This window comes from Camellia sinensis, chromosome 12 (genome assembly GCF_055761805.1).
Source record: "Camellia sinensis isolate YWXY chromosome 12, ASM5576180v1, whole genome shotgun sequence".
Lineage (NCBI taxonomy): Eukaryota > Viridiplantae > Streptophyta > Magnoliopsida > Ericales > Theaceae > Camellia > Camellia sinensis.
The window spans coordinates 32,212,838-32,284,926 of record NC_138972.1 but is presented as its reverse complement, the minus strand read 5'-3'; the positions used below and the strand labels follow the sequence as shown (position 1 = coordinate 32,284,926).

At 37.2% G+C, this 72,089-nt stretch overlaps 1 protein-coding gene across 1 annotated transcript; it reads left to right on the top strand.

The window, feature by feature from the left end:
• Positions 1 to 25,585: 25,585 nt before the first annotated feature.
• On the top strand, positions 25,586 to 65,883 carry LOC114313733 (3beta-hydroxysteroid-dehydrogenase/decarboxylase). Its single transcript, XM_028260145.2, has 12 exons — positions 25,586 to 26,205; positions 26,470 to 26,559; positions 26,691 to 26,824; positions 33,882 to 34,052; positions 41,900 to 42,025; positions 43,088 to 43,167; positions 50,227 to 50,425; positions 52,815 to 52,920; positions 54,540 to 54,714; positions 55,032 to 55,188; positions 65,046 to 65,112; positions 65,319 to 65,883. Exons 1-12 carry the CDS (start codon positions 25,974 to 25,976, stop codon positions 65,462 to 65,464), a joined length of 1,683 nt encoding a protein of 560 aa, XP_028115946.2. The 5' UTR covers positions 25,586 to 25,973; the 3' UTR covers positions 65,465 to 65,883.
• The last annotated feature ends 6,206 nt before the right edge of the window (positions 65,884 to 72,089 follow it).

Below are 72,089 nucleotides of genomic sequence, written 5' to 3'. Positions count from 1 at the left end.
TAAGGAGAGGAAACCCTAATATTTATTTGGTTTAATAACTCAATAGAGGGGTTTTGATCATTGGGTAAATACTTGGGTATTTTGGGTTTTGAATGAAGCCATTGTTGTTTGTTGTAGATGATTGAACCTTTTTATCAATATTGGGAGAATGGGAGGGAAATCCTATTTTAGTGATTATGATTTAATTTGTATAATTAAATTGGAATGGCTTGGAGATGAATGTAGTAGATTAAAATGAGCTTTGGCTTTATTGTCCTTGGATTTGATTTTGTGAAAAACAAAAGGAATAAAACCGGTTTTGAAAAATAAAGAGAGTTGGTTTTGTGAAATGGGGAAGGTACTTTGAAATGAGTATGAATGTTGGATTGTTGTATCTTATACTACTATGTTAGTATTAGTGATAAGTTGATGATCTCATGATATTTGAGTCTGTTAATAGATGTACAATATACATGCATCTAGAGGTTTTGACCTTGGTCATCGGTGGAGGATGACATGGTTGTGTTGAATTGTTGTGTATACATTACACCTATGTGTTTATCTACTTTAACTCGTTGTTAGATTCTTGTTGGTTATGTATATGCATTATACATGTTGGATATGCCTTGTTGCATGGTTGTTGTTGGCGTTATATGCCGTGCTTATAATCAAAGGTACCGTTACCTTCCAGCTAGCGCCTGGTAAACTGGTATTTTGGCTTACTACGCACATAGCTAGTAGAGCGAAGTTGGTTGTAGTTATTTCAGTATATCTTTGGCTTACTAAGCGCATAGCTAGTTGAGCAGGGTGGAATTGTTGTTGTTTAGTTGTAACTGAAAATATCATAGATTTGATTGGTTCCAGTTCGGAGAACCGAGTTACTCCATTGATTGATTGTATACATGTGGATGGGTTGTAAATTTATATTTTTACAAGGTTATGCATGTATAGGTATGATAGTAGTGGAAATGAACCAAAATGTCTTTTTTTGTCTTTTGGAAAGTGTGAAGGAGAATGAATGTTTTAACGATAAACATGTTTTGAAAAGGTACATCTGTGTATGTATAGGAAGTGGAAGAGAGTATCGGGCTTAGTGAGATTATTTTCCTAAGTAATTGTTAATGTCATGAAAGAATGGGAATGGGGATTAATGAAAGGAATAAGGAAAGATGAATCGCTTATAGCGTTGAATGAAACGGTTGTTTTCAAGAAAAGTTTATATATATATATTTTGTATAAACTGTCATATTACTATTCTAGTATGAGAATGAGTGTGCATGATCATAGCTATCTGTAAGTTGTTATTGTTGAGGATCATGTTGAGATCCCTACTGGACTTTATGTTCATCCCACGTTGTTGAATCTTTTTCAGGTGTTTAGCAGGTTGTGCTACAAGATTTGGATCTTCTTATTTGTTGGCCACGGGGCCTCTTTGTTGTTGGCGGAACACCATATGTGTAAAAGGGTTACACCCCTTCATTTGTTTATTTAAAGGTTGTAAGCCCAAGGGCAATTTATTGAGTATGTTCATGTAACATTTACTTGCATACGAATGAGAGTATTTATATTCATTTCTATAGATTGAATGTATGAGTTTATTTCCGCATGTTATCTCTGAAATTGAATTAAGTTAATGAATTTGGTAATGGCTTCGAGCAATAAAAAGTGGGGCGTGACACTTGCTAGGTCTCTTCCTCACTTGGACCGAACTAACACTAGGACTGTGGTCCACTTTCTAAGCCCTTTTCACCCCGGCCCATAAAACGGCCCATTATCCAGCTCGGTCCAATTTATATTGAATGGTATTTATGGGATCTCCAATCATAAAGGTTATTACCTATTGAATGTTATTTATGGGATCTCTAATCATGAAGGTTAGGTGTCTACTGGTTGACTAATTTATGAACTGTAATCTTATTTCCATCGATGACTCAACAATTAGCCTGTACACTAAATTATTTATTTATTTATTTAATTTTCTTTAATAAGAAAATTTGCTACATCCAATTCAGAGCCCCACAAGAATTCAAAATATTTCTTTGTAGACTCTTATTGCGCTATTGCAAGCTTGCCAAGAAGCACCTGAAAATTTTCGAATAGAATTCTCCAATACTTAATGCAAATCCAACCCCCACATTTGCCACCTTTCTAAAAAATAACTAGCATGAGATAAGTTATTCACAATATCACAACAAAACAAATTAATTTGCATTAATATTCTCATGCATTTATATATGGGATAACAAAACAACCTGTATTGATTAAAAACTCAAATTTCTGATCTTATTCTAGTAGAAAGATGACAAATTTTATTTTATTTTTAAATACACATATTTAAATTTCAACCAATTATAGCCTCATATAAAATATAAACATCCATGTACAAGAATATGAATCAACCACAGAAAGCACCAAGAACTTGATAATCTCAAATCACTGCAGTCGATACATGTGACACATGCAACTATTGATAAAATTAGTAATCTGGTGGTGATAAAAATAGAAAAAACAAACTTTATTGCTTTGAGGTATTATGCCATAAGCTATACAGTCCTACTTATATCAAAATAACTTTGAGATTGGAAAGTAAATAAAATATCTCATGGTATTCAATCACCACTGAAAATTTATTTCTAGGGAAACAACTAAGGAAAATAAAATATATTTAAGTTTGATCAAGTGATGAAATTTCTAGTTATAAATCTTGTTTAATTATTACAAGATGAATATAAACCATTTTAATTAGAATGGATGAAAACTAATTGAATTTAAATCATCTCAACTTTATAAGATAATTGAAATCTTTGTATTAAAAAGAAATGAGTAACGTAAGTGACAAATAGATTAATGAAACTATCAACAAGTATGGAAATAAATAGCTATTATTTTCCATATGCATTTATCTATAAAAAATAGTTTAATGATGAAATCAAATGTAAATTATTTTTTTCCCCTAGAAATTGTTTCTTAATAACAATTTGGATAATAATTCAAAGAAGATAAAATTGTCAAAACCAGTCATCTAACATTTTCATTTACAAGAATATATGACACTAATAAATTTTTATTAGAAACAAAATGCCTATATTTCCCAAGACTCTATTATAATATAATAAAAAAAAAATTAAATTTGAACTTGATGCTAATGTTTTCAAACAATGGCAATGTTACATATAGTATATATTTTCTGTATATTTACATGCCATATTCTGTGTATTACCATAGTTAGCTTTTCCTCTCCTATATCATGGAGGTTTTAACCATTCATTAATGTCATTGAATATAATATAGAGTTTTCTCTCTTTCTCTCTAATATCATAACATGGTATCAGAGTTATAAATTTTTTTTCTCTTCTCTTTTCTTCTCCTCATCACCAGAATATAGAATACCTTTTCTGGTTTTCAACCTTTTTGGTACTGCTGCCGCATTGTTAGTTTACCAAGGTTACTATTTTTCTCTGAAACTACCATCAACTTGCTCGAAATTTCCAGACGATTCCAACGCCACCAAATTATCTCTAACGGGCCCCTCACGCACCCTCACGTGCCACCTACATCACTGCGTGTCATAGCTTTCCTTCGCCACTCTCATACACGCTTGTACATGCGCCTCAGTTTTTGTTGTTGACGTAAGCCATGGTTTTGAAAATCGGATTGCCGATTCGACCAATTGAACCATCGACTGATCAGGGTTTCGATCTAGATATACCCCCTAAACTGTTCCAAGCTAAAAACTGATCCTATTTAGAGAGAACCAAAAAAATTGACGGTTGGACCGCCGAACTAGGTAACCCAGGGACGGGTCAAGTGAACTGGCCGGGTTGAAAAAATTTAAAAATTTGAATTTTTTTTTGATATTTTCTAACTATTTCTTTGTTCTTTCTTTCTTTCTTTCTTATTATATATTATATTATATAAGAAAATTTTATTATAAACTCACTTTCAAAGGTCTCTTCTTGTCAGGATTCCCATCGAGAGTTAGAAATTAATGTGAAAATCTTTATCTATTTATAAGAAAAAAAATTCTTCCAAAAAAACTAAAAAAATTTATGTGGGATTCAATCAAATTTATTGGAGGGAGACTTGAAATTTTGATATTACTCCAAAATTTTTGCTTTTCTTTCAATCAAATTATTCGAATTAAAATCATATGGAGGGAATATTAAATATTTAGTTTCTTCTTCCAAAATTAAAATTAATAATATTTAAAAAATATTATTATATTTTTTTAGTAACTAAAATATTAGGAGAAATATTTAAGATAATTTAATATTTCAGTTTTTTTTTTTAATTTATAATTTTATTAATTATATTTTTATTTAAATATAATTTAAATATATTTATAATATCACGATTCAATTCCGGTTCATCCCGACGGTTGAATTGGTGACCTGTCCACTCGATCACTTTTCAGGTTCACTCACTGTCCGGTTTTTAAAACATTGACGTTAGCCTCTCCGCATTGACGTCAGCCCTTAGCCACTGTTCTAGTCAGCTACTTTCGTTAGTTGCCGTTTCGCTCCAAGCCAAGCCGAACTGAGCCGATTGCCATTAGCCTGACGTTAGTCTGTCTCTTGCGCACCGTGTCCGTCTATTGATAACATACATTGCACCCTCTCTACTAACCTATGTTGCACCCTCTATGCATTACTGTATGTCGCGCCTTGGTGACGTCAGTCCTATCACTTGTTTGGCCTTATTTCTTATTTTTTGGTTATTTTTCATATATTTTCGACCTTATTTTGATTGTTTTGGCATGATTCTTGACTATTTGCGACCTTTTGGATGCACTAGTACACTTTGTTTTATCTAGTTCTACTCCAACACTACTAGTTTCTCTTTGTGATTAATTATTTAATCACCTCATGGCTTGGTCAAACAGTTCTACTCAGCATGGTAGCTATTCTAGACTCCCAATAACATACAAACAACATTAGTCTTGGGCTTATTTTGCATTTACTATAGTTGCCCTTAGCTCATCCTCTACTTTTGTCCCATCACCACCCTACACTCTTCAGGACATTAAAGCTATTGTCAAAAAGGGTCTTTCTACATCTTGTGCTATATGGTACACCCTCTACTACTCTCTTAGTCACTCAAAATACCTCTTTTTGGTATTTTGATTTAGCTTGTTGCAACCAGATGACCTCTAACTCTACACTTTTTTCCTCTACTTCATATTCTTCTAATTTACCTGTCACTCACACTGCTGATGGCTCTCAAATGCATGTTAGTCATATTAGTCATATTTCCACTTCTAATGTCTTTCTTCGTCATACTTATCTGATTTCCAATCTTACACTTAACCTTATTTCAATTGGTCAACTCTATGATCTTGGCCTCACTGTTCTTTTTTCTCTAGTTGGTTGTGTTGTACAGGATCCGAAGATAGGACAAACTCTTGGGATAGGTCGTAGACATGGACGTCTATACGAGCTCATCCATCTTTGCATTCCCTCCTCCAATCCTTCCACTATTGAGACTGCAGCTCCTACTACTACTACTACTTCCCTTTTTGCTTTATGGCATTCTCGGTTAGGTTATATGTCTTTTAGTTGTCTACGATCTCTAGTTTCAAGTGGTCAGTTAGGTGTTGTTCCAAATGATAAAGTAGATTATCTATCTTGTCAATTTGCAAAACAACATGCTTTACTATTTAATACTAGTACCTCTATATCTCATGCACCTTTTGATCTTATACACTTTGATGTTTGAAGGCCTTCACCTAATACCACTATAGGGGGTTCTAAATATTTTGTCATATTCATCGATGATTTTACTCGTTTTACCTGACTATTTCTTATGAAATCTCGCTCCGAGTTACACCAAATATACTATGATTTTTCACAAATGGTCAAAACTAGGTTTTCTTCCACCATCAAAATTTTTCATGCTGATAATGCCCAAGAATACAAATAAACTCATTTTTTGAGATTCTTTCGTTAAAATGGTACACTTTCTCATTATTCTTGTCCTAGTACCTCCTAACAAAATAGTCGTGCCAAGTGCAAACATCGCCATATCTTAGACACTGTCTATGTTATTTTAATCTCTTTTTCTTGTCCAGAACATTTTTAGAGGGAAGCTGCTCTCATAGCCATCTATACTATCAACTGTGTCCCTTTCCCTACAATCAACAATCAAACCCCATATAAGCATTTGTATGACACGCATCCTACCTATACTAGCGTTCGTGTGTTTGGATGTGCTTGTTTTGTTCTTCTTCAACCACATAAGTGTACCAACTTAGAACCTCGCGCCCATATCATCGGCACCTAAAAGTTTTGTTCCTGTCATGACCCAAATCTGCTCCTATAGGTTTAGCGTCGTAACTGGTCAATAATCCTAAGATTACCAAAGGCCTCTAAGACAGATTAACAAAATAAGGGGCTAACGGAAGCAAATAATAAATATACAATGTCCATAGAGCTGTGTGGACTTATATGAGATAGAAAATTTAAACTTATATTTACATATGTATATATATATATTCGCATCATTCTTACGCCAACCATGTACAGATGAAACAAAAGGGACTTAGCCCTATTTATAGAGTAACATAGCAACTCGTCCAATTAAACAAAAGAAACAAAAACTTAAAACTTGCTCACAACACAATGGTTACAGAACTCATCCACAAAAAACTTTCATGAACCTCTACGTGAGGCACTTAGGTTGGCCAACAAAACAGAAGTCCAAACAGGTGCCATTAGGCTCGATCTCGCACTCGCTCACCTACATATATATGTAAATAGTGAGTTAAAACCCAGCGAATAACATTAATGTAAAGCGGTTAGTGAATGAATTCCAAACATGTCATAATCATAAAACAGATTATAACATAATCATTCTCATGTCTAAACATAATAATGGTACATCCAAAAGAACATAACATATCGTCTTCTGACTAGAGTAATCGGTCTTGGACACTAACTAGCAAACATAACACCACTTTGTCAAGTGGCTAGAGAGATATCGTAATCACATATATGTCATGGACCCACATTAACATGCTGTCCCCTATGACTTGAGACTTTCTTTGGATGCCATAGTAGATTCAAATAGAACATTGGTTCACGTTAACAAAATAACTTTTCGGAAATAATAACTTATCAAATAACATTTCAAACATAATTCATATGAACATATCTTTACAATAATGTCACAGTGGGCTTCCAGAAACAGTTGTTTGATCTTCGAGTCTTGACCTACAATCACAAACGTACATAACACAAAGCATATCTTATCATTACCCATTCATATAACCATCATGGCTTAGCTTTCCTCACATTAGCTTTTTATTCTTCCTTATCACATTGCTTGAACACATTGAAACACACACTCTGAATACACTTGACATATCACATTTCATTTTTAGGTGTGTTTCTAATTCTTATCCTCATTACTATAGCTTAATCATGGCTTAAGAATGCCTAAGATGCAATGAGGAGGCAATTGTGCGCTTGGAACACACTTTACAAAATTTTAAAAATAGAGCAGTTTGCTTGAGTGAAGCTTTGGTCGCTCGAGCGAACCCCTTGGTCTGCAAAAGTATTAGATGCTCTCATTTTATGCTCGAGCCAACTTTTTGGTCACTCGAGCCAAGGTTCAAAACAAAGGGTCTTGCGCGGTCTTTTGGTCACTCGAGCCAACCATCAAACTCTACAAAACTTTTGAGAGCTCGCAATGTGCGTTCGAGCGAAGCTTTGTTCGCTCGTGCGATGTGACAGAATTCTAGAATTTCCAGATTTGCATTTAAGGCTCAAATGTGTCAAAACTTATTCTTTTGGGCCAAAACTTGAGAAAACATTTAGAAACTTGTATAACATCATGAATTGAAGGTCATTTTGCAAAATCAAAGCCCCAAAAGCATGTCAATTCTTCAAAACCAAACTTAAAAACACATGCATGAAATTATCATGAAATCCAAACTTCCTAAACATGGACAAATAAGATGTTCAAGTAAGAAATCATGGTGAGCTCTCCATTCTTAGCAAATATAAACACTTGCATGTGTGAATTCTTAGAAAATAAACTCAAAACTTGCATGCATGTGGAAATCTTTTCCAAAATTTTTTGTTAAACTTCAAAAACATAGAAATCACCTTCAAAACTTCATGACTCATGCATGTATGTAACTTATAGCTTCTAATTTCAATTCTAATGACATGAACGATGTTAAAAAATGAGAGGTCATGACAAATTCATGCATGCATGTAAAACTTTTTCACTTTCTTGACTTGTACATATAAATAGTCAAGTATCATTCATGAATACAACTCTAAAACACATCATCTTCAAGAATTGAAAGGTAAATACTCACCTAGAGGCTTCAAACACACTAGTTCTGGTACAATCTTGATGAATTAGCTATGTCTTTAAGTTCACCTTCAAATACACAATTTCTTACTCTACAATTGAGTTTACTCTCTCTCTCTCTCTCTAAACTTGATTTTCATATTTTTGCACTTAGATAGTAAAGTTGAGCTCACAAATGAGCCTAAGGCTCTCTTTATATAGCTATGAGTGGCATAATACAATAATTAGAACATTTAGTCAATTAATCACAACTTAATTAATTAAACTGAATTAATTTTTAATTAAACTTACCAAAGTGTTTTAAAAATTCCAAATAACATATTAATGTAACCAATTTCGGTTTCGGATGCCAATAAGGCTTTCAATTTCCAGATAAAAGCATAATTCCAGACAGATATTTCTACGAGTAACAGATAGAAAGTCAAATAGCATACAAAACACACAATGAACACACAATTTATTTTAATCTCTTAATTAACATCCTTAATTATTGATTAAGAGCAGATTATGAATTGGAGTCATTACAGTTCCACATAGGGTGAGCTAAGCCCAGTAGAGATTAATTCAATATTCAGCATGATGCTTAACACTGCTATATGGTGAAATGTACATGAATGTCAACCAAAACATTATAATGTAACGTTATTATGCAACGTCAAAATCTTTATTTTCGATATAGAAAACAAGGCAGTGGATACACAATATTGTAAATCTTTAGGTACGTGTTTGCTAGTAGGTTTTACGAGCACTACTAAAGCCCATTTACCGGTACTAATAAGAAGTATTGGCACCTAACCATGCGGGTTTCTGGACTTTCACCAAGGACACACAGGCCAACATAATATAAGCCATAATCACACCCCCTAACCAGATTCTTCAAGGTATTCATCCATTTTTCTTAAAACAATATATTTTCAATGTGTGATTATAAAATAAATGCTAAAATAGAAGATACATGAGTAAATGGTTTTAGTTAACCTAGTTCTCATGCAGTTTCTACAACAAACAAAGCTATCTTCCACCGATAGCTCGTAACAAATATCTCTATTCAAAAGATCAATTCAAAACAACAAATGTAACTTTTAGATTTCAAAATTTGGAGAAACAATACATATTCACTCCACCATCCATTAGCAAGGGTTCAAACATTCCCCCATCATTTCCAAAACCAATGATTTCCAAAGATTGCTAAGGTTTTCCAACAAAATATACGATTCTTTGACAAATCCGTTAAATGATAGATTTTCATAATTTTTCATAATCCACAACAATACAATCATCTCCATCTCTTCCTAGCACAACCCATCCTAAAATCCCTCTTTTATAACTCATTTACAAATCCAGACTCAACCCTAATCAATCCATTAATCAAAAGCACATAACAAAGCTAAAAATCATACAAAGATGTTGAAGAAATCCCTACCTCAATGTTCAAAAAGAAACCATATAACACCCGAGAATCAACAAAGCTGGAAACTTGAAATTTTCAGGTTAAAATGTAGCCCCAAATTTGTTCTACAATAAAGTCTTAAGCACTAGGAGTAAGAGGTAAGTATAACTAGATAAAAACCAAAGTTTTAAAGTTGAAAAGGTTGAAAATGGCGGTCTGGGGAGAGAAAGAACGAAGATGAGCTCAAAGAGTATATATTTTTCACTTTTGAGGGTATATATAGACAAACAGATTGCAGGCGTAAAAGACATAATGGCTACCGCAAATAACCATATCACGGGCGTAACCCTTAAAATCGCGACTTAAGCCTCATGGCCCACACAATTTCCCTATACAAGGACCCAAAAGACCCATTTGGTTGTGACCCACAGCGGGCGCAACCTTCACAATTCGCGGGCTTGACTAAATAATCACGGGTGCGAAGAAGAACCATGTCGTGGGCGCGGCCTCACGGGCACAGACGCAACTCATAGGCAAAAGTACTGGAAGGTGTTTTTCTTTGTGACCTGGTCGTGGGCGGGAACTACCTGTTGGCGGGCGTGATCTGGCAAACAAAACAAAATTTTGCCAACATAAAAAGTTTATAATAGGGTTCCTAAAGATAACAAGGACTAAGAAAGATATAATACAACTCCAAAATAGATATCATTCCATAAACAAAAGTATAAAAGGACCAGGTCTTAACCCGGGTCGCTATATGTTGAAATTCTTATTTTAACTTATCTACCTATTAAAATATCTATCTATTGAAATTCCTTATTTGTTTAAATATTTGTCTAACTTTTATTATCTGTTCAATTTTTTCACTTATATATTTAAATATTTCATCTATTTAAATGTTGTATCTGTTTAATTTTTTTATTTGTTCAAATTTTGAACATATTTTATTATTTATTCAACTGTCCTGTTATTTTATCTATTTAAATCTTATTATATGCTCCAAATTTGAATAGATTTGTCATATCTGTTTCTTCATCATCTTCTTAATCATCATCATCAACAACAACAACAACAACAAAAATTAAGAAATTAAAAAAAAAAAAAAAAATCTATTTCACCACCACGTACATATAGCAGCAGATAGGGAAAAAAATCTCTCTCTCTCTCTCTCTCTCTCTCTCTCTCTCTCTCTCTCTCTCTCTCTTCTATCTTTTTTCTATCTTACCAAACCATATCTTGACTTCTTCGAGCCCTCACTTTTTATCTTGGCTTCCCTGCTACTCTTTCTCCTCCTCTCGTCGCCCCACTCGTCTTTGGTTCCTAGTAGGGCTATGCAAAATACCGTTCAATCTGCTAAAATCACACTGATCCGTATCAATCTACATCGCTCTAACCGCAGTTTAAACTTTAAAATTTATAATCTGCCAACCGAACCGCTCTGCTCTGCTATAGTTAATGCATATATATTTTTTAACTTCCAATGAAATATCAATATAAAAATGAGTGTGAGAGAGATTTAAGATATGGAATTTATTACAAATTAATTGTTATATATATGAAACATATTATGTAAAATTACTTTGTGTTATATATCTAAAAAATATTATACAAATTAGTGTTATATATTATGCAAATGCATGATAATTAGTTAGAATATTCTTCAATTTGCCAATCCACCAAAAACTGCCTAAATCGCAATTTGTCAATCTGCTAATCAGCTAATCCGCTATTCGGTTTGTAATTTTACTCTCAAACCACCCGAACCGCACCGCGCACATCTCTAGTTCCTAGTTCATCACCAGCGACGCTGCTTCGAAGTTCTAAACCTAGTAAAACAACCGCTCATGATTATATATATATATATATATATTTATATATGTTATAGTATCACTGACTTAAGAATGATGAATCTAGATCTAAAACGACATGTGACAGCCTTGACCTATGTTTAGCATTAATTCATGATTAAGCATGCTAAGTAAATGATTAAGATGAAATCCCAAATTGATTATGTGAGTGTGTTGTTTTAATTGCATTTCTATCTATTTGATATAGAATGATCTGTTCACATTTTAATTTCGAGTTGCGAATTGAAAGCCTTATCGGCGACTGATTTAGAAATTGACTTGTGTTATATGCCAATTAGGAATTATATGATTTTATGGTAGGTCTAATTGAAATTTGATTTAGAACAATTAGATTAGAATAAATCATGTTAAATTACTTTAGCTTGAGCTATTTACACATTTGCCATTGGTGGGCCTTTACAAGGCCATTTGTTTGATTTCATATATGTTTGGCACACCATTAGCCTCCATTTTCTTGCAAAAACGTGAGTGAGAGGAGAGTAGGAGAAAATTGAATTCAACAAGAGTTTTGCATGAAAGTTAGAAGAATTGAAGAAGGAAGCTTGAAGAATTGTTCATTGCTCAAGAATTTTTGCTTAAGTGAAGCTTGATTGTGTAGCCTAGGTAAGAGCCCAACCTTTTAACCTTGAAATTGAGCCATCTAGTTCTTGAACACAAATTAAATAGGTGAATTAATGGGAGAATTGAGCAAGAATTTGAGGAAGCTAAGTCAATCCATGCATGCATGTCCTTATCATTGAACTTTGAGATTTGTTTTCATAAAAATTTCCACATGCATGTTCATATTATGGTTGTGCCTTAGAAATTCACCATATTTTTCAGTTGAATCTTGCATTTGATCATACTTTGGAGTTTTGGAGTTCATGAGAACTCATACATGTCATGTCTTTGAATCAATCATAAAGTTTTAGTTGAAATTTGGTACAATTGACACACTTTTGGGCTTTAATTTTATAAAATGATCTTCAAAACATGTTGTGTTATGAGTCTCTAAGTATTTTCTAGAGAATTGTCCTAAAAGGATGAGTTTTGGCATATTAAATCCATGGTTTGAGCTTTGGGAGCAAATCTGGAAAACCCAGAATTTTGCCTCCTCGCTTGAGCGAAGGATTTCACGTTCGAGAGACCAGCTTTGTTTTCATACTTTCGCTCGAGCAACAGAAGGCTGGCTTGAGCGTAAATTGCAAGCTCTCAGAATTTTTGCTTGTGCAGAAGCACGCTCGAGCGACAAGACTTGCGCTCGAGCGAGGAACTGTATTTCATGCTCGAGCGAGCATCAAGCGAGCATCGAACGGAGATTTTCAGCAACCAGTACTTTTCACATTTTTGCAGATTGCTCAAGCGAAGGAGTCTACGCTTGAGCGACCAAGCACATTCTGCATGTCTACTCGAGCAAAGGAAGCCACGCTCGATTGAGACCCCTGTTTTCAGCAAGTTTTGAAAAATGTTTTTAAGTACATTTTTGCATCCTCATTCCATCCTAGGCATTCCTAGGCCATGTTTAAGGCATCATAATGAGGATAATGATTTAGAACCACACCAAAACAAGCGAGGGGCTAAGTTATTAATTCCGGGTGTGCAATTTAGTATGTGTTCGTTCTGCAACCATGTAGGTTTGGCACCCAAGGACGCTGATTAGCCTGCCTATAGCCTAGTAATCTGTGAGTAACAATGTCGTAAAGCTATGCTCAATTATAATTATTTTCTGAACGATTGACTGCACTGTTTTATGAAATGACATTGTTTACTAAATGAATGTTTGTCCTATTTTATGAACTGTACTCGTGGCATCCATAGCAACTGACTGTTACTATTACTGTTACTGTTACTGCTACTGTTTTAGAGATCTCTGTCAGTTCCAATATGTGGAACTACTACTGTTTCCTGTTTTGATGGCCATCAACTGACTGTTCGATCTATTTAGACCTACTGTACTGTTCTGCTATTAGATGTACCACGGTATGACTGCTATGGTTTCCAACTGAATATTATTACTTGAAATATGAGTCACTGATTGAACAACTGATTTACAGATGCAAACGACTGTTTCAATTACCGAAAGGACATTCATTCTTAACCCTTTTATGCATTTGTTATTTACTGGACTTTAGCTCACAGTTTATATATATATGTAGGTGGCCAGGCACCGGACCAAAGCTAGAGGCGCCAACCGAAGCTCATATTTTGTTAAGCCAGCCATTGTGCCTCACTTCGAGGTTTCGAACCTGCACGAATCAAGGCTTTTGGGTGTTCCTGTCCACCCCTTTTTGTTAAGTGTGATGAATGTTTAAGACTTTTGACTGTACAGTTATGATGAGGGGATTATGTCCCTAATCTCTATGCTACTTTGTATATGTGTTTTTGGTATATATATACGGCTATAAATGTGGTTATGTCCATAAGAGTCTTTTTCTATTTAGGTTTTCACAACTCATTGGATATCTTTTTATTATTGATTGGCTTCCGCCAGCCCCTTTTTATTGTATTATTGTCATTACTGTTAAGTAGGCCTGTGGTAATCACGAATTACTGGCCAGTTACGATGCTAAACCCTTAGGGGCTGGTTTGGTTCGTGACATGACGCCACCATTACTGCTCTACTGTACACCGCCCGAACTCCGCTCAGCGCGTGAGGGCGCGAATTTTAGTTCTAGCTACTATAGTTCGGACTCATGTCACGGTTCTAAATCTAATCTCACAAAGTGTAATGTAAGACTGATAAATCACTAAAGAGTCCAAATCCGGCAAATCGTTTGGAAAATCGATTTTGAATCAAAAAGTGCCAAACATGGACTGCTTTGCCAGATTTCAGAGTCGCCACCTAAATATTTTATTTTAGGAAATTTAGGAAACCCTGACTCGTGCCTAAGGCCACATGTCCGTCATCACCAAAGTTACCTCGGCTCGGGAACTTGGCTACGAGCGGGGAAGGTCTTGAAATGAGCACCCCCGCTCGCCCAATCAAAGGATCAGCCTCTACTAATCATGATATGTTGTTTTTGAAAACACATGTGTTCTTATTCCGGTTTATTAGCTAGCTTACTATGTGATGCGCACAGCATACAAGTATAGACTAAATCACTAAATTTGGAACAAAACATCTCATGTTTGTTTTTTAAAATGGTTTGAAGTTGCTACTCGCAAGTAGGCTAAGTCGCGGATTTGCCACCGAACAAGGTGGGCTTAAAACATGATGATTTGCCACTTTAAGTGGGCTTAAAACTCACATTTCGATGAATTATTCCAATTCAAGCAATGAAGCCTTCATCCACAGGCATTCATACAGTTTAAACACATAAGCACATAGCCTCATGGCAAGTATGCTATCATGGCAGTCACTTACACACATGCAAGGATGCTAAAGCATAAACACTCACAGTGTACTCCAAGCAAAAAAAAAAGAAGCTAGTTAGTAATCAATGCATGATCCTAGCAATGTTAAATGCCTAATGCAACACATGCAAAAATGCAACTAAATAGGCTAGACTATTCTAAGATGGCATATGGTTTACAACACTTGATACATGTATTCAAATAGGTATTGAAATATGATGCAGTTTGAATGATGCGCCGAGCAATGAATGATGCACACATGCAAAACATAAGTATGCTAATTGAAACATGTCCTAAAATTAACCATCCAAAGCTGATAAGTAAAAGGGAGAAAGAAATGGGATTGGAAGACGTGCATCACACACACGCACACTTATTACAAAATCGCCCTCTCGGAGGAGGGTCCGAAAGAATAAACTAAGATAGCTACATTAAGCTAAGCTACTTAACTAATCTAATAATCTAATTAGACTAATTATTAAACAACACAAATTGAATAACTAGCTACAACTAATTATTACAATACTTTAATTAATTAACAAATTAAGTAAGTTACAAAACCAAGTATGAAAAGCATCTAAGTTAGGCTGCCATAGCTCTGCCTCGGAATAATGAATGATGCATGCTCTTGATTGCCTCGCTCGGAAATCCATTACCATGCCCCCAATTGCCTCTGTTTGCATTTGATTTGAGAACACTGCACAAACTTCCAAATAGCTTCTTCTCCAACATGGGGATCTTCTGGTGGGTTGCCGATCAAAAAATGGTGGTATAGACTACCTGTAGACCACCTAAACTAGTTGTAGACCAGAAAAAGTGGTCGGCCGACCACTTTTACTAGTCTGCCGACCAGAAAATGCAGCCAGACTCCAGTTTTGCTGCAACAAAGAACAAGAAGGGGCATAGCAGTATATTTGCAAGATATGTGTGCACAACCACCCTTCCTATCATTTCTCAAGCTCAAGGGAGTGCGGTTCTCGACTCTCGGGCCACCAACCGAGCATCGCAATGCACGATGGCCGAGAAGCTGAGTTTGCACAATTCAATGTCAATGAATGCACAAATAACACATAAGGGCCTCCACCTCTATCATGCTTGATCAATAGGGTCAGCGACCGAGAAATGAGGTGCGTTTCATCACTTCAAGTATGAAACGCCCCTCATTTCTCGTGTTTGGATCAACATCTGATCCAAACACAATGCAACACATATGACATGCCAAACACAAAGCAATGCAACAACATGCAAGCACAATGCAATGCAACAACATGCTAAACTGGACATGTTAAGATGGTATGCACAAGACTCTAACATGTAAACACTCATGCACAACATGCTAGAATACTTAAGTATTAAAAGCTAGCAAAAGACACAACACTAGAATCATACAAAGTAATGCTCGATGGACTAAACCAACACCAAATAGACACCATGCATACCAAAACAGTGGCTGAGATGCTCTGAAATGCTAGCATTAAAAGCAAGAAAATGCATGCTCATGCATTGGCCCATGAATAAGGCATTAAGGTGTGACTCTCAAGAGCACCTAAAGAGTGAAAAACATGGAAGTGTGACAATACTATGTGCTTTGAAATAACATGCCAAATGATGCCAAAACATGCACATATCACAAATGAGGCATGCTAAGAGGCTCAAAGCTTCAGGCTAGCCAAGACATTTGTACCATGACCATATCAAACAAGACCCAAAGGGCCAAGGTGACCCAAAATAGTCCCAAGACAGGTCAAAACAATGCCAAAACATCCATGGAATGAAGCCAAAACAAGCTAGCATGGTAAGCCAAAACACCAAGCATGCAAGACCAATGAGCATGGTTACACTACAAGTGTAAGAAGCAAATGAGAGATGCTCTAACCAACCAAAAATAGAGTTGTATCATGGCAAAATAAGATCCAAAACACATTGAAATGGTAGCCCAAAAGCTTAGGCAAGATGACATACATATTGGCTCATGTGAAACATAAAGCATAACCCTCCAAAAGCATTGAACGAGTGAAGCATGGGAGAGTATGACCACACTTCGTGCGCTAAAATCATATATTAAATGATGCTAAATCATGCAAATAGCCCAAGCAATGCATGCTAGTGACTTGAAAACTCAAAGCTAGTGAGCAAGATTGCACTATGGCTATACAAAGCAAGGCATGCATGACCAAAATAACTTAAAATAGAGCTTAAGCATGGCAAAACATGAGTAAAAGCTTGCTGAAGTGGAGCCAAAAACATGCTAGAATGATGGTCCAAAGCATGATGCATGTTAGGCTAGTGAGTGGAATTGCACTACAAGTGCAAGGAGCATGTAAGAGATAACCAAACCAACCCAAAACAGTGTTATGCCATGCTAAAATAAGGCCTAAGACATGATAAGATGGGCCCCCAAGGAGGTAGAAAAACATGCTAACTTGGTGAGCCATCAACACAAGCACACAAGAGAAGAGGGGAGGGGACAACCCCCACCCACTTAGGGATCAAAACACACTTTCCACCACTGAAATTCCTTTGAAATTTAGTGGTGAAGAGGCCAAACAAAGGTGACCTCAAATGCCTAAAGAGGTGGCACAAAACAAAGCAGAATAAGGCACAAAAGGGGGTAGACTACCCCTAACACCAAAGAGGCTTCAAACCAACATCTTAAACACTTGAAAATAAAGCTTTTTGTAGCTTAAAGTTAGGCCTAAAACATCATGCAAATAGGGCCAAAGACTTAATCAAAAACAAAGCTTTAAGGGGCTAGTTTCTTACCCTTGAAGAACAAGGACAAAGCAGCAACTCCAGCAACTTTTTTGACCAAAAGCATCCAAAAAACCCAAAACCAGCTTCAAGGTGCCTCAGCTCCAAAGCAAAGGTGTTTCACTAGGTGTTTGTGTGCAAAAGTGTGAAGAAATGACACTTTTGAGCACAAAATGGAACAAATATAGAGAGAGAGAGTAATATAGAGACATAATGATATGTATAGCCCTCAACCAATTTTTCTGAACTTGAGACAAGAGGGGGGAGACTCCCTTATATAGAATTCCAAGCTTCAAGCTTGTTGAATAAGCTAGAAGCTTGGTGCAATCCCTCCATACACGTCCATACACGTGTATGGAGGATGCTTTCTGTGCCCAACAGTTGGCACAGTTGGCAAGAAAAATATCTGCAGAAAGTGCAAGAAAGCTGTCGACCAGTTGAAGTGGTTGATCGACCACTCCCACTGGTCGACCGACCAGAAAAAATGGTCTGCAAGGACAAAAAGTGGTCAGTAAGGGGGGAAAGGTGGTCTGCACAGAGAAAGGAAGGTGGTGGCATGGCTGCCGACCACTTTAGGTGGTCCACAGACCACCCACCCTAGCTGGCCGACTAGAAAACTGGTTTGCAGGGAAGAAAAGTGGTCTACAGGGGAAGAAACTGGTCTACACCCCTGTTTTACTCTCCAGGCAAAGGGATAAGAAGGTTTGGTTCAAAACCAAACCAAAAAGGAAGCAAGACAAGAGTCCGCAAGGCGAGGCACTCAGCCAGAAGCTCCGAAAACTAGTCTATGGGCACAAAAAGTGGTCTACGAGAGGGAAAGGTAGTCTACAACTACAAAAAGTGGTCTATAGACCTCTGTTTACCTCTAGGCAAAGGCAACAAGGCATGGTCCAAAAACCAGGCCAAGATGAGAACGTTAAGAGGTCCTCAGACAAGGCGCTCGGCTGAAGGCTCCGGAAATCGGAAACCGGAAACTAGCCTACAAGAGGGAAAAGTAGTCTAAGACTACAAAAAGTGGCCTACAGGCCTCTCTCTCTCTCTCTAGGCAAGGGCAACAAGGCATGGTCTACAAACCAAGCCAAAACACAAAGAGTTCAGAGTCCCGGAGGCAAGACACTCAACTGAAAACTTCAGAAACTCGAAACGAGCACAAACATGCGCAACCATCGAGCGCTCATTCGATGACGTCTGAGTCTTAAGGTCGGTCAAAAATAGGGTGTCTACATCTACCAACGCCGTCGTTGCTACTGTGTTGTTGTAGTGATAAAGGCAATACTTCGGTGAGTTGGACAATGGTTTAGATCTTTCGGTAGAGATCTTTCTCTTTATGATAATAATGCTGACTCAAATTTAGAGACATGAAATAGATATGAAGAAGATAGCAAAGAAGCAACGACAGAGATAGCATCGAAGAGATGGCGAGGTAGTAGTAGAGGAACAGATCTCTGCGTCGGAGGAGCAGTGACGGGGGAAACATATCTATGCTTCGTTCTACTACCAGATCGTGTCACTCCAACCAAATCTTTGTTGTGACTAGATCTATGCATCAAAAATAAGTCATCGTTGAGGGTGAGGTGGATGAAGCGTTGGTGGTGGCATCGGCGAGGTTCAAATCAGAAAAAGAGAGAGGAGAGAGAGAGAGAGTTTGTTAGGTTTGTTTTTGGTTGTTTGCACCGTTATACCCATATATATAATTTGGTCATTTTAGACAAGCATGTTGTTATGGACATAATATTTTAGGGTGATTCTATTTACGCACCACTAATACTCTCAGTACACACCGTTACTTAATACACACAAAAAATAATTTTTAGGGTTAAAAAATACCTTATTTCACATCTTAGTTTTCCATTACTAACCTATATTAATACAACAATAACTATTTGAATACACACCATAGCACACACCAAAAAGTCTTCATCTTCACCAATCTTCAGAACATATACAATTTTTGTCAATCTTAATCTCTATCGCCGATAGAGGTTCATTCGGCCTTCATCTTCGCCGATGTTGATCTCCATAGTTGGTATTGAACTCTCATCGTGTCTCATCTTGTCATCTTGTCGTTTCAGATCACCGGCAAAGTATTTTGTTCGACCTCTATCTTCATCGGTGTTGATCTTTATTGTCGATGTTGAACTCTCGTCTCTTGTCATCGTTTCAAATTGTCATTCTCACTTTTGATTCTCACATTTCATTCTCACATGCAATTTCAAAATTGCTACATTAGGTGGGTATAGAATTTTTGAATTTTTTTTTAACAAATTCATCAAATTAGTCATGTTCAAGAATACATAGTTGAACAAACTTAATGTGTTAAAAAATTTATATCTAAACAACGAATAAAAGTTTAATTTATTTTAACTGAACTAACTTAAAATGTTCAATTTTTTATATATGAACATTTAATATTTTATCAATTTCAATAATTTGAACAAAATTGTGTTGTTCAAATATAAATAATTGAACATTGTGTAAAAGTTTAACTCTAATTATCCAATCACGACGAACAAACTCATCTTCTTAACATACAAATGAGATAAATAAAAAACCAAGAAACTAAGTCATAAACTGACATTTTCAATGTTCAAATCAATGTTTTCAATGTTTATATTGGAACCAACCATCTCAGTGTCATCCATGGTGTGCAAATCTTCAAAACTAATTGATTTCAATGTTCTTAAACCCTAAATCTTTAAAAGCAATAATGTTTTGAGTTTGAAAAATAAGTATAATGGAAAAGAGAATGAAATCAGTTAATTGATAACAAATGATATTATGAGTATTAATAATGAAGATGATGAAGAAATACAGGCTTTGTTTGGTTTGTTTTTGAGAAATAAATTTTGGAGAATTTTTTTAAAAATTTTGTTTGGTTGAGTAATTTTGAAGAAATACAGGCTTTGTTTGGTTTGTTTTCCAACAAGACTTCCAAAAACCCAAGGATCCAATTAACATCCTAGAAATCAAATCCCATACCCACATAGTCAAATAAGCATGTTATCAATCTAAACACATAGCATATGACACTACACCTAAGTCTCTCTCAAGCGAGACAAACCCATTGTGATCCTAATCACTTCCCACGTACCCAAAGTATTTGAACTCGGTACGCTCTGATACCAAGTTGTAACACCCTCAAAATAATAACATTAAACCCATCAATATTGACATGCATTGATATATAAAAGATCAACCTCCTTCCATTTATCAGAGTAATTCCTTACAAACAGTATTACATGTTGACAACAAAAGTAAATGCCCCATGGGCTTACAACTTTCTAAGCCAACACTTGGTTACAAGAAATGAGTACTAACTCAGATACACATTAAGCTCTAGGCTTGAATTTATATGTAATACATCAAAAGAAACAAACATCCTAAAAGTCTGTCAACCTCTATGCCTCTCAAGCTATGTCCTTGGAGGTGGCATGCTACCTGTACCTGAAAATGATGTTCCCATATAGGGTGAGCCATAGCCCAGTAGAAATACACTAAACCAACTATGAACAATGACTAAAAGATTAGCAGTTGATAGATGCCCAACACTGATACTTCCACTTATATCACATTACAATTTCATGACTTGCAAGTCCATGTTACATTTCATTTTCTATATCTATCCAATCCTCAATTCATAACCATGGCTCAGAACCTAGCAAAACAACGTATATGAGACAGTAACTCATATTAAACATTTTCCCATTTTACAATAGACAAGCATATTAGCTATATCAACATATCAACAGATAAGCCTATTAACTGTATCAACATTTCCACAGATAAGCATAAGAGCTATATCACACTTCCAAAGATAAGCATAAGAGCTGTATCAACACATTAATAGACAAGCATATGAACTGTATCTACGGAGTCCATCCCCTATCTCCTCCCACACAACATCCGGTTTAGAGGTCCATCCTCTATCTTCCCCTAAACCGTGGAGTACATCCCCTATCTCCTCCAACACAACACAATGCATATAAGCAGTTATTATACACATTATCAACCAATACATAAAGTTAATGTATTCTTTCAACCGTCATACTCAATGACACATTCCATTGATTAGTTTTCGTTTAACTAATCATCATGCATTGTCTATAACAGTCAAGACTATCCTCCACCGATAGCCCAAAGCAATTATTTCTAAACAGAAAATAAATGCACTAATGGATGTATAAATCAACATTTCAACTAGGTGAGCGATAAATGATCCAACTACACCTTTTAATCCCATACATTCCTGATTCCAACATTTCCAATCCAATTCCTCATTTCCCAAATTAATTATACAAATTAATTAATTAAACCAATTAGGGCAAATTCCCATAATTCTCAATATCGATCTTAAGGTCCCATCCCCACCAATTTCATAACGAAATTACCATTTTCAATGCTACAAACATACAAGGTTTCAATTTAGTTAAAAACCCTCTTTTATGAAAAATTACATAAAGGCCCCCAAACTTTCTCAAAATTACCCAACAACCTCCAACATATCAAAATGCTAAAATTCAAAGACAAAGCTCATAAAGAGGAGTAGGATATCCCTACCTCGAAGTTAGAGCTCGAATGGAGGAGAGACCAAAACCAAAGTGCTCCAAACTCCAAACTTTTCGAATCAAAACAACGCCCTTAACGATCAACACAACTTTTACAAAGGCCGAAGGGAAGGAAAGCACTTTAACTAGATCAAACCCTAGAGAGAAGGGAGTTTCTAGAGAGAGAGGCTCTCAAAATATCTTTTTGGAAAGTAGGAGAGAGAGAGGAAGTGTAGAAAAATGATTTAAAAATGCCCAGCTGCCTTCTGTTATACGACATTCCCGCTCGAGCGGAAAACACAACGCTTGAGTGTCAAGAACAAAAACCATGGTCCGCTCGAGCTCAATAAGGTCCGCTCGAGCTCCAAGACACAGGAATAAAGCACACCCGCTCGAGCGTGAAAAACCAGACCGCTCGAGCGCAATTTTTCCCCTCTTAGAACTTTTACCAAAAAGTACTAGCCGCTCGAGCTCCAATAAGCCCGCTCGAGCGTGACCCGCTCGAGCGCAAGAAACCCGCTCGAGCGTAGAAAACCAACCTGCAGAAGTTTTGCAGAGCATCAAAATACTGGGAGTGTGCAATCTCCGCTCGAGCGCTCAAATACCCGCTCGAGTGGGACGACCAAAAACACAGCAACAAGGTTTTAAACCAAGGCTCAACCCACCTTCTCGAAACAAGCCCAACATATCCTAAAACTCAAAGAAATGGAATTAAAGGACGACGATAAGATAAATACAACTACCAATTCCACGGAACCAAGGTCCGGAATACAACAGAACAGTAAAGGGAATACCAGGATCGCTATAGTTTGGTTTGTTTTTGAGAAATAAATTTTGGAGAATTTTTTTAAAAATTTTGTTTGGTTAAGTAATTTTGGAAAAAAAATTTCAAAATTACTTTTTATCTTCTACACATCAATCAATCACTTTTTCTCTTTCCTCTCTCATTCTCGCGGGTTGTTTGGGATGACCTAAATAAGTGCACTTTTTGTCTTTTTACGAAAAGATGTGCAGAAAAGTAGAGAGGTGATGTGATGAAAAAAAGATAAAAAGATGGATTATTTGGGACTTCCCAAACTTGGCCTCAATTACTTTTTCTCTCTCTCACATACATCTACTCAACTACAACAAAATATCAAATCATTCCAAACTCCCATATTCCAAAACTATTTTCAAAATATACAACCAAATAAACCAAAAAAATTTCTAAACTCTTTCCCTAAGATTTTTTTTAAAATTTATCTCCTAAAATCAAATCAAACACACCCACAATGTTTATATGTTAAAATCCTAAACCCTATAGGGATGATGTGTGAAGCGTATGTTATATTTTTAAATATGAAATTTTTGAATGGGTAGAATATAACCCATATTGTCCTTAATGGTCATTTTATTGAAAAATATTATTAGAATATAAATTTAATTTATTAATGATATATATTAAAAGTATTAGTGATGTGTAAATAGAATCACCTAATTTTTTAACACCTAGTAAATTTATTGTCAGAGCGTCCTTTATTATTTTGTGTCTCATTTTTATAAAAAAAATTAGTTGAAAATTTTCTCTAATAATTAGAGGGGAATACATAAATGATGCTATTTGCAAAACAAAAATGTTTTGGAGCTCAAGGAGCTCTACTAACTCTAATAGAGTGTGGGTCTTATTATAATAGTGATGTTTGTATCTTTTATATATATATATATATATATTTAACTTTCTATGTCATTAAAACTTATTAAAATCTATTAATTTAGAAAGATGTATCTTTGTTGTTTGCGAAAAGGGTGAGGGATGGGAAATTCTATTTCCACCACCCTAAAAAGTTCAGGGCAAATCTTTTCTCAATACACATCTCTATTAATTTAATTATTAAGTAATTATCTCAACCCACATCCTTAAAATTACAAATAAATCCTTCCCTCATATGTACACACACTTTAGGGTAATTCTATTTATATACCATTACTTATCTTAGCACACATCATTTACTCTGTGCAAACCATACACAAATAAAAAATTTTAATTTTATCTCAATACACACCAATAATTTTCAGATAATACTAAACTACCCTTATCTTGTCCAACAAACCCTCACTCTACCATTGCCAGCAATCACGGCCTCCTACTTGCGGCATTCCCTTCTCAGCCTCTCATGGCTGCCGCCCCTCCCTAGCCTCTCTCCCCCTCCCGCCACTACTTTTTCCTCTCCAATCTCCCTTCCTTTCATCACATCCCCATTCTGTCAGTCCCTCATCTTTGTCTTTTTCCGCTATCGCCGCTGCTGCCGCCGCCGCCATCGTAGCTCCCTTCCATTCAGTCGCAATTGCTAGATCGCGATCTTTCTTCCATCTGCGATTTCTCTCTCTCAATCACAATGATCATCATCTTTCACCATCATTATCGTCAACCACCTCTCTAGCCTTTCACTTCCAACAACAACGCCGCAGCCCCCCACTGCCAACAACCCCTTTCGATAACCGTACTCTGTGATCTACCCCTCATCTAGCTAGGGTTTGGGTTTCTAGATCTAGGGTTTGAGCAAGAAGAAGAATAAAAAGAAGAAGAGAAGGGGTTGCGGAATGGGCTGCGAGAGATATTAGGGTTGGGAAGGAGAGGGATGGTGCTAGTTGCAGAGGGTGGAGAAGGGCAGAGGACGACAGAGGGGTGGACGACAGAGCTGGGGAGGCGCGATTGGATTGGGGAGAGTATGCTGGACTGGAGAGGGGATGGCGGTGGCGGCGGTGGCGGCGGTGGCGGGGGCTAGAGAGGGGTGATCAGATGGCACTGGCAGAAGGAGAGAAATGCTATGAAGGTGGTGATGATCGGAAGAGAGAGAGGTGGTTGGGTGGTCGGCAATAGCAAATGTTAGGGTTGAATTGAGAGAGAGGGAGGGAGGGAGAAAGAAATGGAGGGGTGTATTGGTAATTTGATTAAAGGATAGAAATATAATTAAAAAATTAGAGAAATTGTATGAATTGAGAGAAATGGTGATGTGTAAATAGAATTACTCCTAAAATTAGAGAAATGAATATTATAGTAATTTTTAATTAAGATATAATTGTCATTAATTTAATTTTTCATTAAGGCCAAGTTTGGGAAGACTAAATAAGTGTACTTTTTGTCTTTTTAGACTAAAAAGTTGAGGTTGAAAATATGAATGTTTGGGTTAATTTTTTGACTTTTTATGAAAAAATGTGTAATAAAAAATTGTAAAAATTGATTTGTAGGAGAAAATTAGAATTGGGAGTTGTGCAGCCGTAATTGTTGACTTTTGATGAATAATGATAACTTTTTAACTTTTTGAATAACTTTTTGAATTTTTAATTTTTTGAGGTGTTCCCAAACTTGGCCTAAGTGTGTTGACTGAGTTTATCAGGATGTTGGAAATAGAATTTCCCGTGAGGGATGGCCGAACCAAACACATACAAAGGTTTGGCTTTGTTAGGTGCCATCGCCTTTCCTTTGTATATATTTTTTTAAAAAAAACAAAAAAGAAAAAAAAAAAGCCAATAAACTATTTTTTGTTTCGCAAAACATGCCTTCGTCTAGTCTAGCCTCAGTGCTTTGCTCACAACCAGAGCAGGGGCAGCGACATCTCTCTCTCTCTCTGCTTCCAGATCTCCAGAAATCCGTTGGATCCATCGAGCCCAAAGTAGCAGAGTGATAAAAGAGAAGATAAGAATACTCTCAATCGATACATGTATGATCTATGTGTCAATAAACTAGCGCCATTGCTATAGATTTAGAGAATCTTGGTTTTGGTTTTTCAGCTGAAACTGAAGTTAGAGATGGAAGGGGAGGAGAGATGGTGCGTGGTGACTGGGGGTAGAGGCTTTGCGGCTAGGCATTTGGTCGAAATGCTCATCCGATACGACATGTTTTCTGTTCGTATTGCTGACTTAGGACCCTCCATCGAACTTGATCCCTCCGAGGACATTGGAACCCTCGGTCAAGCTCTCCGCTCTGGCCGTGCTCAATACGTCTCCGCCGATCTTCGCGACAAGTCCCAAGTACTCCAAGGTTACCCTTTCTATCTCTTTTTCATTCACTTTCCATCCATTGTTGTCTACCGGTGTGTCAACCGGATGACCAGCTGGAGACCGCTCTGATGACCGGCATTCACAAATTCGGGCAATTCGGGCGAGCCCAAATTCGGTGGATGTGGCAATGCTCTTGCAATAAATAGACTAATGGGTCAATCAAATTTTCATTTTTTGCTATATATATCTCACATATTAATCCTGTTTTGTGCTTTTAGTATAATTTTTTGGGTCTCTTCTGTAGTTTGCCGAGGAGCTGAGGTTGTTTTCCACATGGCTGCTCCAGATTCATCCATCAACAATCATGAGCTTCACCATTCAGTTAATGTCAAGGGTAAAAATGTTGCTTGTGGGGAGTGCATTAGGAATTAAATTTTTTGTGAATTTTAGAAATTAGTTGTTTTTCTCCGCTTTCATGCTATTGATTATATGTAGTTCAATTGTTTTTCTGATTATGGCCTACAGGAACACAGAATATAATTGATGCTTGTGTTGAGCATAAAGTTAAGAGACTTATATACACTAGCTCTCCTAGTGTGGTCTTTGATGGAGTTCATGGAATAATTAATGGGGATGAGTCATTGCCATATCCAGCTAAGGTACTTTGTCAAAGTTGTGTGTTGCAAATCAAGATCAACTTTATATGAATCCTGGAATATGATTAGCAGCAGCAGAAGAACTTACTTTATATTATTTTATATATATATTTAATTTTTTTGTATAACTGGTTGAAACAGACTTATGAGTGCGTTTGGACTACTTTATGCTATTTTCTTCACCCCCCAACTTCTCATTTAAGATTTAGATCAATTTCTAATTTTTCCAGAGAGCAAGCTCTCATTGCTTCTTATATTAAAAAAAAAAAAAAAGAAGATAAAAAGTACCAAGGAAAAACAAAACCAGTACTTTGTTGCCCCTGTAAGTTGGCCATCCAATTCTGTTCATAGGGAAGTTGCCAGTCAATGGGTTCTCACCTTCTTGAACCTCTTTTTTTCCATTCCATCATGATTCTCTCTCCTTTTTCACCTTTTCCTCTCCACTTCTTACATTTTATCCTCAAACTCTCTATGTAAAGTGAAAAAAAGAAAACAAAAGAAAGCCAATTGTTTGAAAAGTTTCCTTATTTAAAATCACTAAAGCATCTCCAATCCTTCACCGAATCTTTTATCAAATTTAAATTTGATGAAAAATTTGATGAAAATGACCTCCAATCATTTCATCAAACTTTTATCAAATCAAGTTTTCACCAACATTTTTATCAAATCAAGGCAAAACAAGTTTATCTTCAAATCAAGCTTTTAGTTAAATTTGTTGAAAAGCTATTGGAGCATCACATATCAAATCATGCTTTTAATCAATTTTTTACCCAAATTTAATGAAAAGAAAAAAGATGAAGGATTGGAGATGCTCTTACATCTTGCAAACAGAAGCATGAATGAATTTACAAGATAAAAATTTACAGGATAGGAGAGGAAATAAAATAAAGAAACAAGACACATAGCATATGCCTAATATCCCATGATTACACAATCATGAGATTTTTATCCTAATTCCTAATTCCTAATTCCAACACTTCCCCTCAAGCTGGACATTTAATAAATCCAGCTTAATAATAGATGATCGAAGTAATGTTGGACCAACAGACTTTGTGAACATATCAGCTAGTTGCTCAGAAGAAGAGACAACTGGCGGACTCACAATACCAATCCAAACCTTTCCTCGAATAAAATGTATGTCAACCTCGATGTGTTTCATTCGCTCATGAAGTACTGAATCAGAGGATAACATAATAGCTGATTTGTTGTCACAATACTCAGCAAATCCTAACTCTGTAAGAATAGAGCAAAGCCACAAAACCTGCGCCATTGCGCGATACTCAATTTCAGCAGAAGATCTAGAAACAATTGCCTGTTTCTTACTTTTTGATGAGATAAGATGGCCACCATAAAAAGTACCAAAACCAAATATGGACCGTCTATCAGTTCTAGATTCTGCATCAACGAAACTAGAGAGCCTTTGAAAAATAATCCCAAATCAGGAGAAATCTTCAAATACCGCAAAATGTGATGAATGACATCAAGATGTTCTATACGAGGTGCATGCATAAATTGACTCAACACTAACCGCAAAAGTCAAGTCTGATCTAGTGTTAGTCAAGTATATGAGACGGCCAACAAGGCTTTGATACATGCGTGGATCCTTCAGTAACTCGCCAGACTCTAATGTAAGCTTGAGGTTTGGATCCATAAGAGTAGAAGTTGTTTTACACCCTAGCATACTAGTGTCTTGAAGAAGATCAAGAACATACTTTCTTTGGGACAGTGAAATCTTCTGATGAGAGCGAGCAACCTCAATACCCAGAAGGTATTTGAGAGGACCCAGATCCTTAATATCAAATGCTTGACTCAAATCCCTCATTACTTGTGCTATGCCAACTGAATCATTGCCTGTAAAAATTATGTCATCAACATACACAAGTAGAATAATACACTGACTAGTGGGATTCTTGTGAATAAAGCAAGTATGATGATTAAAGTGGCATTGAACAAATCCTATGGATAAAATAACAGAGTTAAAGCGGTTGAACTAGGTTCGAGGAGACTGTTTAAGCCCATACAAGGACTTGCGCAGTCAACACACTTTTCCTTCATACTCCTTCTCAGCCCGAAAATCGGGTAGGGGATCCATATAAATAGTCTTAAGTAAGTCCCCATGCAGAAAAGCATTTTTGACATCCAGCTGATGTAGAGGCCAAGAATGGGTGGCAACAAGGGAAATAAGAAGCCGAACAAAGGTAAGCTTGGCGACCAGTGCAAAAGGTAGCCCCCAAAATCTTTGCTAGGAACCTGAGTAAAGCCCTTGACAACTAGTCGTGCTTTGTAGCGGTCCACACTGCCATCTGTAAAATACTTAATAGTGAACACCCATTTGCAACCAACAATCCTTTCACCAGATGGAAGAGAGACAAGCTGCCAGGTCTGATTCTGTTCCAAAGCTGTCATCTCTGTTTGCGTAGCAGCCACCCACTTGGGATTCTGAAGAGCTTTTGACACAGAACGAGGAATAGTTGCCAACTCGAGCTTGCCAAGGAAGGAACGATAGATAGATGAGACACTGGCATATGAAAGATACTTAGAAATAGGATGATTAGTACTACTAAGATACCCAAATCGATTAGGGGGATGTCTATCACGATGAGGGTTGCGACAAGGAGCAGTAATCAAAGGGGAAGAATTACTTGACCCACGTATCAGAGAGGCTGTTGGCAGAGGACAAGGATGACAAGAATATACCTACAGTGGAGGAAGAGGAGAAGAAAGAGGAGCCTCAGTAGAGTTAGCTCGTGAAAAATGGGAGGAGGCTGAACATTAGAATCCACTAATAGGACAAGAGTGAAAAGAGGAATAGCATTTTGCGCCCACATGTTTGAATATGAGGGTAAAGAGTTTGCTTGTTATATGGGATCCAACGCATCTAGCAGAGCGAAACAACGTTCCATTCTTTTCGGCGGCATCCTTCCGCATGGGCGGCAAGTGGAATCCTGCATAGAAGGGTGAGTGCGAAAAAAGGGAACCTCATGAAACATCACACAAGAATGATAGTACTTACGAGTGCTAGGATCACAACGCCGATACCCTTTCGACATAGTGGAATACCCTAACAAGATACAACTAATGACCTTATCATCTAACTTAGTGCAACTAGGACTTTTGTTCTGGACAAAACCAGTACACTCAAAAACCTAAGGTATGAGAGGAAAGAGAGTCCTAGTAGGATGTAAGACCTGAAGAGGAGCAAGATCGTGCAAGACACGACTAGGAGTGCGATTAATAAGATAAATTGCGATAAGAATAGCATTATGCCAATAAAACTTATGAACATTCATACCCTAAAAAAGATAACGAACCACAGACATTATGTGGCGGTTTTTGTGTTTGGCAATCCCATTTTGTTCAGGAGTGTTAGGACAAGCAAGTTGTTGAAGTATACTAACCTAATTAAGATGGGAATGAAAAGCATTAAAGGTGTATTCTCCACCATTATATATTTCGAACAACAGTGTGGAACTGGGTTTTAACCATTTGGAGAAATTGAACAAATATGGAGAAGACATCAAATTTACGCTTAATAAGATAAATCCAAGTACAACGAGTGTGGTCATCTATAAAGGTCACATAATATCCATGGCTAGACAAAACAGTAACACGTGAACGGCCCCACATATCCAAATGAATGAGATCAAACACAGAAGGAGCACAATGCATACAAAGAATGTAAGTACTACAAGCATGTTTTGCTAACTCACAAACGTCACATTGAAACTAATGAGTCTTACAAGCTTTATTAAAAGTTGGAAACAATAAACATAAATACTAAAAATTTGCATGACCTAGACAGACATGCCATAATACTAAAGTCTTAAAAGAAAAAACATAGGAGGATGAATCCTCAGGTAACACAGAAGTAGAAAAACTAGAAAGAGGTGGCTGATCTAGTGGATCTCTAAGGTAGTATAGACCATCACTCTCATATCCTTGCCAAAAATCCTCTTCAAACTTAGGTCCTGTAATAAGCAAGAATTGGGTAAGAAAATGACAACACAATGAAAGGCTTTGGCAAGTTGGCTCAGAGACAAAAGATTATATGCAAAGTTAGGAACATGTAGCACAAGATAGAGAGTAATATCAGGAGATAAAGTAACACCACCTCGATGGCGAACAAAAGTAGTAGAATCATCAATGAGACACACAGTTTGGGTTGCAGCAAGAACTAGAGAAGAAAGGTAGGAAAGTTCACCTGTCATGTGATCATTAGCCCTAGAATCCAGAACCCAAGTAGGACGTATAGAGTGAACATGGAATGCAGTAGGAGTACTTGTAGCCAATGTGGTAGTCGAGGATGATGGCCCTGGAAAATATCATAGAACCAAGCTAGGCCTAAAGCTGACTGATCTGTATCAGAAGGAGATACAAATCTGGAGCAATAAAACTTGAGACAGTCTCCACAACAGTAGTGGTGTGAGATGAGTCAGACGGGCGAGCACGGGAGAAACATTGTTTTTACTCAGGATGAAGTTTGAAACAGCTAGCTTGGACATGTCTCGGTTCTCTAACAATGATGACAAATTACCTTCCTAGTAGAAGGACGAGACCCAGTCTGTGCAGCAAGAGCCATCTGATTAGAGGAGGCAGGAGGCTCAGGAATTGGAGAAGAAACAGGCTAAACTATCTGGCAGTGGCACTCATTACTATTAATAATAGCAAATGCCTCACAAAGAGAAGGTAGAGGAGATGTGTTTAAAATTTGAATGCGAAGAGACTCGAACTCAAAGTTTAAACCTATCAAGAACTGGTAGGTATGCTGTTGAGCAAGTCGCTTGGTCACAAGTGAAGCAGCCTTGGTCAGAAGATTAGTTTAAGGCTTATATTGAGCCAACTCTTCCCAACGGGCTTGGAGATACCCAAGTATATCGAGAAGCACGAGCAATATCCTGATAGAGCTTAAAGATGCGAACATCATTATGAGCATGCGCATACATCTAGGATAAGGCGCACCATCAACTAGGAATAGTATCACAATATAGGAACATATGATAACTTTGATCCTCCATGGAATTGAATATCCATCCCAAGATAGTGCAATTATCAATATCCCATTGAATATGTTTAGAGTCTATAGCGTCCGACTGAGTAGTGGTAGATGAAAACCAATGAGCTTTCCCCTTTTTCCCTAAATAGAGAGAATGGCTTCAGGCAGCAAAATTTCTCCCATTTGACACCATGCTTGTGATACGATGAATAGGAGTGTGGTGTGAGAGAAAAATCTGGATTAACCGGAATGGGTTTAACTGATACTACAGTAGGAACATCAGATGGAGACTTAGTCGTGGTGTCTAGAGAAATATGTGATGTGTATAATTATCAATCCAAAACAATACACAAATAACAGAGCAAACACATCAGACAAACGGCGTAACTAACCCAACAAGTGCTATCGAACAACCCGGTAGCCCACCAACAAAAGAATGAAGGAAAAAGTGCTTACCACATCAGCACCAAGTCCCGAAACAGGGACAGAGAGTGCCGAATTGCCCTAGAGGGGCTGTTGGCCTAAACTAGTGCTACCGAATTGCCTAGGGATGGCTGTCGGCTTTAACCCAAGTAGTGGGTGGCCTGTTCAAAGGGAAAGAAGGGGTTGACGGGTTGAGGAGAGAAGAGGAGAGGAGTGGGTAAGGGCCGAAAGTGAGAGAGAGAGGCTGTCGAAGGCAAGAGTGGGAGAGAGACTGTCGGAGGGCTTGGGCAAGGATGAGGGGAGAGAGAGAGAGAGAGAGAGAGAGAAGGGTTAGGGTTAGAGTTAGGGTTTGGTACCAAATAGAATATGATGAATTGAATGGCTTAGTCTAGAATGGAGACTAACCTGTGTATATATACTGATAAAGATTTATAAGATAGGAAAGGAAATAAAATAAAGACACAAATCACATAACATATACCTAACATCCCGTGATTGTAATCATGGGATTCTTATTCTAATTCCTAATTGCAATATCCTTCACCAAATTTTTCATCAAATTTAATGATGAAAAACTTTTATCCAATCACCAAATTTTTCATCCAATCATTTCATCAAACTTTTATCAAATCAAGGCAAAACAAGGTGTTTTTTTTTTTTTTTTTTTTTTTCCAAATCAAGATTTTAGTTAAATTTGATGAAAAGCTATTGGAACATATCAAATCATGATTTAAACCAATTTTTTTACCCAAATTTAATGAAAAGAAAAAAGATGAAGCATTGGAGATGCTCTTACATCCTGCAAACTACTTTCCGATCACCCTTCTTCTATTTTCTCTACATATTACCAATTCATGTTGATGCAGAATATAAGAAGCTCAAGGAAGGCTAAATTGAAAGAAGGGATGATATTTGAACATTGGCATGATTCCAAAGAGATCCTGATAGGAATTTTATATAATAATGTTTCTAGTATTATTACAGTCTTATTTTATAATTATTTTTATGTTTTCTAGAATTTTTATGTCAGGGGTATTTTGTTAATTTTTATTATTGTTGTCATGGGTTGTAGGGGTCACCCATGAGTCAGCTTGGGGGGTCAAGTTATTTAATTGAGTTTTATTTATGTTTCTTATTTGGTCTTAAATTAGTTTTGGAAGTCTAAGATATTATGGTAGTTTTCTTTTTTGGTTCTAGTTGGTTTAGGAGGTTTCTAAAATCTATATAAAGTCGTGTAATGCTTCTAATTCAATAGAGGTGATATTTTAAAGAATTTTGAGAGCTTTGAAGCCTATTTGGGTTTGTGTGATGCAACCCTAGCCTTAGGTGTGATGGCTATGGAATCTAGGTGTGATGCCTAGACCTATCTTCTTCTTCTCTTTCTTTCCTTTTTTTATTTTATGCACTTTTAACAGCCCAAAACACTGTTCACAGTCCCTAAAACAGCCCCCTAAACAGTGCCAAAATCTAAGTTTTCATGGTTAAACTCTGACCCGTTTAACCCTACTTGTACCCTATACTCTTATTGCAATGTCAGCCATAAAATCCAATTAAAATCAGCTCCAAAAGCCTAGATTTACGGCTGTCCTACTTGTCCTACATCACATGTATATCTAAAATTAATTTTGTCTGCAACTGCTGCAGCACAATGATTCATATTCTGCAACTAAAGCTGAAGGAGAGGCACTGGTTATCAAGTCAAATGATATTAATGGGCTTCTGACATGTTGCATCCGCCCTAGCAGCATTTTTGGTCCTGGTGATAAATTACTTGTTCCATCTTTGGTATCTGCTGCGAGGGCAGGTAAATTGAAGGTAACTTAATTTTTTTCATCTCTGGAACTTGTCACATTTTTAGTGTCTCATGTATAGGTTTTATAATGTTCTACAAATTCATATGGTTCATTCTATGTTGAGTTAGCAAATAACTAAATTTTTGAATTATATGAATCCTTTAAATGATCACTAAATGATAAGATTTTTGCGATGTTGTACTTGGGGAATGTGAGATATCAAGTAGTTGTGCTGCATAAATTGGCAATTTTGTAAAACACAACCAACTAGTTTTCATGTTAGAAGTTCCTTTCAACACACAACCAACTACTTTTATTTTTGAAGATTATAAAAGAGAGATCAGAAAATATACACTATACAAAAGGCATACCCCAGGACAACTCAACAACTCAAAGCTAAACAAACAAAACGCACATTCCTACTACCTGAATAGATTTAATTCACTCCATGCTTAAACTACTAAGCAACAAACAAACAAAAATAAAGAGGCTAACGGGAGCCAAGGAGAGACATGCACCAACAAGCCCACTCTTGAGAAGCATCATACAATGTGCCAACCAATGAAGGGTGACAACAGAAGCCCACCCTATCTGTCAGCAAAGTTAGTACTAGGAAGCTTCCATTCTTGTTGCAACCATTTGTTTGGTTGATCACTTTGCACACCAGTAAGGATCTGTCAACATTCAGCTTGATATTCTCTACAATAGTTTTGGAGTCTATATATAGTTATTTTGATAAAGCCTTGTATTTCTGTCCTACGAGATTATATGAACGCTGGTATCAAATAAACATCTCTGTAGCAGTTTTGTCAGGATTTTATGTTTAAGGTGAGATGCTGCCCACTCAACCAAGTCCTTTTATCTCAATCTAGGCCATTGGATGTTGCATTTCTTGCACAATTGATTCCAGATTCCTCCAGTAAAAGAACAATAAAGAAACAGATGATCATGTTTGTCAACGTTTACCTACGGGACACACATCTCATGGATTGAATTTTCCATCAGCTTATCTTAAGTGTCGAGACGCTCTGATATTGCAAGCCACAAGATAAAAGCATGTCGAGGAACATGCTATGGAATCCAAATCACAAGACAGTTTGGTTATGAGGTCTTAAAAGCTGCCAAGCATCACTAACAATAAGTCTTCCATGGCAGTCATGCATCCAAATCCAACCAATGGTGTCTTCTCAATCAGAATGGGGAACAAGGTTGGGAGACATTTTTCTTTATAACTCAATCAGCTCCACCCAGCTTGCACATGGCCAGTGCCATGCCACCTACCTTCTTGTATTTTGGCAGCAACTCGAGCTTTTCTCCCTAACCTAGGGTCATATATAATCTGTTCACCCTTGTACACAACAATAGGACCAATGGGCAACTAACTATCAAACCAGCAGGAGATCTTCCTGCCATTGCCTATATGGTGCTTGATAGTCGACATAAGGTCTCACGGTGTCATGACCCAAACCCGCCCCTATAGGTTTAGATCGTAACCGGCTAGTAATCCCAGATTCCCGGCCTCAAAGATAAAATCAACACAAATATTTAACTAAGAACGGGGCCAGAAGCGGAAGTAGACTAATAAATTTTGGCCAATGAGCTGTGCATACATGACGTATCCAGACATCACATTTAGTTAATAACTTGCATCCAATCATTTACAAAAGATAGTGCTCAGCCAAGACCATTCACAAGATCATTATTATACAAACTCGAAAGTTTAAATACAAAACACAGTCAACATGACCAACAAAACAAAAAGGACAAAAGCCTCTTGCGTGAGGCATCCCCCCCCCCCCCCCCAAAAAAAAAAAAAAAAACTTGGTATCACAAGTTCACTAGGGCTGAGGTTGCACGTCTCGCTGCTCACCTACATACATATATATACAGAGTGAGTTAAAGCCCAGCTAGTAATGCCAGTATAAAGAGGTTAAATGAATGATGTCTAGTATAGTACAAAATCAAAACACATGAGTTCGAAGCAAATCATAACTGAATACTTCTTGTATCAAAGTTCGCAAATCATAATCATAGGTGGTACATCCATTAGTGCACGAAGGGACCACATGGGTCTAATGAAGGGACCATATAGGTCTACATCAGAGATCTCTGTAATGAAGGGCCACTGTATTGTCCCTCCCGGGCGAGGGCCATATAACATAGGCCATGGTATTGGTACCCCCAGGCAAGGGCTACATTAAAAATGCCACCATTACATTTTGAAAGAGACAATCATTCATTCATAACGAAATGGCATTTCAAAATAACGATCTTGCGGTAAACCTTTAATAACATATCTTTACAAAAGTACTACTCACAATGGGCTGGTATTGACAATAGACCTCGGTTGACCATCTACACAAAACACATAACACAAATACACATTGAACACACGTTTGAAACAAGTAACGTATCTTCATTTTATTCTCTTGCGCTTGTTTCTAGCTTATTCCATGATTAAGGATGTTCAAATGATGCAAAAGAATGCCTAAATAGGCATGAGGATGCAAATATGCACTTATAAGCGTTAGTCAAAACTTGTTGAAAATAGGGTCTTCGCTCGAGCGCACACTTGGTTGCTTGAGCGGCGTGGCCTGACTGCAAAAGTACTGGATGCTCAAATTTAATGCTTGATGGTCGCTCGAGCCAAGTGCTGAACAAAAGTGGGTTCGCTTGAGCGCACACTTGGTCCCTCGAGCCAATGGCCAAAGTTTGCAAAAATACTGGATGGCTTCGATGTTTGCTCGAGCCATGGTTCCTTTGCTTGAGCGAACTGGGCGAATTCTGGACTTTCTAAATTTGTGTTTGAAGTTCAAAACCAATGCTTTCATGTTCAAAACTTGCTTGGTTGGTCTCAAAAGCTTAGGAACTCATTACAAAACATGAATGGTTGGAAATTATAGAACCATGATCTCAAATGCTCTTTCAATTCTTCAAAACAAGGTTCAAACATCATGTTCTTGACATGCATGTAACAAACTCAACTCTTTCCTTTCTAAAACATGCATATAAGGAATGTTGAGTGTAAAAACATGAAGAACTCTAAGAATTAACATGTGAAAGTCCCATGCATGTGTGAATTTGAGAAAACCAAGTTCAAAGGATGAAGAATCATGCATGCATGTACACAAGTCACTTGAATTCACTAAACTCTTGTTGCTTCTAGCTCATTTCTTTCAATTACATGCTAATGGTCCTACAAATTAGTGAATTCATTTCCGTATATGGATTATCTTCATGAATTATAGGTAAAGATCATACCTAGAGCTTGATTTGGGCCATAGTTGAGCTTAAGCTCTTCAATTTCCAATTAATCCTCTTGAATTCTTCTTCTCTCTCTAAAATGTTGAGTTCTCTCTCTAACTCTTAATTTTCAGCTCAAAAGATTGTAGAGAATGAAGTCTAAAGCATGATTAGCATATATATATATAGGTGGATTAGGCTTAGTTAATTAATTGTGCTTAAGGCTAATCAATTGGGCTTAAGTCTAAACAATTATACTTAATTATTCTAATTATTTTGATTTGAATGAAAATTTAATTAAGTGCTTGTTTGGCATGTACGAAAAAAGTGCACTTTTTTTGCATACATACACTTATTTGGGTCACATCAATCAACATCTCTTCTCTACTTTTCTACTCACTTTCTCTACTTTTCTACACATTTAAAAAATAAAAAATAAAAATAAAAATAAATAAGAAATAGAAAAGTGCACTTATTTAGAACATCCCAAACATCTCGTAAAATTACCATATGGTTCTAAATATTCCAACTAGCCTATTGAATTAATCAATTTTGGTTTCTGAATTCGTTTAGGCTTTCAATTTCGCAATCTACGTCGGCATTCAAACAAATAATTCGCAAACTAACAATTAAGTATCAAATAAACACATAATCATGCAATAATGCTCAATAAAATATTATGGAAAAATAATACGAAGGTCAGGGTCGTCACAGTCTTCCCCCCTTAGGAAGTTTGGTCCTACAAACTTGAGTTACCTTTATTTGGAAACAATTTCGCGTAGCATTGTCTCATTTCATCTTCATTTTCCCACGTTGCTTCTTTCCCATAGTGTTCTTTCCACTCAACTTTCACCATAGAAATGAGCTTGTTTCTCAATTGCTTGACTTGCCGATCAATAATCTAAATTGGCTTCTCTTCATAGATCATGTCATCATCAAGTGCTGTTCGGTGGTAGTTTGTGACATGGAATGGATCTCTAAGGTATCCGCAGAGCATTGATACATGGAAAATGTTGTGCATCTGTTCCATTCCTGGCGGTAAAGCAATACGATAAGTAACAAGGCCAAGTCTTTCTAGAATCTGAAACGGCTCGATGCAACGCGGAGTTAACTTTCCTTTTCTGCCAAACCGTGTTTGCCCTTTCATTGGCGTTACTCGAATGAACACGTGATCTCTCACTTCATATTTCAAATCTCTCATCTGATCAACATAACTTTTTTGTTGACTCTAAGCAGTCTTGAGCCTCTGTTGGATGATCTTTATCTTTTCAGTTGTTTCTTGTACAAGTTCAGACCCATACAAAGCTCTATCACCAACCTTGGTCAAGCAAATCGGAGACCTATACTTTCTTCCGTACAATGCCTCATAAGGTGCCATGCCGTTACTCGAGTGGAAACTGTTCGTATAAGCAAACTCTGCCATTGGTAAGTAAGTTTCCCAACTGCCTTGAAATTCTAAGACACATATACGAAGCATATCTTCCAATGTCAAGATAGTTCTCTCGGTTGGCCCATCAGTTTGTGGATGAAAAGTTGTGCTGAATCTCAATTATGTGCCCATTGCCTGTTGCAAACTTTGCCAAAATCTAGAAACAAATTTAAGATCCCTATCCGACACAATAGATACTGGAACCCCATGTAATCGAATGATCTCATCAATATAAAGTGGCAAGTCTATAGGCATTTAATGATGTTTTCACAGCAAGAAAATGAGCTGATTTCGTCAATCTATCTACAATAACCCAAATAGCATTCATACCTCTAAATGTCCGAGGTAGACCAACAATGAAGTCCATGATTATATGTTCTTACTTCCATTCTAGAATGGGAAGAGATTGAAGCAAACCTGCTGGTTTTTGAAGTTTAGCTTTTACCTGTTGACATTGAAGGCATTTTTTTTTTTTTGATAAATGACATTGAAGGCATTTAGAATTGTAGTATGCAATTTCCCTCTTCATATTGGGCCACCAATACATTTGTTTCAAGTCTTGGTACATTTTAGTATTCCCCAGATGCATAGCAAACATTTATTTGCGAGCCTCTTCTAAAATTCTTTTTTTCAATCCTGCATCATTAGGTACACAAAGTCTTCCCTGAAATTTCAATATTTGTTCTTCAATGGAGAATCTTGGTTTAGGCATAGTTTCAAACTCATCACACAGTTTATTTAAAAACTGATCATCTCTCTGTTTCTGTTTGATCTCTTCAATAATCACCGGTTGTGCGGACATTCCGGCCAAAACACTGTCTTGCTCATGATACACAACTTCTATTTCAAGTTTGTCTAGATCTTGCAAAATTTCCCTTCGGTCTATCAGCAAACATGCCAAGGTTCCCGTACTTTTTTTGTTCAAAGCATCAGCCACTGTATTAGCTTTACCTGGATGATAGTGGATTTGCAGGTCATAATCTTTAATTAATTCAAGCCAACGTCTTTGTTGCATATTAAGTTTTTTCTAGGTAAAGAAATATTTTAAGCTTCTGTGGTCCGTATACATTTCACACTTAGCCCCATATAAATAGTGGCTTCAGATTTTCAATGCAAATACTACGGCAGCCAGTTCCAAATCATGTGTTGGGTAGTTCTTTTCATGTGGTTTTAGTTGTCGGGATGCGTACGCAATCACTTTGCCATTTTGCATGAAAATACAACCCAAACCTCTATGAGATGCATCACTGAAAATTACAAACCCTTCAATACCTGATGGTAAGGTAAGGGTTGGAGCTGTAGTCAATCTTGTCTTCAGTTTTTGGAATGCGGATTCCCTTTGATTTGTCCACACAAATGGTTCTCCCTTTCGAGTAAATTGTGTCAATGGCACATCAATTTTAGAGAAGTCTCTGACAAATCTTTGGTAGTAACTTGCCAAAACCATAAAACTACGAATTTCTGTTACGTTAATCGCAGTAGGCCACCCTAATTTTCTATGGGTCAATAGATATCCCTTCTCTAGTAATAACATGCCCCAAAAATGTAACTTCATTCAACTATAATTCACATTGCTTAAATTTCCCATAGAGTTGTTTCTCCCTGAGTGTTTGCAGAATTGTTCTAAGGTGTTGTTCATGTTCTTCTCTACTCTTTGAATATATCAAAATGTCATCAATAAAAACTACAACAAATTCATCAAAAAATGGTTTAAAGGCTCGGTTCTTTAAGTCCATGAAGGCTATAGGTGCATTGGTAACTCCGAAAGGCATGACTAAAAACTCATAATGTCCATACCTGGTCTGGAAGGCAGTCTTCTCTATGTCTTCAGCCTTAACTTTCAATTGATGGTATCCTGAACGCAGATCAATTTTTGAAAATACCTGAGCCCCCTGTAACTGATCAAACTAATTGTCAATCCGAGGCAAATGATATTTATTTTTAATGGTTACGTTGTTGAGTTCTCTATAATCAATGCATAGACGGAGTGTCCCATCTTTCTTCTTCACAAACAACACAGGTGCACCCCACGGTGATGTGCTTGGTCGAATGAACCTTTTATCAAGTAATTCCAGCAATTGTACTTTCAGTTCTTTCATTTCAACAGTTGACATTTGGTATAGAGTTTTGGATATGGGTTGAGTACTAGGCATCACATCAATCGCAAATTCAATTTCTCTATCAATTAATTGTCTAGGTAACTCTTCCGTAAACACATCAGAAAATTTTTTCACAATTGGAATATCATCTAAAATAGCATTTGAAGTTTGAGCATTCAAAATACTACACAAATATCCTTGACACCCCTTGTTAATCAGTTTTCGTGCTTTCATGGCAGAAATTAGGTATGGTAGGGGAACTACACCTCTCCCCTCAAAATAAAACTCATCCTGTCCCGGCGGTCGGAATATTACACGTTTAGAAGCACAATCAATGATTACATAATATTTAGACAACCGGTCCATACCAAGAATAATATCAAAGTGTGTCATGTCTAAGGGCAATAAATCAAGATATAATGTAGCATTCTCAAGCAAGATTTCACATGCAGGATAAACAGGTGTGCTGATACATTTTTGTGTCTTCAGCAAGTATCTTCTTGCCAATTGTGTCTCTTTGTCAGAGGGAATCTAATTATTCTTACTTGCAGCTTGTGTCTGTCAGTGTGATGGCTGCAAGAAGACAGCTAGCTGTCAGTGTGATTGCTTTGGCTGGCCTGTTGACTGACATGGCAGATTACCCAAATTACATTTCCTTTTGAATGAATTGTCTTTCAATAAACAGGATGAACCTCACATTTAATCTTTAGGTGGATTGGTTCAATAGTAAAATTTTGATTGGCTGAATAGTTGATTATCCATCTGATTATGATTATAAACCTGGTGCATTTTCTTGATGATGCCCTTTTTGGGGATCCTTGAATATATGGAATTTAGGCTTTGTAAACAGTTGTGTTCCATTTGTTTTTTTCATGATCTTGCTTTATATTGGTATTGTCCTTTTCACTCTTCTATAAATTCTAACATTTTTTTTACCAAGAGTTGTTTGCTACCCTTACCTCCTCCAAAGGGGGAGTTGTAGGATTCAAGTCCCAGTTGTGACATGGGTATATATATTTTACTTACTGAGAATAAAAGGAATGAAAGAGAGAAGAAATTGATTTCACTTTCATATTTTTTTGTTCCATTTCTATGCAGTTTCTTATTGGTGATGGCAAAAACATGTACGATTTCACTTATGTTGAGAATGTGGCACATGCCCATATATGTGCTGAAAGAGCTCTTGCATCAGAGAGGATAGCTGCAGAGAGAGCTGCAGGGCAGGTAATGTTTGGATGCTTTTCAAGTTTTGCTATGGGTTGGAAATTATTTAGTTGAGTCAACCCATTTTTAGCTGCCCAATGTTCTTCCTATTTTTAAAGCAATACATTAATGAAGAGGAACCAAGGGGGTGTGTCTATGAGCCCAATCCAATTTTAAGATTGTTGGTTGTTGCAATAGCAAAGATAAAGCCATGTCACGTCTCGATTTTTAAAGTATTAATTCAGTGGAAACTAATTAACTTAATTTTGATCTTTTAATAAAAAAACTCCTGTTTAATCTCTGTCATTCGCAAAATCCATTTACTTGGCAAATTTTTTTTAGCTTGTCGAAAATTTGATTTACCTCAAAAAATGTGTCCGAAGGCCATTACTATTTTAAATTCGAAAATGTGGTCCATTTTCCCTTATTAATGAAATCTTGACTTATAGTGACAAAAGTAACGAATTTCGGGTGGTTTGCATTGGGAAACATGTCCATAATTGTTTTTGAAGAGAATTATTCTTAACTTCAGAAATAATAAACCTCCAGTCAAATGTATAGCTCACCCTCACTAGGCACACATTCCAATAAATGAAAATGCAGTATGCTATAACAATCAGAAAGTGTAGGTTACAGACCATTGAATAATTTACATTTAATCCAACAAACAATAAAATAAATCCATTCTAGTTGCTCATTTATGTGATAACTGATAAGTAATGAAATTAATACATTTTATATAAGAGTTTAACCTTCTAACTGGAAAGTGGTATATATTGCAAGTCATACATCGGTATTTAACCTATTCAGAAGATACATCATATGTTTGAGGCATGGAATCTAAAGTTGCTTGTGACATACAAGACACGGGTTCTCAAGTGGCTTTCCAAATGTGGTTTACATGTGAAGCTGTATGTATAACATACAAGATATTTGGGGTAGTGGTCCTCTTTTCTGAATTCTGATCATCCATTGGACATATTTTTTATTAGGAACTAGGCCAAAACATGGCGTGGTCAAGTTTGATATGTACTAGGAAATGTAATTGCATTTTCTAATTCTGAATGAGTGCTTTAATTGCAGGCATATTTTATAACTAATATGGAGCCAATCAAGTTTTGGGAGTTTGTCTCACTTGTTCTTGAAGGTCTTGGTTATGAAAGGTACTCAACTTTCTTTTCCCCCCATACCTTCCATCATGATTGTATTGAGTTGGGTTTTTACCTCTTGAATGTGTCCTCTCCAAAACATTTTACTATCCAAAGCTGCTTTTTGTCTAAGTTGGGTCATTATTTTTTAAAACTTATAACTGACATGTCAGATTGAGTTCAACTTTGGCAACAATGACCTCCTCCATTAAGTTGTGACAGCTGTCAGTTTTATGAACTGCTGAACACTAGATGTGCTATTGAACTTTTAGATTTACGCCAAAGTAAGACAAATATGTAACGTTGATTTAAATATGAATGCCCTACGTATTGGGACATTGGAAAATAAATTTAGCTAGAAAATCATACAAGCAAAGTGCTTTTTTTTTCCTTTCCTTTTCTTTTTTGTTTTACCCTAGATGCAATTGGCATTTCCCCGCAAATCTATTTGATGGTGCTTGTGTAAAAATAATGCTTTTACCTATTGATTTAAATTCAGACATTGGTTTTCTTACATGGAGGATTAATGAAGTTATATACATGTTGAGCCTTTGATGTAGGACCAACTGCATAGATACATCATACTGCAAAAGGGTTTTCCCAGGGCTGATTATTATTTTGTTAAGCAGGTAGTGTTATTTGTTTGGTTTTATGTGGCTAAAGTTTTGTGAAAATATAGGACTGGGCTTGTACGGGTGTAGAAAAAGGAGAAATATTGTTTGGGCATTTCTGGGTCTGTTAACAAAATCAGCCTATCAGGATTGAGGAAACTGTAAGTAGGGGCTGATTAGAATTTTGTTAGGATGCTAGGGTTGAGTGATTCATGAAAGGTTGGTGCTTGAATGATTGTTTTTCAGAATCTAATGAATAGTTGTTGTGAAATACTAGTCAGTCTCTATTTTGGGGTGTTAAGTAGGCAAGGAAAATGATGTTTGTGGCTGTGAGGAGTTCCACTGAGCTGCAACTAAGGGCTGGTTAGATTTTTCCATGGTGCTAGGGTTGAATAATTGTATATAGAAAGGGGGAGTGATTGGTTTTCAGAATTAATACGATGATTGCTGGAGTTAGTAGATGGTGCCTATTTTAGGGTTTTAAATTTAAGAATTTCAGCTTTGGGAGTAGGCTAAGGTTGAAGAATCAATGGAATTATACACTGACTAAAATTTAACTTAAAAATTCTGTTTGCAAATATTAGAGGAGGAAGGAGAAGATACAAAGCATGAAAAAAGTAGGAGATATAGACTTTTGCATTAAGCATGTTTGGGCAATTAGAGTTAATTTGGGTCCTGATTTTATGTTGCTATTGAGTATATTAGGAATAGAGTTGTGGACAGAATTAAAATGCAATAACCACTAAGAACATTCTAGATTTAATAAAGGCTACACTGTACATAATAATTAATGTCCAACAAATAGCTTGACCTATAAGAGGACCCATAAACAATACAATAGTTCATGTCCAGTAAATTTGGAAATTACCAACTGATCATCAGCTACTGAAACCTGAGTACGTGGACCACACCCTGTGGCAAGCCCTTTGGGCCCCACATGTTCAATACTTTACTTACATGGTAGACCTACAAGGCACCACACATTCTAATAGGACTAATTGAGGATGTATGCCTTGCCTAAGCGGGGGCATACATACCACAATAAAGAGTCTAAGGCCAAGTTTGGCATAACCTAAATAATACAAAAAGTCAAAAAGTCACTATCCTATTTAAGTCACATCATCTTATTTAAATCACATCACCTCTCTAACACATCGCATCAAATCCAACCCAAACCTAACCCATATAAGCTAATAAGTCAAAAAGTACACTTTTTTAGAACATTCCAAACCAACCCTAAGTATGAAGAGCCCCAACAACAGGAAGCTCCATGGCCTACCTCAAGCCTATGGTCCTTCATACCTTACTAACTACCGCCCAATAGCAATGAAGTCAGGCCCTTGGCTCGCTTGTGTTCATTGGGCTGCTGAGGATGAGCCCTTGGCTCTCCCAGCATTGAGATGGGCCTTTGGCTAACTCATCCACTCGGTAAGGTCATGGAGCAGGACCTAGGCACCATTGCTTGGGATCACCGGAGGATTATAGATTTGAGGCTAAGGTCATGGTATCGGTAAGGTCTTGCTTAACTGTCTTCTTGCTAAGACAACTCCACCTTAACCAGGCTTAGAGGAGGTGATATGGACCTTAGACTCATGCCTTTGCTGTATACATGATACATTGTCTTCGTACCTGCCAACCTGAACCACATATGGCAGTAGGGCTGATATCAGCCTCTGGTGGAATTGGGAAGAGCTGGCCACCTATGTAACAGGTTGCTTAGGCTTCAATGTTCCCGGAGCTTATACAATGTATCATGTATATGGGCCGGCAAACAAACTCCAATGCTAGTAGACTACACCCAGATGTTGGATTTGGAGTTTGCGGCTCTGCTACCTGCTTGATAAAAAATTGCACACTCTTGTTCCTTCTCTTTATCTGATAGTTGAATCGAATGGTATATACAAGTTTTGAATCCTCTACCTCCTCTTCCTTTGGAGAATAGAAGTTTACTGCAATCATATGTTTGTTTGAGAGAGAGAAAAACTTAGGGAATAATTAGACAATCATCCCCGTTATATTGATAATAGGTAGCATACAATTAAAGTCTTGGAGGCACAAATAAAGAAATAACAGAATAAGGAAATAACAGCTAATAGAATAATTAATACACAATAACCAAAGATAGTATTCTAACACTCCCCCTTAAGTTGGTACGAAGATATCTCTCATGCCCAGCTTGCCAAACACATCATGGAGTGGTTTGCTTTCAATTCTCTTGGTCAAAATGTTTGCTAGTTGTTCAGCTGACTTAACAAAAGGAGTACATATAGTGTCACTGGTGAGTTTCTCCTTAATGAAGTGGCGATCAATCTCCGCATGTTTCGTTCGGTTATGCTGAACTGGATTGTGAACTAAGTTAATAGTAGTCTTATTATCATAGTACAGTCGCATGGAATCAGTATGACTTATCCCCGGATCACTTAGCGGCAACTTGATCCACAAGAGTTCACATATACCTTTTGCTATGGCTCTAAACTCAGCCTGTGCACTAGACCGGGTGATTACATTCTGTTTCTTGCTCCTCAAAGTAACCATATTACCTCCAACAAAGGTACAATAACTAGATGTGGACTTTCTATTAGTTACTGATCCTGCCTAATTAGCATCTGTATAAGCTTCTACCCGAAGACGAGAATGGGATAAGTAAATGAGTTTACCCATTAGTCTCTGAAAACTCTCCCTATCAACAATAGCTCCCCCACTATCATCATTAAGTTTCTGGTTTGGCTCCAGTGGTGTATCACAAGCTTTATTCCTAAGCATCCCAGTTTCTTTTAACAAGTCAAGAACATATTTCCTCTGACAGATGAAAATTCCATCCTTGGACCTGGTAATCTCAATATCTAGGAAATATTTCAGATTTCCCAAGTCTTTTATTTCAAACTCGCTTGCCAAATATTTCTTCAACTGGGGTATTTCCTTACTATCATCTCCTGTAAGCACTTTGTCATCGACATAAACAATGAGAGTTGTAATCTTACTATGTGAGGAATGCTTCACAAACAAAGTGTGATCAGCCTGACCCTGTTTGAAGCCGTATTGGAGCATAGCCTGAGTGAATCTCTCGAACCAAGCCGTTGGAGATTGTTTAAGACCATATAATGACTTCCAAAGCCTGTATACTTTACCCTTTGTCTGATGGTCCTCAAAGCCAGGAGGGATTTTCATATACACCTCTTCTTCTAGTTTATCATTTAAGAAAACATTTTTTACATCAAACTGATGAAATGACCAATCCAGATTAGCTGCAAGAGAGAGTACTCTGACTGCATTTATCTTAGCCATTGTTGCAAATGTCTCTTGATAGTCTACTTCATAAGTTTGAGTAAAGCCCTTTGCCACTAGTCAAGCCTTGTAACGCTCAATTGAACCTTATGTTTCACAGTATACATCCATTTGCATCTCATAGGTCTTTTTCCCTTAGGAAACTCAGTTAATTCCCAAGTGTCATTGTGGTGAAGGAGTTTGGAAATACTCTTGGATCTTGAAGAACGTTCATGATCCTCTGAATGCCACCTGAAAATGGGATTAACACTCCGGTCGGGGGTGCCGAAATTAGCACTCCGACGGACAAGTTAGTATATGTCTCTTCTTTGCTTGCGTCTTAAGTTTCTTGAGTCTGTTCTCATATACCTCTCTTTGGTTGATGTTCCTTTATTTATATTCGCCTCTGGGCCCTAGGGTCGGGCCCACTCTTAGTCCATCGCAAGATTGCTCATTCGGCCCTTCTGTCGTACGCCAATTCCTACTTGGCTCCTTGTTCAACTGGTTCTATGGCCGATTTATCTATTCAGCTTGATGATCCCCCTGGGTGGAGCCATATAACCTATATCCTGATTTTTCCCAAATTCATTTGGCTCTTATACATAAAGATTTATTCGGCTCCCACAATTGTCCCCTAAACATCCTACTAACGCCAGTTAGTCGGCATGTTTGGTTTTGAACTTGGAGAGTCAAAAAATATGGCGGCTTCCCTTATTCCAACGCAAGTGTCAGAACGTTCACGCTTTTTATGAATCATTATAATTTCCCATCCCTTCGTACACTTCATTCATTTAATGCGATTTGAAACCGTGTTGTCCCTTCGAATGTATGTTTTTTGAATACGCAAAGCTTCTTGGTTGCCTGCCAGTCTGCCTCCTTCATTTCACGACCACTGCAACTTGTCCTCGTTCCTCATTGTCTTCCTTACTTCTTGTAAGTTCTCCTCTTCTCCATTTCGACTCCCCTTTCCTTGTTTGTTTGTTTGTTTGTTTTTTTTTAGTTTAGCGTACTTCCTATCCTCGCTAGGATGGCGAAACATCTGAAAGCCCTTCTTTCTATGGATCGAGTTTCTGGTTTTCGACGCCATATTTCCATTCTCGATGACGTCCATCTGTCACTCATGGCAGAGAGCGTGATTGACATGGAGAGGACCGATGAGAGTACAATCATCTTTCCTCTTCTGTCCATTGTCGACGACAGAGTTCGTTTCCCCCTTCACCTGTTTTTGAGGGCTGTTCTTCGTCACTGGGGTCTAATCCCTTCTCAGCCTAACATAAATATTTACCGAATCATAATGGGTATTGTAGAACTAAACCGACGGCTTAGGCTCAATCTTGGAATCCCCGCTATTCGGCATTGCTATGCCTTGGCCAAATCCTCTGGCCGACAGGGGCGCTACTTCCTCAGGGCCAAGGACACCGACTATCATTTGGTGACTATGTTTGCCAGCTTTGGCAAGCGTGTTGACGATGTCATGGTCGTTGTCCGAGGCAACTGGGAATTCGGCGAGGGCGAAGATTGCCTAGATCCCGTGCCTAGACAAAAAGGCGAACCAGGTGGCCGCATAGCCCTCCATGTGTATTTGTTATATATTTATCCGGCTTAGATTCTATGCACTTACCGTTTTATTTATGTAGGCAACGATTTGAAGAAAGTTCTGGTCTTGGCCGATGACGCTGTACTTGCGCAAATCAAAACCGCGCTCTAGTTCTTTGGCCGTCCAAACCTCCAAAAACAAGGGAGGGCGGCCCACATACTTTTGAGATACGAGCCAACTTACTCTACGTTTTCGGCCACTCCAAGGGGCAAACAGCAGCTTACAGCACTTATTTTCCCGAACTTCAAAAACCTTAGGCAGATTGGTCTGGAAGCTTCAGATTCAGAGCTGGCGGATGAACAAATAGCCGAAGAAGTCGCTAAGCAGCCGAAGTCCACCCTGGACAGATCCGATAATCTCGGGGAGGAAGTTGACGAGGCTCTAAATTTGGCTTTTGAGGAAGTCGGCCTTAATCCACCCAACCCTCCATCCACTTCGGACCGAGTGGACGTCTCCTTTGAAGATATTTTTACCGACTTAGGGGACCTTCTCGACGTATATCCTGAGAACATAGCTGGGGAGTCGCTCACGCAAATGGCTAGGAGGAAAAACGCTGAGAGGATGGCCGCCCAGAGGAGAGCTGAGACCAACTAATCTGAACCTCCACCTGTTGCCGTGACTGAGTCATCTCCGCCTACTCCTGTGGAAGAAACGACTCACATTGATACGACTGAAACGGAGCACATTGATGACCAACAAGGCAATCAGGAGGCCGAGAAGAGGGGGGAAAAGCATCTTGCCGAGCACGAAGTTGACTCTGCAGAAAACCTAACCGATAAACAGCCGCGCGTAGAGGATTTGTTCGGCAGCATCTGCAGTCTGGCTCTATTTCACTCCCTTTTGTCACCTTGACTCTACAACTGACTGATTTCTTTACCAAGACTTACACCACTGTTCCGTTTCAATTTCTTCTTGTCAAACTCTCAATGTTTTCTGGTAAAACATCTTCAGTTTGAGCAGGGTTTGAGAATATATTGTGTATATATTGTATATATTAAGAAAGATTTTGTGGAGTAAATATTCCTATTGATTGTATTTTCTTTTTCACTCATAGGTCTAGGGTTCCCTTCGTAGATCTAATACAATGGAATCGTATAATATTTGAAAATTAATGCACATATACAAACATACTGACTGAAATCTATAAATCGAATAGGAGAAAGGAGATGATGCTTTTCACATAACAATGGAATATACATTGTTATTCTGAATTCTTACAATGGGAACTTACAGTGACTTGGCAAGTTACTATTTTGTGTAATTTACATCTTTTTGTCTGCTTCCTAGTGATCTGGTTGTTCAGGTTATTATTTATTGAGCTTTTGGCGTGGTCCAACTCGTACGATTTAGATAATAAACCTCCTTGTATTAAGTTGTTTATCCCTGAAATCACTGTTTTCAAAAGAGGAAAATAGGATTCTTTATCTGTTCTCGTGGAAAAAGAATGCAAACTTTTGTGTTATGTTCGTTGTGTGCGTTGATATACAATCCAAAAAGCCCTACATCTTTTGCTTCTCCATATTTCTTCTTACATATGGAGGCAGGGATCATATGATGTGTAATTTACAATGCCTATTATTTCTAATTTCATTTAGTTTGCAGGCCAAGAATTAAGATTCCAGTCTATGTTGTTATGCCAATTGCGCATCTGGTCGAGCGGACTTATAGGCTATTAGCCCCATACGGTATGAAGGTTCCACAATTCACACCATCAAGAATCAGACTTCTCTCTTGCAGCAGAACATTTAATTGTTCAAAAGCAAATGATAGACTTGGCTACACTCCTATTGTACCATTGCAGGTCTCTTCATAAACCGTGAAATGAGTGACATTTACTTTTGAATTTTTCTAACATGAAGTTGTAGAATATACTAGTGATTTCTCTGAATGATTTAATCCTAGTTTGGTTGCTTTTGTGGGATTTTTTAGACTTGCAAATACACACTAAAGTTCTCCATATAGGTTGTATTGTATCATTTTTGGTGAACATCTGTCAATTGCGGACCTTTGTTTCTGCGCTAAATTTCTTGAGTCTTATTAATCTGAACCTAGTGATGATTAACTCTTAGATGGGGAGTTGCTTAATAAAATGTAGGGCAAATTTCACTTCTCCCCCTTGTGGTTTGGCCAATGTGCAGATCACCTTTTTGTCATTTGAAAATAACCACATAACCTCCATGTGGTTTATGGACTAAAGCACACAGTTACATTTTTCGTCCTAGTAACCGGAGGTGCAATTCACATGCCATTGTTGAGACTAGGTGTGAATAAAATGATTTTTCATACAAAAATAGCACCTATAAATTTATAGAAAAACCCCCATCTTCTACATTCACAGACAGCACTGTCTCACTCTCCAAAACTAATGCACAACTTCCTTTGAAACCAACCACCAAAGGACGAACCAACAAATCCCATTGGAATTAAAAACCAATGAACAGATTGCAATGAACTCAATGTGTAATTGGTTTGAAAATAATGGGCTCAATAGGCTTGGGTCGATCCGACAGACTTGATTCTTTGTCCAAGTATGATTTTGCACACAACCTGAAGAATCTTCTTTGTGTATTTATATAAATAGACACGCCATATATAACAAAGAAAAAATAAATCCAAATTGCAACCAATGGTATTTTGCTAAGAGGCATGGACATGAATACGCGGCATGACACGAACACGACACAGATACGCCAACAACAATTTTCAAAAAATGTAGGACACAACATGTGGGGGACACAGATAAAATATATTACTTTGTATATCTATTATTTCATAAATATGAATATATCATTGACAGATAATAAAAAAATACAATATGACGCTAATTTCAATAAATTTACATTGTTTTTCTTTTAGCATTGTCTCCTGAAGTTATTTTGTTCAAACTTATAATTAGTTACGTGTGCCTAATCGATGGATACGTATGTTCAAGTGATGGACATGTGTGTCCTCCAAGTGTCTGGGTCTTAAACATTCTTTAAAAAATAGGACATGTTTTGACGAGTGTCGAACACGTGTCCGATGAGTGTCGGTGTTCAACACGGACATGACACGGACACGCTACCTTTTATGAAGTGTTTGTGCTTCTCACATGTCTTTATATTTGAGAAAAGATTTATGAAGCATATAGCTTCCATTGATCCATCAAAACCCTATCAATATAGTGAAAACATAATTGTATATTCGTGACAGTTTGTCGGAGTTTGGATGGAGTTTGCTACAATTGGGAACCATGAAAGAAAAAAGGGAGAAAATATGTACATGTAGGTTTAATTCTGAAGCGAGGAGATCAATTCAAATGTTTAGTTAACAGAAGTTATTGTGTGTCCACGAACCACACGAGTGTTATGTAGTTATTTCCAAATGACGAGGTGATTTGCACGAGTCAAACCATAAGGAGATAAAGTGAAATTTGTCATAAAATGTATTGATAAGGGATGGTGAATGTTGCCATGTTTAAGTGGCCATGAAAGTGTTTTTCCTATATTTACTTTGATTAGATTATTTGTGACATGCACCATTTCGTGAGTAACACAGACACATCGACACGATGATTTTCAAAAAATGTCGATATGCCTGTTACATATTAAAAATGTGTATATTTTTATATTTATTATTGTAAACATATGAATATTTTATTCAAAAGTAATGAAAAAAAAGCTACATAACATTAATTAAAATTGAAAAGTCATATATTCCATAACTTAAACATTAAAATATCATTCATGTAACAATCACATTCTAAAGAATGCAAAGCAATTATAGAATATTGAAATACGTATGATATATTCATTTCATAAATATTTTAAAATATATTTAGAGTGCCCAAGTTGCATTATGAAATATTTTTAATATGAAAATTTGCATCACATAGGTCTTGTTTGGAGGGTTCAAAAAGTGGCACCGAAGTGTCTATTAAATGTCTGATATTATGAATCTAAAATTTTAGTTAAGACGCGTTCAAGTATCGGACATGCTTTTGGGAGTGTCTGTGGAGTGTTGGGGTCCGACATGACACGCCTCCATAGAAGTGTCTGTGCTTAGACCATTTCGCACAAATACAATATAGTTGTAAATGGATAACATTGATGAGTGAGCACATCAAGGAAAAGGCAGTCTAAATATACCTAGCGCATTTCTACCTCATAGTACGATTAATGTTCTTTGTGATTATGTTTCATTTTCTGCAGGAGGGTCTAAGGAGGACAATTGAATCATACTCACATTTGAGGGCTGAATGTCGACCTAAAAAGGATGGTCCATCAAAAGCTTCCATATATCTTGGAAGAGGAAGGGGTAAAGTGTTGATTCCTGTCTTCTCTAAAACTGCCACATTTATTCTTGTCTTGGTGTATGTCCAAGCGCTGTTGGTATCGTAAATGCATTTGTCATTTTTTTTGTGTGCAGAATGCAGGCCTATGTATTTAGTTGTTACATACATATTCTACTGACATAATCAATTATCATAGTGGTTGTGATGCAAACTATAATTCTGGTACCTTAGAAGCATTCTCAATGAAAATCCCTTGCAAATTGTAACCATTCAGTTTGGTCGCTCTCCCTTGTATTGCCATAACCCACTATTGGTTTTTTGATCAACAAAAATGAAAACTTTATTAATGAACCACGAGAAGCCGTAACCCACTATTGTTATGGCAGGCTTCTTGACTTTGTAGGTAAACTTTGATGGTTGCATATGTGATTTTGTTTACCATGTTGAAATATTGACCCCTCAACTTTCATTGTCTTATTTGAGAGGTTGACATATGTTGCTTGGACACTTCCAAAGAACTAAAGCTTTCAGGGCAAGTGGTTCTCTAATTTGGTGTCAAAGCCTAAGCTTTGATCTTGGGAGGTATTTAGCTCAAGTTGGTTACGAAGTATCTCCCAATAAAACTGCCTTTTTTTTAAAAATTTTTAAATTTCAAATTTGATTGACTTTCAAAACAATCCCTAATATGTTACATATATGAGGTAGGAGTACTATCACATTCTAAATACCTCCTTGTTATTTTGTTAGTCTTGTATATTCAATTTCGAAAAGTCCACATGTTTTCTGCAGCATCTGGAGCAGTGGGCACCTGTCTCAATGATAATTGTTCACTTTTCTTTGAAGTGCCTTACAAAGTCAAGTATATCACATGTCAAAACCAGTTTTTGTTTTCCTTTTACATTATTTGCCTCCTTATGTGTCTACAGGGCCCCCCACCAGTTGATTGATCTAGATGTCTAAGCAGGTTTACTTGGTTCCATGTGTTGATACTGTTTAGTCACCAATTGTCCAAAAAAACTTAGGCTGTTAGGTAATGAGCGTAACAGTGTATGTCAAACTTTCAACATCCTCCCTCACGTTCAACCTTGTCTTGCACACGGAGATGCAGACATCCATATCCATAGAAAGAAGAAATAATGCAAATGAGAGAAGAAAGAATACAAATAGGGACTAAATGCAAATGGAGAGATGTGATCTGCCCTAAATTGAGCTCGGATACCATGTTAAGTCATCAATTGTACCAAAAGCTTAAGTTGTTAGGAAACGTGTTCAACAATGTATATCAAGCTATTCAACTGATACCGCATGACCAATAGCACACCTACCCCTACTGGGTTTGGTCAATATTCATGATTGGTCCCTCAGACTAACAAGACGAATTGGACATTGGGTCATGGAGTATAAATGTCAAGATGAGATCCTATCATGAAATAGGTTGAAATCCTGGTTATGATACTGTCCATAAATCTGACCCCAAAATTGGTGAGATCATAAAGCTTGTTTCTATCTTTGTTCAACTACTTCTTTGGCATTAAACTGGATTGAAGGTTGCAGTTGCGTTGAACATGCACACATGAATATTGAACTTGGATGTTAATATTGTTTAAGATGATGACTTATTTGCTGCTGTTTTATGTTGCAGTTGCTGACATACTTCTCTGGAGGGATAAAAGGCAGACGCTTACCACAATATTCATTCTTGTTGCAATTTACTTTAGCTTCATAGCACCAGGACATACCATCATTACTGCAGTTTCAAAGTTTCTCCTTGCGGCATCTGTTTTTCTGTTCATCCATGGCATTCTACCTGAGAAAATGTAAGCATGCTATTCTATTTAAACTTTAATAGATCATCACTGCTATTTTACTTGAGCAAAAGTTAGCACTCCCATAAGAATAAACATCTTAGCTTAGTCTGGGTATTATTGGCAAGAAAATCATTGCTTATGCTTATGGCCTCAAGAGCTAGTAGATGTGATGCTTCTGAGTTATCCAGCTTGTGTATTCTGCGGGCTTATCCGATTGGTTTTCCAATTGCAAAATCTTAACATTATGATATGGTTCAATAGTGGTTGATAGAAAGTGTCTTCAAGAAAGCTAACTCATATCTAAATGAAATATTTTTCTGTTGCAGATTGGGATATAAAATTGAGAAAGTTTCTCGATCAAATTTCCATTTCTCAGAAGAGATGTCACGCCAAGTCGCTCTGTCAGTGGCTGCGTCATGGAATTCTGCAGTAAATGATTTAAAATCTCTTTGCAAAGGGAATGACTGGACCCTATTCCTCAAGGTGTTTATCTCCGTAGCTTGTCTTGCCCTTATTTTGGCATGCTTGTAGAAGTAAAGTTTCGATTTGCATGCACAGAGCACTGTTATACTAAAGTTTCTCATTTTTATTTTATTTTTCTAAAATTTATATTTATTCTGCTATTCTGAAATTCAGTGATAGTAATGTTGTTGGATGTATTTGAGCTGCAAGAGTTAATTAAGTGGCACTGAAAATATTACCAGCTTTCATTGTAGGAAACAATTTAACTGTTAACTGATTACCAGATAGCCATTTTATTAGTTGGCAATCTAATTTGGATAGGATGACTATGGAAGCCTGGTGTTACCCCACTCTGGTACCTTTTGGTTTAAAAAAAAAAAATGCTCTGGAAAAGCAACACATTAGCAAATGAATGAACTGCATGTGTAAAAGAAATTTTTTCAAATATATAACAAGATAATTCAATGGTCATAAAAGCAGAACCAAGGAATTTTGCAACAGAGAACCTTGCATTGGTTTTTCTTTGTTGCTTTCCTGGTTTGCTTAGTGCTCTTTGTGGACTTTTTGGGTAATTGATGGTGACTGAAAGCTCAATGCCGTCTTCTAGCAACTGCTTTATGTACACAAGCCGCACATTTATTTGAGTAAACTTCTTGTTGCTTTCATCCAATTATTGCTCTTGATTGGCTTTTAGATTATATTGTAATTAGATACAAATGAAATTAATGTGTTCTAACTAAATTGCTACAAGATCAATGCACCCTGTTAACCAGTGGGGATGGATTTGTAGTTTTAATTAACTACAGCATGAACAAGTTTTATTTTTGACATTCACAGTCAAATAGGACAAATGTTGATTGTGTTCTATAGAACCAGATGTTTCAAGTAAATGATATGGAATGAAAGTGCGTTCACTAATGCAATACTGACTCTAGATAAAATGGAGAAGTACTCCACAGTGATGTGGAATTAAATAGAAGATAAAAGGGTTATCCTTGGATGGATGATGGAGATATGGAGAATCTAAAGGAAATCATTCAAATAGGCTGAAAGACCTTTGATTTGCTAAGATGAAGGGGATCGCTTCGTCATGGCGTAGGGGTACTCAAAGAGCCACCAATCTGGTTGACCAGGAAGCATATGGTTGTGTACTCAGCTTCAGAAGGTAGAGGAATGGAGCTTTGGTTCACAGTTCTTCGGTATGTTCAGAGGTGTGAATTGAATCATAGTGGGAAAGCCAAAACAACTAGAGGTGGGGGAAGATTCTTTGACGTGGTGGTAGAGGGGAGGAATAAGGGATAGAGAAGAGATTGAGAATTCCTTTCATCGAGAACAAGGGAGGGTGGGGATTATTAGTCGAAGTCTTGGTAAGTTTATGGCTTTAGTGAAGAAGGGGTTGGGAAAGGTAGAGATTTTCTAAATTCAGATAAGAGGGGTGGATGTTTGGGGGAGGTGTAGCCCTTATCTTGTGGGGGAATATGTTGTTTCCTTAGTAGATGCTTGGATGAAAGGGTGGGTGGTTTGGGAGAGCCACTGAAATTCCGAGAGCTATAGATATGAGCAATTAATGTTTGGGGCGTTGCTAGATGAAGTTACGGTTTGAGAAATGGTTGATTTTCATTTCTTGTTTCTCTCACCCGAAGAAGCTAGAAGAGTTCTATCAAAGGTAATGGGGTGTTTTCAAATGTTCGGGGGAGGTGTAGCCTTGATCTTGTGTGGGAATAGGTTGTTTCCTTAGTAGATGCTTGGTGGGAAGAGTAGGTGGTTGGGTATAGTCACTGAAAGTTTTAGAGCTGCAGATATGGGCAACTCAAGTTGGGGTGGGGGTGGAGGGTGGGGTTTAGTTGAAGGTAGGGTTTAGGAATGGTTGATATTCATTTCCTGTTTATCTCTCCAATTTTGAAGAGGCTAGAAAAGTTTTGTCAAAGTAATGCGGCCTTTCTAGAATAGGCCACTGATGATGGTGAGCATTAGGTGGGGTTAAACTCAAAGAAGGAAATGTCAAAATCTCCATGTATATAAGAGAAGTGGGCATCAGGAGGGGTAGAGATCGTGATGTGTGGGTTTTACATTTGGAAGGAGGGTGGAAGAGTGGATGTCATTGGCTCAGAGATGGAGAGTTGTAGACACGTAGGTGGTAGAGGAAAGTGTTAAGAAATTTGAATTCAAACAAAAGTGGTTACAATTGTTGGGAGGCGGGAAGGTGGCATGACCATGTGAAGCCAAGGGGGGCTAGATTAAGGTAACTAGATTGGAGTTTAGGAGGGGGATAATTTTAATTGGGATCTTAGGCAAGGATCAGGGTTGGATCAGTGCACTTGTGAGCTAAAGAGGAATGTTGGCTAGAGAAGGTCTATTGGTGTCGAAAAGGGTTAATCATTATTATAGGGGTATGGTTGTGAGAATATTACGTTTCATGTATATATGGTAGTTTATATATTATGTATATATTAGGGATTTTGTTTTCTTTTTTCAGTTCTAGGGTTAACTTGATATATAAACCAATGTATTCTTATGTTGTACACACAGAAACTTACATGGTATCAGAGCTGTCTCTGAGCCAAAATCCTAGAAGTTGACAGCTTTTTCTCCTTCTGTGTTTGTCTGGTTCGACTACAGGCTTCGTTCGTGGTTCCCTCTTGTTCACAACACTCAGCCTCTGCCTTGCGAACCATTCGCGTCTGACTGCCTCTGCCTCGTGACTCATCTGAGTTCGATTTTGCCTCTGCTTCGTGCCCTCTGGTTTTCTGGTTTGTGATCAGTTATAGTCGTGACATATCTAGTCGTCATCCTTTCAGTTCCTTAGGGTTTAACTCATATGAGTTTTGATTTTGCCTTCGTCACAATCGACCTTGCTAGTTCTCTCTCGCTTCAGTTTGTGAGGACCATCTCCCTCTCTACCTAGACTTTGACGATCGAAGAGGTGTCTGTCTCTGGTTTGCTCGATTTCAACTTCGACTTTCCATTCTGGTCCTGTCTCTCAGCTTCAGTCTCCTTCTGTCTCTGGTTCTTGATTTGTTCAGTGGTTCTTATTTTCTAGGTATTATCCTTTGCCCCACCAATCCTCTTATTTGTCTCTGGTTCATACCAATGTCAAATGCTATGAGTGCTACGCCTAAAAATAGGCCACTGGCTTCAGCATAGTGTGCTTTCTACCATTAGAAAGGCCATTGGAAGTATCACTGTCCCAAAAAGGGATGTCTGTCTGCTTCGTCAGTGTCTGCCTCATCTTCTCAGCTGTTTCCGATCTAGTTCTGTCCCTCCTCTGAGTACCGTTTGGCCTCTCGCCGGTTCTATTGCATCTGCTCCGGCTCCTGATCCTAATTTGGCTTCCTTGAGTGCTCAGATTAGTCAGCTTCAACATATACTGTCTATCTCCCCGCCATCCACGTCTGTCTCCATTGTTTCCTCTCTTTATTCAGGTTTGCTTAGGTCTTCTTCAGGTATCTCTTTGTCTATTTGGATTGTTGACTCTGGTGTCTCTCATCATATGATTCTCCATCTCTTCTTACTTCAAAATTATACTCCCCTCCCTTTCCTATTATTGTTAATGCTACTAATAGGTCTAGTATGTCTGTTATATCTGTTGGGTCTTTGTTATCGTCTGCTGTCTCTATTCCATCTGTCCTTTATGTTTCTTAGTTATCTGTCAGTTTATTATCTATCAGTCAGTTTGATGCCTCCAGTTTTGATGTTATCTTTTCTTCTTCTATCTGTTCTGTGCAGGATCGGATGTCCAAGTAGCAGATTGGGACTGGCTGTAGAGTTGAAGACCTCTATGTGGTTAAGAGCTTGCATGCCTATGGCAACCTTTCTATCTGCCTTGTCCTCTTTTTAGTTAGATTCTCCGTCCAGTTCTTTCTACTTGTGGCATTCTAGATTAGGGCATTTGTCTGCTGACCGCTTATGGTCTTTAGCTCAATCAAGTATATTAGGTAAAGTTTCTCCTAGTGAACTTATTGAATGTCGGGGGTGTAAACTTGTCAAAAAGACGGCCTTACCTTTCCGTAAAAGTACTTTTATATCTGATACACTGTTTTCTTTAGTTCATATTGATGTTTGGGGCCCTTTTCCTGCTCTCACTAAAGGGGATTCTGCATATTATGTGTCATTTGTTGACGACTGCACCCGTTATACTTGGCTTATCTTATGACTCATAAGTCCGATTTCTATCAGATATACCGTACCTTTCAGTCTATGATTACTACTCAGTTTGGGTCTACAATTAAAGTATTACGGTTTGATTTGGGTGAGGAATATTTTAAAAATGAATTCTGAGTATTTGGCTAATTTGGGTACCATTCACCAAACTCCTGTATAGATACACCTGCACGAAAAGGTCGAGCCAAGCGTAAATACCGTTATCTCCTTGAGACAACTAGGTCTCTTCTTCTCTTTGCCTCAGTTCCGGCTCCGTTTTTGGGGGAGACAGTTCTTACGGTTGCTTTTCTTCTCAACCGCATGCTTACTCCCCTTATTTCTGGTCGGTCTTCTTATGAGACTTTGCTCTCCCAAATTCCTAATTACTCCCTCCTTCGTGTGTTTGGGTCTGCTTGTTTTATCCTTATTCGCCGCAAAGATCGGACCAAACTTAGTGCCCGGTTTGTCCTCTGTGTCTTTTTGGGTTATAGTCCTACTCAGAAAGGCTATCGGTGTTATGATCCTATTTCCCGTCATCTTTATGTCTCTTGTTATGTTTCTTTTCTTGAACGTCTACCTTACTTTCAGCTTTCTCCTATCATTGCTTCGGTTTCCAAAGAAGATTTGGTTCATATTGATCCACTTCTTTCTGAGGTCCTTCCTGATAAGTACATCTTTACTGTTCCCCTGAACTTGATCCCTCTTCTCCTCCTACCACCCCTCCTGTTGAGTCTTTCTCCACTAAACCCCATGAATCTGCTTTTCCTCCTCCATTGTTAGTTTATTCTTGTTGCCAGGCTCCCTATCCACCGGTTGTCTTTGCCCCTTTTGTTGATCCTTCTGCTTCTGACGATTGATTTTGCTGCACACCGATATCCTACTCAAGAGCGTCATCTTCCAAACAGGTTGGGTTGGTCTAATACATGTTTTTCTGCTTCCTATCGTACTTTTTTGTCTTCTATTCATTCTTTTTCAGAACCTAAGTCTTACAAGGAGGCTTGTCAGGATCCCAATTGGATTTGAGTTATGGAGGATGAGTTGTTTGCCTTGCAGAAAACTAGCACTTGGGCGTTGGTTTCATTGCCTGCTAGCAAGAACCTGGTTGGTTGCAAATGGGTCTATAAAGTCAGGACTTATTTTGATGGTTCTCTCGAGCGATACAAAGCTCGCCTGGTTGCCAAGGGTTTCTTGCAGGAGTATGGTATTGATTATGAGGAGACTTTTGCCCTTGTTGTCAAGATGACTACTGTCCGTACCTTGATTTCTGTTGCCACTATTCGAAATTGGTCCTTTATTAGATGGACGTTAAGAATGCTTTTCTTAATTGTCATCTCACTGAGGAGGTCTACATGCGTCCACCCCTTGGCCTTCCCCACTCCTCTGGGCAGGTTTGTCGTCTTTGGCGTGCTCTATATGGTTTGAAGCAATCTCCTCGTGCTTGGTATGATCGCTTTTAGACTGCTGTTAATGAGCTTGGGTTTCATCCTTCTGCTTCCAACTCTGCTTTGTTTCTAAAACATACCTTGGTTGGTTTTGTTGCTCTCTTACTATATGTGGATGATATGATCATCATTGGTTCGGACTCTTCTGCTATCTCTGAGATCAAGCAGCATCTTTTCCTCACATTCGAGAAGTAGGATCTGGGTCCATTGCAGTATTTTCTTGGTATTGAGATTGCTTCTTCTCTAAAGGGCTATTCTGTCTCAGGCTAAGTATGTTAATGATGTCATTCACTGTGCTAATCTTATTGATACTAAGGTTTTTGATACACCTATTGAGCTTAATGTGAAGCTTAACTCTACTAATGGTGCCCACCTGGATGATCCTACTTCATATCTCGAGCTTATGGGTTGCTTAGTCTATCTAATGGTTACTCCGTCCTGATCTTGTCTATGTTGTTCATGTGGTTAACCAGTTTGTTTCTGCTCCTCGCACCACACATTGGGCTACATTGGTTTGGATTCTTCGCTATCTTCGAGGTACTGTATTTCAGGATTTACTATTGTCCTCTACTTTTTCTCTGGATTTGGTGGCCTATACTGATTCTGATTGGGCTGGTGATGTTATTGATTGCAAGTCCACGTATGGTTTCTGTATGTTTCTTGGTGATTCCTTGCTCTCTTGGAAAAGCAAGAAACAAACTATTGTTGCTCGTTTTACTGCCGAAATTGAGTACTGTGCTATGGCTCGTGCTGCTGCTGAGATTGTTTGGCTTGTTGTTTCTTACTTGATTTGGGTGTCCCTCAGTCTTCTCCGACCTCCCTCTACTGTGACAACCGTAGTGCTATTCAGATTGCTCATAGCACTGTCTTCCATGAGCGGACCAAGCACATTGAGATTGATTGTCACTTTGTTCATCACCATTTGTAGTCTGGCTCTATCTCGCTTTCTTTCGTCTCTTCGGCTTTGCAACTTGCTGATTTCTTTACCAAGACTCGCACCATTGCTCGGTTTCAGTTTCTTCTTGACAAACTCTCAATGTTTTCTGCTAAAACACTTTGAGAAAACACTGAGAGTTTGAGTGGGAGTGGGAGAATATTACGTTTCATGTATATATGGTACTTTATATATTCTGTATATATTAGGGATTTTGTTTCCTTTTTTCAGTTCTAGGGTTAGCTTGATATATAAACCAATATATTCTTGTATTTTACACAAAATTGAATATACAAGTTTCTTAAAAAACTTACAATGGTATAGGGTTCGAGATAGAGAGATCAATGCAGCATATTAGTTTTTGAGCATCCAACCATGGTAAGGCCTGAGAATTCGTGAATCCTAGAGTTGCCAAAAAAAGATGAGATGGCTTGTAACTAGAGGCCCATCTTTCCTCATCAAATGACTGCACTGTGAAAGGGAAAGCAATGTCAAAAGTGATGAAGTAGACCACTTTGCTGGTGGTCTATAGAAAATAGGGATGGGTCTCTTCTTTTTTTATTCTTTTCTTTTTTCTCATAAGATGAATGAAAAAGACATGCAAGGGAAGATTTAAGTCCTTATTTTTCGATTGTGATATTATCAATTTGATGAAAGAATAAGGGGGTTTTCCTATATATCAGAGAGATTGAGCAATTGTCACTGTTATAGATATTCTATGTTAGATATTTAAATTTTAAAATTTAAGAGATTAACTATTTATTTATTTATTTTTTCACAAAAAACAACTTGTTTCATTGAAATAGCGTGATAACATTATATACATGTAGGCTATGCATTTCCTCATTTTTCATTCATATTTTCGTAGGTTGTTTGACTTACAATGGAAGGCGGGGATTTGAGGTTGGAGATGTCACTTTCGTGGCGTAAGATGTGGGATCGCTCCTTTCTAGGGTGGATAATGCTAGGAAAAGGGGTTCCAAAAGCCAAGTATAAGTAAACATAGAGGATGTTTGGCTCTAGGTTCAGAGTTGGACGTGAGTTTAGAGCTATGAAGCACGGGTACTCCGAAATTGTTGTCGTACTTGTACCGATAGGGTTGCATGCATATTAGGTACGCTTTATACATTATTTGGCAGTTAGGTACTTCGTGGGTACATGATGGGCACATCGGTGTACACCAAGCTATGGGGTGGAGTGAAGATACGTTTAATTTATTAGAGAGTTTTGATTTACTTGAAATTACAAATTCTTTACTTGATGTGTCAGAGATGAAAGATGTATTATTCAATGATGATATTGATGGAAGTAAAAATTGAAATTTCAAGTTTTCAAATTTTGCTTAGCTTGCTTTTGGAATGAAACTTTATTTTGTAATTTCTTCTATTTAATGGCATTAAAATAGCTTTTGAACTTTGCTTTGGTATTGGTATTGTTGAATTATGATTTCTCTTTTGGTTTTGTAATTTCTCCTTTTAGTTTTGATATTGAACTTTGATTTGTAGGTTGTTTCAAACTATAAATTATAAAAATAAAAAAATTATTGACGTGTCCTAACCATACCCGTATCCTATTTTTTTTAGGTCTTGCAGTATCGGTATGCCTGTAATGTACCCGCACTAGTATTAGTACCCACAGCCATGCTTCATAGATTTAGAGTGAATGAGTTGTTCTATATACTTCAGAGTGTGAGGTTGTCTTTGGTACTGCGATCAATGTTTGCCAAATAGCATTTGGTGCAGAGCTGAGGGGGTTTGTCAGCCTTCTTGAAGACATACATGATATGCAGTCACATCAAGTGTGTCGTAGAGGAGAGCTTCCAGATGGGCTATTGTACCAAGTGCGTGGTAAATGGATTGGCTGTTTTGGTTACTTACTTTATTGGTCTTGGACACAAGGGTTGCGATTCTGGAAGTGTTCTGAAAGCATGGAAAATAATAGCATTATGCTTGATTCATGGTTTTCATATTTTTGAATAGAGGAAATTTTTGTGAGTACTCTTTTGCTCTGGTATACTTTTTGGGAGAGCTTTCTTTTGGTAAGGGGTTATAAAATTGTATACATCTGGTGTGCATAGGTTTTGACCTTCTGGCTGTTTTTGGAATACAATTATGCTACGTTTGATTCACGAACAAAATTAGGTTTGGGTACTTGTACCACACTCGATACATTGTGAGTTCCTCGGGTGCCACATCATCAATACCTTGCCTACGTGGCAGACCTACAAGGCAACACATGTCCTCATAGGACTAATTGGGATTGTGTGCCTAGCTTAAACGGGGGCATACACACCACAATAATGAGTCACAGTATGAAGAGGCCAACAACAGAGCCAGGCTTGCTAGGCAGCAGCACCATGGCCAGCTTTGAGCCCGTGGTCTTTCATACCTTACTCACTAACCCATCCAATAGCAGCATAGTCTGGCCCTTGGCTCACTTGTGTTCATTGGGCTGCTGAGGCTAAGGCTATGGGATCGTCTAGGTCTTACTTGGCTGTCTTCCTGACCGCTCCACCTTGACGGGGCTTGGAGAGAGCTGATGTGGGCCTTACACTGGTGCCTCTGTTGCATGCATAATATGTTGCCTTCATACCTGCCAGGCAGAATATCAGACGGTAGTAGGGCTGATATCAGCTTCTTGTTGACTTGGGAAGAGCTGCCCACCTGTATTCTAGGAGCTTATAAATGTGTCATGTATGCAGCAGCCAACACACCAACATATCAACAATCTTCATTAACATCACAATACACGAGTGTTCAAGGTCTTTCACTGCCAACCTCTCTATCTCTAAGCCTGCCTTGGCCTTCTCTTCTCCACCTCCGATGATCTCAGGCCATTGAAGTGCCCGTCATCTTCCTAGAGGTCTATAATGGACCACCTCTCACATCTCTTACGCACAAGAGGGATACGTTATCCTGGGATTATAATTATGGGATAACTTATCCTGGGGAGGTTATTTTGGAATTTTACAATAAAAGTGTTATCTCGGGATATGTTATCCCACTCCTGCCCTAGAACAAAATAATCTCACATATGTGGGATAAAAGGCCCCTTTAGGATTAGTTATCTTGGATCAGAAAGTTTGAACCAAATACATGATTATTTTGTCTTGAGTTTATTTAATCCGATCCTGCCCCCTTATCCGTAAATCAAATACGGCCTTACTTTATTTATCAAAAATACGTTAAAAACTACTGCTGTACCAAAATAGATGGAGGAAAAGAAAAGATGTTGCAAAGAGTCTGGTACTCACTCTCTGATAGTGCGGGGTTAGATGTGCGTGCATTTACATAGTTATCTAGTTAGTCCTATAGGTTATTTTACTCAATTATTTTATGCATTTTTAATCTGCTGATCAACAGGTGGTTCTCTCTCTATCGATTCTCAGCTTCCTTGGTGCCATTTCACTACAGAATTTATTTATTATAGGTTTGTTCTCTCTTGCTGTCTTTCTGCGCCTGTTTATTATAAATTGAGGAACATTTTTAAAATTTCATTTCAACCTAAAGTGCTTTTAAAAATATTTCAATCTTTCCCCACAACATCTTTGATGATAGTTGCAACTTGCAAAGAGACCTCAAATTTTAGGATTTGATTGCAGCTCTGACTGGAACATTTTCTTCTTATCATTTCAGGACTCCCCATTGCCTTTGTTGCTTTCTTTGTGTACGAGAAAAAGGAGGAAGAGATCGATGGTCTGGTTTTGCAAATTTTCTCATTTGGATGCAAATTACAATCTGATATTACCAGAAAATGCCTTAAATCTGAGAAGATTCAGTAATAGCAAACAATTGACATTTCATTGCGTCAAGTGACCTTAGCAATTCCATTTCCCCCACCTTCTAGCTTGGGCTTTTTTACCCGGTTTTCAGATGATTGCAAATGAGATTATTGGCAACTGGATATTTGCTTCTATCTGAGCGGGAGCAATCACTGGAATCCAATGTTTTCTGCATAAAATTTGTGTGTTTTTTTTTTCTTTTTTCCATCTGTTATTTTGTAGTCTGAATTTTTTGTAGTGTCAATGTACTTAAATTTCTGGTTTGTTAAATTGGGTTGATTTGTTCTTTCTGGGGAGCTCTTTACTCTTTATTTTTCATTTTCTCTATTACTATTATTTTGTGTGGACAGAGCTAATGTATTCCAAAGTTTGTAATATGAACATTGTTAGTGTTGGAGATAAATTACTTTTTATTTTTATAGAGAGGGTACATATACATCTAGATGATGATTATACACAATCATAAATTAAAGCTAAGAACTATAGTCATCTTATGGCAGACATAGCCAACAAGTATGGGGTCACACTAATAATACAGTTGTAGGAGCACTGTGGGGGTGAATGTAGAAGGAATATTGTCATTCAAAAAGTGGGACTTGTGATGCATGCAACTTTGTGTCATATAATCATATTATCTTGTTCAGTATTTATTCCTCAAAGTTGCACCTGCCTGAGTTAATATTAAATGTAAGTATTGTTATTTAATGGTCAATCTTGAGTTGGGTTAGTGGTAGAGAAGACTTATTCACTTATTCTTTTTCATCTTTGCAATTCCTTTCCAATGTTTTGTGTACTTTTGTGCAAGTGAGAATAGTTATTCCATTTAAATGGTCATTTCAACATAAAAGTAAGAATACCTATAACACAATAAACTCTAAGTGGGAATACTTGTTAGGGCTGACCAAGGAATCCGTGAAATTCGTAATCCGATCCAGTCCAGTCCAATCCGATAGGTTTGGATTGGTTTTTTGAATTCGCGGTTCGGTTCCGGATTGAATAATTAAAAATCCGTAGTTCACGGATTGGTTCCGGATTGAATCCCACGGTTCCGGATTGGAACCGATCCGGACCGTATACAAATAGTCTATATTTTTATTATACATCATCCTCTATAGTATCTTTTCTTATTCTATGTAAAATCTAAACTCAAACCTAAAACCGTATAATATCTTCTTTTATTTCTTTTGTTTGTTAGTTTTAAGTTTTAATTTGCAATGGTCTAAATACTTATGGTGAAACCAGTTTTCTTATGGTTGTTTAAATTCTAGAACAGTATGTCGTTATTATAGAAAAACATGTTGCTATTATGGAACTAATATAGCGCTATGTTTATATTTTTATGAAATTCAAGTGTTATATATATATTTTTGTTATTTAATTATGTGAATCCGTGGTCCTAAACTGATCCAATCCGTATTTAAATGGATTGGTTCGGATTGGTTCCATGATTTAAACGGATTGGATTGGTTCCAATTTTTTAGGAACCGTAAATAACGGATTGGTCCTGGTTTTACCCCAATCCGGTCCAATCCGGACCATGCTCACCCCTAATACTTGTAACACTATAAACCATAATAGTAATAATAATAATAATAATAATAATAATAATAATTTGAAAAAATTATATATATATATATATATATATAAAACTCTAGAGTTTGAGATTTGTAACTTCTTTAAACTCTAAATTTTTAATTTTATCAATTTAAATAATTTTTTTTGAGAAAATAGATTATAATCTTTTGATTAGTTTTCAATTTAAATCATGTGTTGATTTTTATCAAGTAAAACTGATGAAAAAAAATGATATTTTAGTTATTAATGAAAAAAATATATTTTAGAATTTTTTTTTTCCATTTTTTTCGTGAACCTGCATTGAGTTTAATGACTCAAATATTTTTTTTTTTATCAACTTTACTTAACGAAAATAGACGGATGGTTTTAATTGAAAACAAATTAAAATATTAGAATTCAAATTAATAAAATTAAAGACTCAAAGTTTATTTTGTTACAAGGGGTCCAAATTGTGTGTCTGTGTGTGTGTGTGTTTTTTTCCCTTCGCGGGAGGAGGGTTAGGGTGGTAATTGTCCCTTTTTTTTTTAAATTTTTTATATTCAATTTCATTTCTTTAATAACCAAACATAAAAATGAGAATTATCATTTTATTCCTACGTCATTTCATGTTATCACCTAAAGAATGAAATAGGAATGAACATTCCATTCGGTATTTTATTTCATTCTCACCCTCATTCCATATCTATCTTATTCTATTTAATTGTAGCAAATATGCTCTTAGGGTAAATAGATAAATAAAGGGGCTAATTACATCAACCGTCCTCCTAATTTCCTCAAAGTTTCAGTTTGATCTTTGTACTTTAAATTTCATCAATTCAATTCTTGAACTTTCTGATTTGTCCCAATTTGATTCTTATAACTTTTTTAAGGTTTTGTTTATGGTACTCTTGCCCTTGCGTTTTGTTGTATTATAAAAATCTGTAATTACAATTACTATTTATAATTTTAATAAATACTATAAATAGTAATTACAAGTACTATTTATAATTTTAACAATAGTTTTGTTTATTATTATATTTTTAAATTGTTTAGTTTTGGGCCCACTATTAATCCAAATGTGGACTAATTTATTAATAAATCTTGTAAAATTCATTTCAGAAATTCTACGTCTTTTCTAAGGCTGTTTTCACCTTAATGATAGCAATTCTCTGGTTATAAGTTTACTTTGAACTGTCTAGCACGCGATAGATAAAAAAGAAATTTTAATTTATTTACTTGATTTTCTAATTCAGGAATATATGCTAAATTACTATCTATTTTAGATCTTATTTTTGCAATTAAAAGCATACGGAGGATTGAAACAAACTTAACCTAACATTTTAGGGGTTGATACATTTACTTAACCTAACATTTTAGGGGTTGATACATTAACTACTAAATATAAAGGGCATTTCCATAATTGTCGGCTATTTTTCACATTTCGAAGGTTAGAAATATAATTTAAGCGTGCCAGTAAAGATATGAAAAGTCGTTACAGATAATAAATGTCAATTTTTATGAAGCGATGTATTAAGGTTCTCTTAGCCTCAACGAAGAGGACTTTACTGTGTTGTGTTGAAAAGATGAACCAAACTTTAACTCAAATTCGTAATAGAATGGGAGAGAGAGACTGGGCAAAAATTGCAATTGATTAACTGAATAAACAATTACAAAATGTTACCTTTAGTAAGAGCAATTTCGAAGCTTTTAAACCAAATGGGTTCTGAAATTACAAGGCTAATTTACTCCTACAGAATGTAAGTGTAGAGTATAAAAGTAAAGTGCAAAAATTTAAAAATAAATGAAATTGACAAAGGCGTAGAGTCTGAATTTGATCGGGGATCTCTTCAGTCTTTGCTTCCATCTATTTATAACCTTCTCTTGGTGCTTTTGAACCAATTAGACTACTATCTTTCGCCATGATCTCCTTCATTCTCGCTATTTTTAGAGCCACAATCTTCCTTTCGTGCATGTGTAACTGCTAGCAACTACTCCTTATTAACTTATTCTTCACTTGTCTTTCACATGTTACTCATCATATTTTCCGGTTGAAGACTTATATTCACAGCTCACGTGGCCATCTTTGAAGGTGGGACTCTTCGGTATCTGAATACCCTTTGTTTTCTATGTGTCGCCTTCATATTGGATGATTTAAATGTGGCGCCAACAATACCCCCTGTACTAGTGTAAGCATAATGGTTACGCTAGTGAGCATAACTTTTGGCAGTTTCTTTTCTTCCACGGTCACGACTCCTTAAATATAGCATTTACAATCATGACTCCTTAAATGTAGCATTTACAATCAATTACCTCCGCGATCTTTTAGCTTGCACTCTTAGGTTTTTGTATTTAGTGAGGCTTGAACTAAGAAAATAAGACTCATTAGCTCCAACGACTTCGAAGAAATGGCTGCCTTGGATATGAAAAAGTGTGATGCTGAGGTTGCTGAGGTTATGGAGGTCGATATGAACATAACCGATTGTCCTGCGTCTCCAAAACTAGATTCTCGTCTCAAGGCTATTCATGTGATTTCACCTATTTCATTCTGCAACTAGAGCATCTTGATGTATCTAAATCACTCCGCTCAGGTTGTGATGCACCTTCCTCTTCTCATTTAAGTGACATGGCTCCTGGCTGGGGATCTTTTCTCTCTTCCACTGGCTGGGATACCTAGGAACCACTTGTAGTGCCTACTACTTGTTTCAAGATTCATCATCATTTCTTAAAGTGAGTGGACCCTAGCATTATCCTATCCAACCATCGGAGCAGGGTTAAATACCCTTACCAACCGCCATTTGAGAATCTCAGGCTTGAAAACTGTTTTCTTCATCCTTAGCATATGTCTTCTGCCATTCTTCAACCCACAAAAAAGATTTTTTCTGATGGGACCTTGTTGGACTTCACCTCTACTCTTGATGAGGCCTCATTGGGGTTAGACCCTACCATGTTGGCCAAACAAGCTGAATTATTCCCCTCTAATTAGCTCGAATACGTCACTGAGGCACAATATCCCGTTGGGTTTCAAGCTGAACTTTCATTGCCATTTCTTCCTTATGAACCCCAATGGATTTCGGAGCTTCGAATGGCCATCGAAGATTGCATCCTAGATACCCTTCAACCATCATACTCTGCCTTTGGTCATGCTAGGTCTTAAGCAAAAGGGCTCTTAGCAGCCTTCAGTCATCTCCTCTTTGATATTCGTCACAATGAGATTCCTCACAAGAACTTTCTTTGGGCTTTATGATGTACTTATTCGAAGCCATTCTCTTAATTTTGCATTCATTGAAGCTAAGACTTTTCTCTACTATCTCTCATCTCTCTTGAACTGGCATGCTCTATCTGAAGCAGAACGCCACACCTTGAGTATTTAGATAGCTCTTATTTGGGCACTAAATATGAGGCTCTTGGGATTTTATATGACTTGGATAATCTTGATCAACTCTCTGACTTTGATGATCATTGCCCTTCCCAAGAATTTCAAGAGTTTGCAAACTTCAGAAATCTTAAGCGAGAATCTTTGGAGAGCCCAGCAAAAGAGTCCATATTGAGACTCATGTCTTTGTAGTCTCAGCAATGCGCAATAGACACAATAAAAGCGAGGCCGAAAAAAGAAGACGGAAATAATTCTAGGTCAAATTTCATGACCTTCTAACTTTTTCTTTTCCCTACTTTTATGAGATTAAAACTGTCTTCTTGTAATTTTTCGCATCTTCTAATCAAATGAAGACTTTTTCAATTATGTGAACTTTGTATGTACCGTTTTGTTTTTGGTCCAATTCTTGCATTAGTCCAACATTCGAAGGTTAAGAATTCACTGACAATCATCTTACCAATTAAAACAATTAACGTTTTTAACGGCTTCAAAGCAATTAACGTTTGTATGTACCGTTTTAACTTTTTCTAATTTCGATGCAGTATGTTGGCCCCTACCATTCTCGATCTATGCCATCTTCTTGGTGTACTAACTACTAGGGATTTTTTGGCCTAAACTATCAAGGCAGAATCATCATTGGCCTCCAAAATCCTACCTGTTATGCATAAACTCATATTAATAATCCTCTTTCTTCCAAAAGTAGAAGCCTATTTCTAAAAGAAGCATGAGATGAGTTTGCCTCATATTCACCTATTTTCTTGTAATTTGAAGTTATTTGTGTTACTGTTCATTCATAAATCTGGGGATATGTGATATTAGCAGATCCTTGAACTGAGAACTAAAGTATAAAGTAGCCACATAAAATCGTAGCAAACCATGATTCCGACATTTAAAAATACCATTTAACTAGTTTACCACAAACTGGGAATCTCCAATTTTTTTTACAACTTCTGCCTTTAATCTTGACAACAGTTCCAACCCTATGATCAAGACTTAATACTCAATTTGGTTATTAGAGCAATCTGGTTTATTGAATCTGAAATCATGTTTAGTTTGCACACCAGTTGGAGATTCAATTACAATTCCTATTCCAACCAAACCATTGGCTTTCAAACCATCAAACCATAATTTCCAAGGCACAAGACTGACTAGGTCTACATCATTTTGGTCTTCTTGCCCTTCCTTACATGGATGATCAATAAAGAAATTTTCCAAAGCCTGTCCCTTAATAGATTTTTGAGGAACATATTCAAGGAAAAATTCTGACAGAGCTAAAACCTATTTACTAATCCTACCACTCAAGAAAGGTGTTGTCAACAGATACTTGATTAGATCAGTCGAAGTAATTACATGTAAAATTCTAGGCAAAAGGTAATATCTTAATTTGATTGCAACAAAATACATGGTCAAACATAATTTCTCAATAACTGAATATTTACATTCACAAGAATTTAAAAATTTACTAAGGTAATAAATTGTTTGCTTCTTGCTTTCTTTATTGTCTTGAGCCAATAAGCCTCCAATTGATTCTTCAAAGGCTTGTGTTCTCTTGGAGGCAGCAACACAGGGGGCTTAGCCAAATAGCTTTTAATGGCTTCGAATGCTGCCTAATGTTCTGCTTCCCACCTAAACTCTTTATGGTCTTTAAGCTTCAACAAAGAATAAAAGATTTTAGTTTTACTAGCAGTATTAACAATA

What these genes read in the sequence shown, in the direction of transcription:
- LOC114313733 (XM_028260145.2), top strand. Translation starts at nt 25,974, where the DNA reads ATGGAAGGGGAGGAGAGATGGTGCGTGGTGACTGGGGGTAGAGGCTTT. An exon ending in CATTGCCATATCCAGCTAAG is followed by an intron (nt 26,825 to 33,881) that starts GTACTTTGTCAA and finishes CAACTGCTGCAG; the next exon opens with CACAATGATTCATATTCTGC. An exon ending in CGAGGGCAGGTAAATTGAAG is followed by an intron (nt 34,053 to 41,899) that starts GTAACTTAATTT and finishes ATTTCTATGCAG; the next exon opens with TTTCTTATTGGTGATGGCAA.